At 48.5% G+C, this 71,200-nt stretch overlaps 1 protein-coding gene across 2 annotated transcripts; it reads left to right on the top strand.

Moving 5' to 3' along the window:
• The first annotated feature begins 19,985 nt into the window (after positions 1–19,985).
• SLC49A3 (solute carrier family 49 member 3) lies at positions 19,986–70,646 on the top strand. Of its 2 annotated transcripts, XM_064140432.1 has the most exons (10): positions 19,986–20,128; positions 36,887–37,045; positions 45,377–45,596; positions 57,517–57,593; positions 57,695–57,832; positions 58,643–58,759; positions 60,639–60,791; positions 63,019–63,176; positions 64,152–64,264; positions 70,211–70,646. In XM_064140432.1, the coding sequence occupies exons 1-10, from the start codon at positions 20,000–20,002 to the stop codon at positions 70,357–70,359; spliced, it is 1,413 nt and encodes a 470-aa protein (XP_063996502.1). In that variant the 5' UTR covers positions 19,986–19,999; the 3' UTR covers positions 70,360–70,646. The 2 variants fall into 2 exon arrangements, with proteins under 2 accessions (XP_063996502.1, XP_063996503.1); XM_064140433.1 differs by lacking the exons at positions 63,019–63,176; positions 64,152–64,264.
• The last annotated feature ends 554 nt before the right edge of the window (positions 70,647–71,200 follow it).

Below are 71,200 nucleotides of genomic sequence, written 5' to 3'. Positions count from 1 at the left end.
TTTGAATCTATCAATGCCCTTGCTTTTAAGACTGATGTCAGTGGGTCTTATGCAAAATACCTCCACTTAGGAAAGTGAAAACATTGGAGAGAAGTTGTATTGCTAAACTGCAGAAAGAGAGAGGCTTTCTGCCTTCTCAAGGTATTTGAAATATTTATTGCAATAGAGAGAGAAGCTTGGCTCTTGGACAGTCTTTGCTAGTACACTAACACTGCAGATTGCTATAAATACAGCAAGGGCTCAGGGGAGAAATATGGCCTATATGTACTAGGAAAAAAAACCCACCAAATATCACATGGTAAGGTCTTAACTTCAGCCCCAGGATCTAAATAAATTGTGCTAGTGTCAGAAGTGGTGAGCATACAGCTGCTGACTCTAAGGAAAGCTTCTGAGCATGCTGTGGTGAAGTGCAAGTCCTAGGAAGCCCCTAAGCCCCTTGTAGAAAACAACGTTTTATTCCCTTCTGCAGATATGACCTCTGCCCTACTTAGAACAAAAACTAAAGGAATTAATGGAGGAGAAAGTGAATTTTAAGATGCAGCCTTCTCTCTTCTGTGATTTTTTTTTGTTTGGGTGGTTTTTTGTTTGTTTGTTTGTTTGCTTGGTTGATTGGTGTTTAGTTTTTTCTCTCTTGTTTGATTTTTTTGTGTGTTTTGTTGGGTTGATGTGGGTTTTTTTGTGTGTGTGTTTTGTTGTTGGGTTTTGGTGTTGTTTTTTTTTTTTAATTTATTTTTTATTTGTGATTTTTAAGATTTCAGCACCAAAATGAAAAATTAGCTTAGCAGACAAAATTCCTTTTGCCCTGCTGACTATTCCTTAAACGGGCTGTGATGGTTTGGGTGTTACTCTCCCCTCCTGCTCTTATGAAATCACCCAGACTAGGCTCAGCCAAGCTGGAAATTAGAATGAAGCTTTGTATTTTCAGACAAGGCAGTTTTACTGTTACAGTGATACTGACTGTACTTGAAGAAAAAGCAGAGAAGAGAAGTTTGTTTTTTTCAACAGCAGGAAGCTGCCTCTTTCACTGTGGGAATCTGCTGTCTCAAGGCTAGGAGAGCTTCTGCTGTAATTCATGGCACCTCTGACATAAGAAAAAGGAGAGCATTTTTTTTTTTTACCAATCTGAAAGGTTTTGGCCAAGTGGGGTTGGTCTCTTCTCCCAGGCAACCAGTGACAGAACAAGAGGACACAGCCTCAAGCTGTGCCAGGGCGGGTTTAGGCTAGAGTTTAGGAAGAAGTTCTTGGCAGAAAGAGAGATTGACATTGGAATGGGATGGCTGGGGGGGGGGTGGGGTCACCATCCCTGGAAGTGTCTAAAAGGAGACTCGATGAGGCACTTAGTGTCATGGGGAGGGGGTTAAACATGACAGCACCAGAGATAAATTAAAAGGAATTGAGGATGGTAGGCCAGAGCTAGGGGTAAAAGCAGCAGCCCAGCTGAAGTGCATGCACACTAATGCACACAGCATGGGTAACAAACAAGAGGAGCTGGAAGCTCTGGTGCTGGAGGAAAAGTATGATATTGTTGCCATCACTGAAACGTGGTGGGATGGCTCACATGATTGGTGTACTGTAATCAATGGCTACAGACTCTTCAGGAGAGACAGGCAAGGGAAAAAGGGTAGGGGAGTGGCTCTGTATATTAGGGATGCTCTGGATGTCATGGAGGTAGAAATCAAGGATGATCAAGTTGAGTCATTATGGGTGAGAATTACGGGGAAGGTCAACAAGGCTGATATCCTGGTTGGAGTCTGTTACAGACCACCCAGCCAGGAAGAAGAGGTTGATTTATTACTCTATAAGCAACTGGAGGCTGCCTCAAGATCACCTGCCCTTGTTCTGGTGGGCGACTTTAACCTACCAGACATCTGCTGGGACTTAAACACTGCAGAGAAGAAGCAGTCTAGAAGGTTCCTAGAGTGTGTGGAAGACAACTTCCTATCCCAGCTGTTACATGAGCCTACCAGGAGGGCAGCCCTGCTTGACCTGCTGCTCACAAACAGAGAGGGGCTGCTAGGGGATGTGGTGGTTGGAGGCTGCCTGGGGTCCAGTGACCATGAAATTATAGAGTGTTCAATACATTGAGAAACCAAGAGGGGATCAACAGAACCTCCACAGTGGGCTGCTGAAGGGCAGACTTCAGCCTATTTAAGGAACTAACTCAGAAAGTTCCTTGGGAAAGAGCCCTTGAAAACAAAGGGGCCCAGGAAGGTTGGACCTGCTTCAAGAAAGAACTCCTGAAGGCACAGGAGCAGCTGTGCCATTGTGCCAGAAGATGAGCTGAGGAGGAAGGCAGCCAGACTGGATGGGCAGGGAGCTGCTGAAGGAATTAAAGATTAAAAAGAGAGTGTGTCACCTTTGGAAAAGAGGGGAGGTGTCCCAGGAGAAGTTCAAGGAAGTTGCTAGGTCTTGTAGAGGAAAAATTAGAGAGGCAAAAGCCCACTTGGAGCTCAGGCTGGCCACGGCTGTCAAGGAAAAAAAAAAGTTTCTTTAAATATATGAATGGCAAGAGAAGGGCCAAGGACAACCTCCAGTCCTTATCAGATAGAGAGGGGAATATAGTGACAAAGGATGAGGAAAAAGCAGAGGTGCTTAACACCTTCTTTGCCTCAGTCTTCAATAGTGGCACAGGTTGTCTCCAGGACAGCTGGACTCCTGAAGTGGTGGATGGAGTCAGGGACCAGTACAGTCTCCCTCTAATCCATGAGGAAGCAGTAAGGGACCTGCTGAGACACTTGGATCCTCACAAGTCCATGGGACCGGATGGGATCCACGCTAAGGTGCTGAGAGAGCTGGCAGCTGAGCTGGCCAAGCCACGCTCCATCATTCATCAACAGTCCTGGCTCACTGGAGAGGTCCCCAGAGATTGGAAGCTGCCAATGTGATTCCCATACACAAGAAGGGTCGTAAGGAGGAGCCAGAAAACTACAGACCTGTGAGCCTGACCTCAGTGCCAGGCAAGGCCATGGACCAGGTCATCTTGAGTGCCATCACAAAGCACCTACAGGGTAGCCAAGGGATCAGGCCCAGCCAGCATGGGTTTAGGAAGGGCAGGTCCTGCCTGACCAACCTGATCTCCTTTGATGATCAGGTTACCTGCCTGGTGAATGTGGGGAAGGCTCTGGATGTAGTCTACCTGGACTGCAGCAAAGCCTTTGACACTCTCTGCCACAAGAAGCTCCTGGCCAAGCTGGCAGCTCATGGCTTGGACAGATTCACTCTGATGGGTGTCAAGAACTGGCTGGATGGCAGAGCCCAGAGAGTGGTGGTGAATGGTGCCACATCCAGTTGGCAGCTGTCACTAGTGGTGTTCCCCAGGGATCAGTGCTGGCCCCAGTCCTGTTCAATATCTTTATTGATGATCTGGAGAAGGGGATTGAGTCCAGCATCAGTAAGTTTGCAGATGACACCAAGCTAGGAGCAGGTGTGGATCTGTTGGAAGGTAGGAGAGCCCTGCAGAGGGACCTGGACAGGCTGGGTGGGTGGGCAGAGGCCAATGGGATGAGATTGAACAAGGCCAAGTGCAGGGTTCTGCACTTTGGCCACAACAACCCCAAGCAGCACTACAGACTGGGGACAGAGTGGCTGGAGAGCAGCCAGGAAGAAAGGGACCTGGGGGTACTGGTAAATAGTAGCTGAAGATGTCCAGCAGTGTGCCCAGGTGGCCAAGAGAGCCAATGGCATCCTGGCCTGCATCAGGAACAGTGTGGCCAGTAGGACAAGGGAGGTTATTCTGCCCCTGTACTCAGCACTGGTCAGGCCAAACTTTGAGTCCAGTGTCCAGTTCTGGGCTCCTCAATTCAAGAGAGATGTTGAGGTGCTGGAAGGTGTCCAGAGAAGGGCGACAAAGCTGGTGAGGGGCCTGGAGCATAAACCCTATGAGGAGAGGCTGAGGGAGCTGGGGGTGTTTAGCCTGGAGAAGAGGAGGCTCAGAGGTGACCTCATTGCTGTCTACAACTACCTGAAGGGACATTGTAGCCAGGTGGGGGTTGGCCTCTTCTGCCAGGCAACCAGCAACAGAACAAGGGGACACAATCTGAAGTTGTGCTGGGGGAAGTATAGGCTGGATGTTAGGAGGAAGTTCTTCATAGAGAGAGTGATTGGCATTGGAATGGGCTGCCCAGGGAGGTGGTGGAGGCACCATCCCTGGGGGTCTTCAGGAAAAGCCTGGATGAGGCACTTAGTGCCATGGTCTAGTTGACTGGATAGGGCTGGGTGCTAGGTTGGACTGGATGATCTTGGAGGTCTCTTCCAACCTGCTTGATTCTATGATTCTATGGTTTAGTTAATTAGAAGGTGTTAAGTGATAGGTTGGACTTGATGATCTTGAGTCTTTTCCAACCTAAGGAGTTCTGTGACTCTGAATCTGTAGTTTTCTGACCATGTAGGTGAACATTTAGCAACCTGTCCTTTGTGAAATGGGTCTGCACATTTCCATGAGAAGTATAGAATCTTACTAGGCATCTTCCATTTAGCAAGTAAGCCCATCTAAAAAGGCAGCTGGTGGAAGGCTCCATGTGGAAATCAACAGCTGGATTTTAGAGCATTAATGCAGCAATATTCACTGAATTATTTTGATGTAGCTTTTCTCTGCATTAGTAATGAGTTAGAATTAATATATGGCAACATGGTTGTCAATGGCTGCCTTGACTGAATTTGCTATCACAATTTGTATTTATGTACAAGCAGTCAGTTCTTGTGGATTATCTGCACTGGCCTTTGTGCAATCAAGTTTATCACATGCCCTTTGTAGGAACAACTGTGCCCAGTTCTGAGCCCCTCGGTTCAACAAAGATGTTGAGGTACTGGAACATGTCCAGAGAAGGGTGATGAAGCTGGTGAGGGGCCTCGAGCACAGCCCTGTGAGGAGAGTTGGGAGTGTGCAGCCTGGAGAAGAGGAGGCTCAGAGGTGACCTCATTGCTGTCTACAACTACCTGAAGGGAGGCTGTAGCCAGGTGGAGTTGGTCTCTTCTGCCAGGCAACCAGCAACAGAACAAGGGGACACAGTCTCAAGTTCTGCTGGGGGAGGTCTAGGCTGGATGATAGGAGGAAGTTGTTGGCAGAGAGAGTGATTGGCATTGGAATGGGCTGCCCAGGGAGGTGGTGGAGGCACCATCTCTGGAGGTGTTGAAGAAACTGTACTCTGCACTGGTTAGACCACACCTTGAGTACTGTGTTCAGTTCTGGGGTCCTCAATTCAAGAGAGATGTTGAGGTGCTTGAGCGTGTCCAGAGAAGGGCGACGAGGCTGGGGAGAGGCCTTGAGCACAGCCCTATGAGGAGAGGCTGAGGGAGCTGGGATTGGTTAGCCTGGAGAAGAGGAGGCTCAGGGGAGACCTTATTGCTGTCTACAACTACCTGAGGGGTGGTTGTGGCCAGGAGGAGGTTGCTCTCTTCTCTCAGGTGGCCAGCACCAGAACGAGAGGACACAGCCTCAGGCTGCGCCAGGGGAGATTTAGGCTGGAGGTGAGGAGAAAGTTCTTCACTGAGAGAGTCATTGGACACTGGAATGGGCTGCCCGGGGAGGTGGTGGAGTCGCTGTCCCTGGAGCTGTTCAAGGCAGGATTGGATGTGGCACTTGGTGCCATGGTCTAGCCTTGAGCTCTGTGGTAAAGGGTTGGACTTGATGATCTCTGAGGTCTCTTCCAACCATGATGATACTGTGATACTGTGAAAAGCCTGGATGAGGCACTTAGTGCCATGGTCTAGGTGACTGGATGGGGCTGGGTGCTAAGTTGGACTGGATGATCTCGGAGGTTTCTTCCAACCTGGCTGATTCTGTGGTTCTATGAATTCTTTATACTGTTTCTGTGTAACAGCATAATTTATCTCTTGATAATGAGAGTTAAATCTGAATGGGATTTCTGTTGGAACAGAAAAATGCATTCAGGCCTGTCACTTAGAAGGTTTTCAGTCTATACAGCCTATCAGGTTTTCTAAGTCAAATGATTATTCCAGCTTCCTAGGCTGAAACCGGAAGATGTAAACACACCATCACATGTACAGGTGCTAATACTCCCTTAAAGTACTCAGAGTTATCTGTAACAAAAATGATTTTAGAAACTTGTGCTTTTTAAGGACATTTAAATGGTGCAATTGCATTTTAAGCTACACCATCATGTGTGACAGTCTGAAATACCATATGAGTCAGCCTTTGGGTGTTTGATTTCTGTTGTGAGTTTCACTCTTAGCAGCATCAAAAGAAACTTCAGCCATTCTCCAGGGCTCTAAAGTTAATTTTAGTTCTAACAACTGATATCTTTATCTGCCTTCAGGTCTCTTAATTATACATTGAAGTAGAATTGGATGTTTGCTTGAGGTTGGAATAAAATGTGAAGGTTACCATGAGAATACAAAAAGAAATGCAGTTTGAGAAGCAAGATCCTAGTTTAACAGATAAGTATGATGTAAACAACATCCCACACATTTTTGTAGCCACTCTGTGATCCTTTGAATCAAGAATCATTAAGACTGAAAAAGAGCACCAAGAAAATAGCGATGTCTTTAACCAGCAGGTTATTACTTTCTGGTTTAGTGTAATAAAAATCCAAACAAGGGCTGGATTTTTCCCATGGATTTCTGTTCAGTATCCATTCTGCCAGATTAGTCACTTATTTTGGTCTTCCACTTGACACCTTGAGTGTCTCCCATGACCCTGAGCTCTTTTTGGTTGAGGTGGCAGGGGATCAGGAGGCAGTGTGTGCTGTGGATAGCCTTGAATGAGAATCAGAGTACCAACTGCTCAACTTAAGCTCTGCTTCTGGACTCCTGGGGAGCTGACCAGAAGAGAGAATATCTCACCTCTCTCTGCTTTCCCTTACACATGGTACCAGTGGTTTCTCTTCCTGAAGACCTAGTCTTACAAAACTTGCAAGTTGTCAAAGTCATGCATGACAGAAGATGCCAGGGTAGGTATAGGCTGGATGTTAGGAGGAAGTTGTTGCCAGATAAAGTGATGGCATTGGAATGGGCTGCCCAGGGAGGTGGTGGAGGCACCGTCCCTGGAGGTGCTCAAGCAAAGACTGGATGAGGCACTTAGTGCCATGGTCTGCTTGACTGTCTAGGGCTGGGTGCTAGGTTGGACTGGATGATCTTGGAGGTCTCTTCCAACCTGGTTGACTCTATGATTCTATGATATGAAAATTATCAGAAAGGAGCTAAGGAAGTTGATGTGTGAAGACAGCATGAAGGCATAATCTCCTTCTAAAAAAGCTCAGGGCATCCTCTCATGCAGGAATATGGAAAGACTACTCATTACCAATGAAAAGAAAAAAAAAAAAGAGTGCAGTCCACAGCAGAATCCCACGTGATAAAAATTTACAAGACCAGAACACATCACAAAGGGTCAGTCCATAGAGTAACAGAATGGTAATGGTTGGAAAGGATCTCTGGAGATCATCTAGTTCAACCCTCAGGCTAACCCAGGTAGCCTAGATCAGGCTGCATAGGAAGGTGTCCAAGCAGGTTTTGAAAGAGTCAAGAGGAGACTGCACAACTTCTCTGGGCAGCCTGTTCCCATGGTCTGCCAACCTCAAAGTAAAGAAGGTTTTCCTTAAGTTAAGTGAAACCTCCTGGGTTCTAGTTTTCACCCATTGTTCCTCGTCCTATCACTTGCCACCACTTACTCAGCCCCATCCTCATGACCTCCCCCCTGTAAATATTTAGAGGCATTGATAAGATCCCCTCTCAGTCTTCTCTTTTCCAGGCTAAGGAGACGCAGGTCTCTCAGCTTCTCCTCATAAGAGCAGTACTCATGTTGCTTCATCATCCTCATGGCTCTCTGTCAGACTCTCTCCAGTAGTTCCCTGTCCCTCTTGAACTGGGGGGGCCAGAACTGGACACAGTGCTCCAGGTGAAGCCTCACAAGAGCAGAGCAGAGGAGGAGGAGAACCACCCTCAACCTGCTGGCCACACTTCTTAATGCACCCCAGAACACCATTGGCCTTCTGGGCCATGAAGGCATGTTGCTACCTCCTAGTCATCTAGTTGTCCACCAGGACTCTCAGGTCATTCTCCATGCAGCTGCTTTCAAGCATGTCAGCTTCTAACCTGTACTGACTAGGGTTGGGGGATAGGTTGGACTGGATGATCTTGGGCGTCTCTTCCAACCTGGTTGATTCTATGATTCTGTGATTCTATGAAGTGCAGCATTAATGTTTCCCAGGCATAGGCCTCTATACTTGCCCTTGTTGAACCACCTGAGGTTCACCTCTGCCCAACTTTTCAGCCTCTCCGGGTCTCAGTGAATGGCAGCACAGCCCTCTAGTGTATCAGCCACTCCTCCCAATTTTGTCTCATCAGCAAACTTGCTGAGCACACTCTGTTCCTTCATCCCAGTCATTGATGAGTATATTTAACTGCATCAGTACTGACCCCTAGGGAACACCGCCAGCTGAAGGCCTCCACCTAGACTCTGCACCATTGAACACAGCACTGAGCTCTGCCACCAGCCACGTCTCGATCCACTTCACTGTCCGCTTGTCAAATCCTCACGTCCTACACTTAACAGTGAGGATGCTATGAAGGCTCTGTCTCTGCCTTGATGAAGGCAAAGTAGACAACATCCAGTGTTCTCCCTGTATCTGCCTAGCTGGTCACACCATCACAGAAGGCTATCAGACTCATCAAGCATGCTTTCTCCTTTGTGAATCCATGCTGACTACTCCTGATAATCATTTTCTCCCTGTCCTTAGGGATGATCTCTAGAAAGAACTCTCCCATCACCTTTCCAAGGATGGAGGTGAGGCTGAACAGCCTGTAGTTTCCTGGGTCCTCTTTCTAGCCCTGTCTGAAGACTGGAGTGACACTGGTTTTCCTCTAATCCTTGGGCACCTCCCCTATTCTCCATGACCTTTCAAAAGTGATGGAGAGTGGCTTGGGAATAGCCTTAGCCAGCTCTCTCAGCACTTCTGGACACTTGTGGTCCTCAAGTTCCAGAGCCCATATCTCTTGTGTAAAGGCAACTGGGAAGCTGAGGGAGGCCAGGAGGCCAGGAAGTGATTCACCTGCTGTCCCCTCACCCTTAGGTTGCCTGCTTCTGCCTTGTGGCAGGATGGCAGGGGGTCCTCTACTTCTTGGGGAACCTGCATCTTCCTCCTTTGCCTCAGAGATGGTAGGTCTGGCTCCTCCAGTCTATCTCATTCTCACACTCTCTGATGCTCTTTAACATTCCCACCTTGTTTTTCAGCGCTGTCACCAGGGTGAGCAGATCGTTCACCTGGTGGCATTGCATGCAGGTATTGTCTCTGCTGCCCTCTGGCACTAGGGGCAGGCTCAGTCACTCCCTGCAGCTGGAGACCTGGACAACTGTCAGCTTGCATGAGAGCTCCGTTTGGGTTCCCAGATTCCTTCTGGCAATGACTCCTGTGCCAAGTGCAAAATGTTTCCTCTTCCAGGAGGGTGACAACCAGTGGTAGAGCTGCCTGCCCTGTGTGCCCTGCCTGCACCACCCCACCGTGGCACACCCTGCCATGGCTCCTAGTCACCATGCTCCCCAGTCGTCATGCTTCCTGGGGGCTGCTCTTGTGTGTGAGGGCATCTGGCCACTGCCACTCTTGCCCCCACCCACAGTGAGACAAAGCCACCTCTTGTGGTGTTGTTCATGAGAGTTGTGGGCCCGATCCAGCCTGTCCCACCATGGGGAGCTCAGATACAAGCTGATAGGCCAGGATGCAAGGAGGTGACCATAGCCACAGAGTGGACCAATGGCCCAGATCTGTGGAGCTGGTGGATATTTACTGAGAGGTTTGTGCATGGTACAGTTCCACTTTCCCACAGCCTACTCCGCTGAAGCCTACAGCTTTATCTATATTTTAACAGGTGTTTTTCTCCTGATATGGGAAAGGGAGGATAGAAAATACAGAATGCAGCAACATAGTGACCATTAACTGTATAAGGCATCATAAATCAGGCATAAACAAAGGAAGGTGATACAGGCATGAAGAGACACAGGAACTCCCCCATGGAAAGAAGAAGGTTGTATTCAAAGATGAGGACATTGGTAACTTTGGCCAAGAGTGTGACCCATAACTTGTGCCATATAAGCAAAACAGGTCAGGAGGTAACAAGGACAAGATAAGGAAGACATAGAGCCTTCATCAGAAAGACCCCAAAAGATGACCACCAGGTGGCAATGAGCATGCCTGAAGAGGCAGGACATTAATGGAAATAAGTTCCAAGAATGAACTGTAATAACAACCTATTCTTAGAACTAATTGTACTAACCCTACCCATGTACTGAATTTGGACAGGCTGGAGAGGTGGGACCAGGCCAACCTCATGAAACTCAACAAGGCCAAGGTCCTGCAGCTGGGTCAGTGCAATTCCAAGCACAAATTCAGGCTGGGTGGCAAATAGTGGAGAGCAGCCCTGAGGAAAAGCACCTGGGAGTCAGGATTGGTGAAAAGCTCAACATAAGCCTGCAGTGTGAGTGCAGCCCAGACAGCAACTGTGTGCTGGGCTGCAGCAAGAGCAGTGTGGGCAGCAGGGCAAGGGAGGGGATTCTGCCCCTTGGCTCTGCCCTCCTCAGACCCCACCTGGAGTACTGTGTGCAGTTCTGGAGCCCCCAACACAAGGAGGACATGGAACTGTTGGAGCCAGTCCAGAGGAGGCCACAGAGATGCTCAGAGGGCTGCAGCAGCTCTGCTATGAGGACAGTCTGAGAGAGTTGAGGCTCTGCAGCTGGAGAAGAGGTTTTGAGCAGACCTTCAAGTGGCCTTCCAATATGTCAAGGGGGCCTACAGGAGGGCTGGGGAGGGACTATTCACAAGGTCTTGTAATGACAGGACAAGGGGTTTAAATTGGCAGAGGGGAGATTTAAATTGGGTATTAGGAAGAAGTTCTTTCCAGTGAAGGTGGAGAGACACTGGCACAGGTTGCCCAGGGAGGTTGTGGCTGCTCCCTGCCTGGAGGTGTTCAAGGCCAGGTTGGATGAGGCTTTGAGTGACCTGTTCTAGTGGGAGGTGTCCCTGCCTATGGCAGGGGGTTGGAACTGAATGATCTCTGAGGTCACTTCCAACCTAAACCATTCTATGAGTCTATGTATGGGTTTGTAGCACAAAGTAGCTACCTGAACAAGTGCAAAGGTGTACAGGTTTGGTGGAGCTATTCCCCCTGTACCTGGTATCATAAATAAACACATCTTCTTCACAACTCTCTGAGTGCTGTGAGGTTATCTTTCTGCAAGTCACTCCCAATTGACTTTCTCATCTGCTTCAAGGATGCAGCACTTTGTTATTTTTCACTCCCACCCTCACACGGTTCGAGGTATAACAAAAATGTGCCATTGCTTATCGACCTCCTGTGCTCTCACACAGCTGTGAAGAACATCTAAACGTCCTGTTAGCTACTGCCTCTGCCTTCCTACAACCCCTGCCCAGGAGCTCACCCTTCCCACTCTGAGGACAGGGACTAGGGACAACCTCTCTGTCACTGAGCTTTTGTGTTCACTCCTGCTGTGGTTTTGGTGCTTCACGAAGGTTGCCCCACTGTTATCCTGCCACTCTGGAGCCCTTTGCCTCAGAAAGACAAAGCATGCAGTTGTGAGATAAGCAGAACTGTGGCCTGTATCAGAACTAGTGTGGAGAGTAGGACCAGGGAAGTCCTTCTGCCCCTGTACTCAGCACTGGTCAGGTCACACCTTGAGTCCTGTGTCCAGTTCTGGGCTCCTCAATTTAAAAAGATGTTGAGGTGCTGGAGCATGTCCAGAGAAGGGCAGCAAGGCTGGTGAGGGGCCTGGAGCACAGCCCTGTGAGGAGAGGCTGGGGGAGCTGGGGGTGTGCAGCTTGCAGAAGAGGAGGCTCAGGGCAGATCTTATTGCTTTCTACAGTTACCTGAAGGAAGGTTGTAGCCAGGTGGGGTTGGTCTCTTCTACCAAGCAACCAGAGACAGAACAAGAGGGCACAGCCTCAAGCTGTGGCAGGGTAGGTTTGGGCTGGATATTAGGAAGAAGTTTTTCACAGCAAGAGTGATTGGCATTGGAATGGGCTGCCCAGGGAGATGGTGGAGTCTCTGTCCACAACCACTCTGGGCAGCCTGTTCCAGGGCTCCATCACCCTCACTGTAAAGAAGTTTCTCCTCATCTTGAGCTGAAACCTTCTCTGTTCCAGTTTGTAGCTGTTGCTCCTTGTCTCATTGCTGCTGATCACCCAAAAGGGATTGGCCCCAGGCACTTGACACCCACCCCTCAGATATTTGTACACATTGATCAGATCTCCTCTCAGTCTTCTCTTCTCCAGATTAAATAGCCTCAGGGCTCTCAGTCTCTCTTTGTAAGGGAGATGCTTAAATCCTCCAGTCATCCTCATGGCTTTCCACTGGACTCTTTCCAGCAGGTCTCTCTCTCCTGGAACCCAAAACTGGACACAGTATTGCAGGTGTGGCCTCACCAGGGCAGAGTAGAGAGGGAGAAGAACCTCCCTAGACCTGCTGGCCACATTTTTCTTGATGCACCCCAGGATGCCATTGGCTCTCTTGGTCCACAAGGGCACACCACTCTCTCTTAAGACACATTGGGGCCTCCTAAAACATTTTTCTGATTTGACTGGTCTGTTTTGCTATATTTAACTAATTAAATAACTGATCTTATGTCTGGAGGAAAGCACCTGGTTCAGCAGTCTGAAAACATCTCTATGCAGTGACTTCTGTATTCCTGCTTCCTCTCCATACCTGCCAGCAATGTGGAACTTGCATATGCAACAGTCTCTTGCAGTCTTGCATACCAGTTTGGTCTGTACACCTAACAATTGAATCACAGAATCAACCAGGTTGGAAGAGACTTCCAAGATGATCCAGTCCAACCTAGCACCCAGCCCTGTCTAGTCAACTAGACCATGGCACTAAGTGCCTCAGACAGGCTTCTCTTGAACACCCCCAGGGATGGCGACTCCACCACCTCCCTGGGCAGCCCATTCCAATGCCAATCACTGTCTCTGGCAACAACTTCTTCCTAACATCCAGCCTAGACCTCCTCTGGCACAATTTGAGACTCTGTCCCCTTGTTCTGTTGCTGGTAGCCTAGCAGAAGAGACCAATCCCCACCTGGCTACAGCCTCCCTTCAGGTAGTTGTAGACAGCAATGAGACCATATTAGGAAATGCCAATATAAAGCTTCATCTCCTTAGATAGTAAGGAATTCACACAGTAGTACCTCTGTCTACTTCACAGCATCACAGAATTCCTTAGATTGGAAAAGACCTTCAAGCTCATCGAGTCCAATCATTAGTTTCACACTGACAAGTCCTTGACTAAACCAAATCCTTCAACACAACATCTCATCACTATGAATCACTGTGGTTGGGAAGGACCACCAGGATCATCCCGTCCAACCTTCATCCCAGCATCCTTCATCACTAGACCATAACCTTAATTGCCACATGATACTTCCTTCTCCTTTCTCACCCTTTTTTTTCTTTCCCTTTTAATTTTTTTTTTAGTATTAATGAGTTTTAAAGAAACTTTTAAAGCCTTTAAAATGCAGCAGACTTCCTGCAGCTTCATGACAATCTGCGGTGAAGAGAGAAAAACCTGTTAGCATCCCAGCATAGAAAACCTGCAGCGTCAGCAGCTAGCAGGTAAAACATGCAGCAGGGTGGTATTACTAATGCCTCAATTGTGATGAAAGGTTGTAACTTAATGGTAATCCACCCAAAGGTGCACCCTTAAGCTATCTGGCTGTTCTGTTCTGCAGCTCACACATCCCGTCCCCTGCTTTCTTCTGTGCACAGCAGGGCAAGAAGCAGCTTTTTTCACTCTATCACTACTTCCAGCAGTGCCAATGTCTCTGAAGCTTTAATCAAGGGCAGGAACAGTTAGGAAACGTTAGGAAAAACAAAAGAGACATTTCACAGATTCAGAGAAACATCTAGGTTGTAAAAGCCCCTCAGGATCACCAAGTCCAACCTATAAACCTACTCTACAAGATTCACCTTAAATCATATCCCTCAGCGTCACATCTGAACCACCCTTAAACACATCCAGAGTTGGAGACTCCACCACCTCTCTGGGCAGATCATCTCAGTGCCTGACCACTCCATGAAAAACTTTTTCCTAATGTCCAGTGTAAACCTACCCAGCCTCAGCTTGAGGCCATTCTCTCTTGTTCTGTTTCCACTTACCAGTGAGATCAGCCCCAGCCTCTCCACAACTTCTCTTCAGGTAGCTGTAGACAGCAATGAGGTCTCCTCTCAGCCTCCTTCTTCAAACTATCCACCCCCAGCTCCCTCAGTTGCTCCTCATAAGATTTATTGTCTAAGACCTTCCCCAGCTTCATTGCCCTCCTCTGGACCCACTCCAGCACCTCCACATCTCTCTTGTATTGTGGTGCCCAAAACTGAACACAGTACTCAAGCATGGCCTAACCAAAGCCAAGTCCAAGAGGACAATCACCTCCCTGCTCCTGCTGGCTTGTGTATGTATGTAGTGAATTTTGGAAGAAAGCCACTGTGAGAGAAGAGTGTACAGGAGGTGTTGGCAGGAATGGTATACAAGGGGGTAACTTAGAAACATTTTCCAGACGTGTAAGGATGGTGCCAGGACATGTGAAGCTCAGTTGAAGTTTCAGATTGCATACCAAAGTGTCCTATTCTAACAAGACTAATTTCCATGATTGGGAGCAACCTCAGAGGAAAAACAAAGAAGGAAAAAAAAACACCTTGTGGGTCGACATAAGGAGAGTTTAAAGTGAAGAACAGAATGTGTTCTCTTTAGGTTGATGTCTCCCCCAACCCTCAGACAGCTCTTTCACAGATAAAACATAGGCCTGTACAGGGGAAGACTTTCCTCATATTACCACAGCCTGACACCATTTGTCCTTGGCCACCTTTCAAGGCTGGAGGTGAAGACCGAGTGACCGCCTTTGGCTCTTCTTGTTCCTGCGATGACTCTGATTTATCCTCATCCTTTGCCAGATCTGCTGCTTTCCTTGTACATTTCTTTTTCCATACGAGGCAGGGCTGATGCTGGCACAGGCTGGTTCTCTGGTGCTGCTGCCATGCCTGCTGTTGGGATCTGGGTAGTTGTGGTGCCTGCTGGTCTGTCTGTAGGTGCGGAGATGTTTTGTTGCCCCTGAGCACTCTGAGCAGTGATGGGAAGAGCCTGACAGGCACAGGCCAGGACCAAACATAGAGTCATAGAATCATAGAATCAACCAGGTTGGAAGAGACCTCCAAGATCAGCCAGTCCAACCTACTACCCAGCCCTAGCCAGTCAACTAGACCATGGCACTAAATGCCCCATCCAGGCTTTGCTTCAACACCTCCAGGGATGGTGACTCCACCACCTCCCTGGGCAGCCCATTCCAATGCCAATCACCCTCTCTGGCAACAACTTCCTCCTAACATCCAGCCTATACTTTCCCCAGCACAACTTGTTCTATTGCTGGTTGCCTGGCAGAAGAGACCAACTCCACCTGGCTACAGCCTCCCTTTAGTTAGTTGTAGACAGCAATGAGGTCACCCCTGAGCCTCCTCTTCTCCAGGCAAAACAACCCCAGCTCCCTCAGCCTCTCCTCATAGGGTTTGTGTTCCAGGCCTCTCACCAGCTTTATCACTCTTCTCTGGACATGTTCCAGCACCTCAACATCTCTCTTGAATTGAGGAGCCCAGAACTGGATGCAGTAGTCAAGGTGTGACCTGACCAGTTCCGAGTAGAGGGGAAGAATAACCTGCCTCGATGTTACATGTTGCAGTGATTTCCATCTCTTGGGAATTTCTGAGCTGACAACACAGTTATTCCAAATATTTTACCAGTTTATTGGTATTTTGCACTTGTTTAGAGGGGAAATTCCAAAACACTTGAGGTGACCACCATCCTAGGCACTTGCTCATGCTCTTCCACACACCCTGCCACCCACAATCATCCATCTTTGATGCAGGTCTCCAGATGGTATTCTTGGGAAAGACCTGCATCACTCTGGACAAAACCTGGCCCATCAGTTGGATGAGGTTACAATTAAACCAGGTGGCCAGTGAAGTAACCATATCATAATATGACAGTGTCCAGTGCAGCCTCATGATAGCTCTAGTCCATTCCCCTGAGGTGACAAGCAGCATCAGAAAGAGCTCATCAAGTACTGTGTCCAGGTCTTGCCCCCTCCATTTAACAATGATGTTGAGGTACTGGAATGTGTCCAGAGAAGGGCTATGAAGCTGGTGAGGGGCCTGGAACACAGCCGTGTGAGAAAAGGCTGAGGGAGCTGCGGGTGTGCAGCCTGGAGGAGACTCAGTGGTGACCTCATGGATGTCTACAACTACCTGAAGGGAGGCTGCAGCCAGGTGGGGGTTGGTCTCTTCTCCCAGGCAATCAGCAACAGAACAAGAGGACACAGTCTCAAGTTGTGCTGGGGGAGGTCTAGGCTGAATGTTATGAGGAAGTTCTTCACAGAGGGAGTGATTGGCATTGGAATGGGCTGCCCAGGGAGGTGGTGGAGTCTCTATCCTTGGAGGTGTTCAAGAAAATCCTGGATGAGTCACTTAGTGCCATGGTGTAGTTGATTGGACAGTGCTGGGTGCTAGGTTGGACTGGATGATCTTGGAGGTCTCTTCCAACCTGGCTGATTCTGTGATTTTAAGTACAAGTGGATAAGGTTTTATGTAACATAACCTGGGCCAGGCCCCAGCACATTAGCCCCAGGTGCCCCCAGAAACTAAGTGCATCAACATGGCAAATATTGTAGGGAAAAATAATATATATATACAAAATTCTTTCAACAAGCTTTAATTGAATCTTCTTGTCCTCTTATTTCTTGTTATCTCAAACCTTTTGTGCTGTACATTAGTGTAGTGGGTTGAGGAACTCCCCACCCCCACTACTGGAAATCTACTAGACCAGCTCAGATGGCTTGGGAAGTAAGATGAAGCTATATTTACAGCAAAGCTAAATTCACAAGCATATATACATAATATATTTACAAGTATTTGCAATTATATAAAAATTAAAAACAATACATAAATCCAAATTCCCTCCCACAAGAAGAAACTGCCCAGAATGGACTCAAAGCCACCCTCGTTCTCTCTCCCTCTCTTTCCCAGACAGAAAAAAAAAAGTCAAAACAAAAAGAAAACAACCAGCAAAGCTTATTTTGTTATCTGGAAGTGTTAGCCAGGGTTAGTGGAAGAGGTTAGAGCAGTGAGAGATTAGAGACAGCAGTGGTTAGTGGAAGAGATTAGAGAGAGCAGTGAAAGATTAGAGAGAGCTGTGGAAGAGATTAGAGAGAGCAATGCTCAGGAGTGAAAATGGCAAAGGAAGAACAAATTGTTTACACTTTGGCTTTTTATCCCTTTCAGCAAACAAATGAATAATACATACTTAGTGGTTATTTTCTTTCTACAACCAATAATGTAATTTCTCTCATCAGAATATTGCAGTTAGCCTCAAATCAGCACAACTAAGGAGCCAAAATAGACTGTCCTGGTTTAAGACAGCCTGCTCTCACAAGACCCATTTGGATGATTGAGAGCAATCTCAAAACCCACCAAAAACCCAACAAACAGATAAGAAATTTCCTCTGTGTTGAGATATGGACAGTTTAGTGAAAATAATACAGTGTGTGGTGGTACTGTGAAAACAGGCAAACAGAGCCAGCCCGCAAAAGACAAACACCAGATAAACCAGCAAGCAGAACTGGGCAGCATCCAAGCCAGCAGCCAGCAAAGTGAAAGAGATCATAAAATCAGAGAGTGGTTTAGGTTGGAATGGACCTCAAGGCTCATCCAGTTCCAACTCCCTGCCATAGGCAGGGACAACTCCCATTAGAACAGGTCACTCAAGGCCTCATCCAGCCTGGCCTTGAACACCTCCAGGCAGGGAGCAGCCACAACCCCCCTGGGCAACCTGTGCCAGTGTCTCACCATCCTCACTTGTAAAGAACCCCTTCCTAACATCCAGTTTCAATCTCCCTTCTGCCAGTTTAAACCCATTCCTCCTCATCCTGTCATTACAAAACCTTGTAAAAAGTCTCTCCCCAGCCTTCCTGTAGGCCCCCTTCAGATACTGGAAGGTCACTCCAAGGTCTCCTGGAAGCCATCTCTTCTCCAGTCTGAAGAGCCCAAACTCTGTCCTCATAGCAGAGCTGCTGCAGACCTCTGAGCATCTTCATGGCTTCCTCTGGACTGACTCAAACAGTTCCATGTCATTCTTGCATTGAGGGCTCCAGAACTGTATGTAGGTAACATCATGCAGAAAGGGGCTAAATAGGGCAGCCTCAATTCTGGTCTGTCCTATAAATACGTGGAATTTGAGTTTTAAATGTGCTTTACTAACAAAATGGACAGTAGAGAGCAGAAGCTGTGAAGGTATTTCATGTCAGACTGTGGTTTCTGACAGCATTTTCCAGACATAGAATCATAGAATCATAGAATCAACCAGGTTGGAAGAGACCTCCAAGATCATCCAGTCCAACCTAGCACCCAGCCCTAGCCAGTCAACTAGACCATGGCACTGAGTGCCTCATCCAGTCTTTGCTTGAAGACCCCCAGGGACGGTGCCTCCACCACCTCCCTGGGCAGCCCATTCCAATGCCAATCACTCTCTCTGTGAAGAACTTCTTCCTAATATCCAGCCTATACCTACCCTGCCACAACTTGAGACTGTGTCCCCTTGTTCTATTGCTGGTTGCCTGGGAGAAGAGGCCACCCCCCACCTGGCTACAATGCCCCTTCAGGAATGGACACATCAGACAAAATACATGGGCAGAGCCCCAAAAAAGCTTATTTTCATACAGTTTGCCTGCCAACGAGAGAGAGCAGTGAGAGGGCAGGATGATGGTTCTCCTGACCGGCACTGCCTGCTGCTCTTTCTGCTGCCCCATGCACCTGGGCCTCTTTCTAGCGTCTTGTCGGGCAAGTTTCTCCCTGTGTCAGCACTACTGGGTCAGCAGGACAGTTAACTCATGCATGCAACTCAGGTCACAGCATGTCCCTTCACAGCAAGGCAGAAGGTGCTGCGTGCATACAACCCACGGCACAGGAACAGCAGTGCTCCTTTGTCAGCAGCTCGCAAACGAGGCGAAGCCGCTCAGCCATTCGTAGACACGGGAACAGGTTAATCATTACCATCAGATTAGCAGAGTCAATTGCTATTGCTAAATGCCAACCAGCGATTCCCGCTGAGAGACAAGGGAAGGCACCATTTATCAGCCAGGAATGCTTGCGCATGGGTCAGGCAAGCCACGCTTCCCTCTGCCCCACAGCAGACTCAACCGGGGTTCAAATGGTTTCTTCTTCCTTTTTCTCTTCTCCTCCCTTCCTATTTCCACTTCCTACTATCATGCTACTGCCGTCAGCATCCCCAAAGCACTGAAGCTGCTGCTCTAGCGCCAAGAGTTAAAAGTTACTCTTACAACACCGGAGCTGTCAGCGGGCACTTAGCGGGGCGGCTGCTGTGGCGGTTTCAACAACAAACGGAGAGAGAGAAGAGTTTGGTCTTCCCGGCGCCTCGGTAGTCCACTTTCTGAGCACCTTAGCAATCTCGTTTCTGGCTTCCCTCTGCCCGTTTGCTCCCGGCAAACCCGGCTGCGTAAGCAGTGGCAGGGTACAGCGAGGGACGGACGAACTCGCTTTGGCACGGCTCGCCGGGACGCGCCCCTCCTCCTGCCCCGTGCCGCGCCGTGCCGTGCCGCGCCGCATTGTGAGGGTACGTCGGGGCCGCCCTGGGGAGGCCGGCGAACGCGGCGGGGCGGGGCAGAGCCGTGCCGCGCCGTGCCGTGCCGTGCAGCAGTGTGAGGGTACGTCGGGGCCGCCCTGGGGAGGCCGGCGAACGCGGCGGGGCGGGGCAGAGCCGTGCCGCGCCGTGCCGTGCCGTGCAGCAGTGTGAGGGTACGTCGGGGCCGCCCTGGGGAGGCCGGCGAACGCGGCGGGGCGGGGCCGGGCGGGGCCGTGCCGTGCCGTGCCGTGCCGTGCCGCGCCGTGCCGTGCCGTGCCGTGCCGCGCCGCGCCGTGCCGTGTCGTGTCGTGTCGTGTCGTGTCGTGCCTTGCTGTGCCGTGCCCTGACGTGCGGCGCCGCGATGGAAGGTACTGAGGCAGCCAGCCTGCTAGGGGAAAGCGGCCTGGGGCGGCTGGCCCAGTTCAAGACTTACCGGCGGCGCTGGTTCTTGCTGGCCTGTGTGTGCCTGCTGAACTGTTCGAACGCCATGGTGAGTGCGGGGCGGGGGAGGGGGGACACCCCGGCCCGGCCGAGGGCCCGCCGGCCGTCCGGCTTCCTCCTCCACGGCGAGCCGCTGCCGCCGCGCAGTCTGCAGGGCAGTGCCTCCCCGCACCGCGGAGCTCCCTAGGCAGGGCAAACAGCCCTGTCTCTTCTGCCTTCCTGGGCAGGAGCTCCAGAGAGCAGTTCTGGGTGCGGCGGCTGCCGAGAGACGAGAGTGTGACAGGAGCCGGAGCCCAAACCGCCTCCTGTCGCTTCCTAGAAACAGCCAGGGCAGCTGTAGGGCTGCCCCGGTGCCCTGTCGGATCCATCCCCTCATCCTTGGAGCAGCAGGACTCAGCTCTACTTGCACATCTCAGAGAAGCCTCAGCCTGGCCGTGCCTTAGGGACCGAATAAGAACCTTTACCTCTTGAACTTGCTTCTCTGGTTGCGACTTCGACCCACGCATCTCTTTGTGACCGGTGGGGTCCGAGGCATGTTGGGTGATGGTAGGGGAAGGGCAGGATGGGGTAGGCAGGGGTGTGTGTGTGATGTAGAAGAGCACATCGGGAAGTGCCGCAGCTAGACTGGGATGGAGCAAAATGTATTCTGGAGCAGTGGTGAAATTCCTCCTGGGTCTGTTTCATAGGCCTTGGGGAGGAAAATTACATATTCGGCATCTCTGAGGGTCAGATGTTTCAAACTTAAGAATAGGAAAGCAGTGTTGAAACCGCATGGGTAGAGGAGCAGAAGTTATCTCTGCCTTATTGCTTGCCTATGACAGCAGATTTATCTGGTCAGGAAAAGGAACAGGTAAGTTTGCTTTTGGGGTCTGTTGCATATGCAGGACAGTGTAGCAGTTCTGCACTAAGTATGCTGGCATGTGAACTTACTGAAAAAACAAGGATGCCAAAGTTCACCTGTTGGACAGATTAAAACCAAGTTCAGTAATTACTGAGCTGAACACACAAACTTTCCTCTTAGCACGTCCTAGTACATGGATGTGGTATGTCCCAATGTTTGCTCATCATGTCAGTGACGATGTCGATAATTATCAGACAGAATTATTCATGTGTGTGCTGCGAATGCAGACTGTCAGGCAGCCAAGGTCAGGCATTGCAACCTGCAGACATTTAAATGCTGGGAGGAAAGGGTGGATATTCCATGATGCAAGAATTCCAGAGTAGGGCAACTGGGAAACATAGTAAGAATTTGGCTGTGTATGGAAACAACAACAAAAAAAAAAAAATTGAATGTGCAAACAAATGTCTAAAGGCAAATCAGTGTATCCTTCAGGAGTGTAAACAAGTGTCCTGCAGAACAGGAATGTGAAACGCTCTGTAGTTGCTTGAATTGGCCTAGCACAAGGACATGATGTAGCAAGGAAAAACACATAAGACATCTAGAAGTGGACAGTGACAGCACGGATGAAAGAAGCTGTATGAGACCTTGTACATGCTTTGACTTTGCTGAAACCTTAACAGTGAAACTGGAAGGCTACTTAAAAAGGTCATTTAAATGCATCTGCATGTGTGGCTGTGTCACGAATTAGGTTACTGAAAGATTCATATCTCTGAGAGATTGCAATTTATTAGCTTGTCTTACCTGCCTCCTGACTGCCTGCAGTGTTATCTTCCACAGAATGAACCTAAGCCTGAATGTCACAGCTTTGAAATTATGTGCTTAATAAATACCCTAGGGTGTAAATACTGTTTCTGAACCACTGCAAAAGTCTGGGATGGCAAGTACACTGACATACAAAGTTGTTGTGATGGTTTGGGTGTTACCCGTCCCCATCCCCCCACTTTGGAAATCACCCAGACTAGACTCAGCAGCTCTGGAAATTGACTGAAGCTTTATACTTACATCTTAGTACAATATAAAAGCAGATAGTTACAATACAACAGCTATAGACAGAAATAGACAAGGTAAAAGGTAATACAGAAACACAGCAGCCCTCCCAGAAACCTGAGTCCCCATGAGGGGCTCTCAGCCACCCTTCCTCCCACCCTCTACCTTACCAAAGATGTTGCCTTATGCCCAAGGAAGATGGGAGGGTCAGCCAGAGGGCTTAGGAAGCAGATGGATTAGTCGCAAAGACAGCAGGCTAGGTTAGAGAGATGCAGCCCAAAGCCCAGACAGCGTCTGTTATCTATATTTACATTCATGTTCTTATACCTCTCAGCAAGCCTATGAGTGCAGTAGACATCACCGTCGTTTCCCTTTCACAGCCTATAATCTAATTCTTCTCCCCAAAACATTCTAGCTAGCTTCAAATTAGCACAGTTGTAACCAAGCATTTCCTAATACTAAAGCTTCTTCTAAGGGTTCACAATAGAAATCATGTTAAAGTAGAAGGGAGTGGTTGAAAGGCCATGAAATCAAAGTGGTTGGTTGCTGTTTAAAGCTCCAGATGGAAAGATGAATTTACCAGTTCTGTGGTGTGAAAACTGCCTTGCATGTTAAGATGTGTCCTTAATTACTGTGCAGTGGCGCACATAGCACTTTGTTCTGTGTATTTCTATGTCAGGCAATCTGCAAAATACAGTAAGGACACATGGCTGGAAAGAAAAAGATCATTTTCAGGATGATGCCTTTTGTACCCCACCGTTACCCATGCACAAGCACGTTTTTCTTCTACTGGCCTTCAGAGTCACAAAAAGTGGCAGATAGTAGACAGTCCTGAGAGGGAGAGGCTGTCAGTGTTAGTAAGACAAGGTAGAAGCAGTTTAACTGCAGAAAAACATACTTGGTCCTGTGGCAAGGGCAGGCTTGAGACTCTTAGTTCAGTCTGGTTTAGGATTGTGATAGATCAAAACCAAAGCAAAGTATGTGATGGAGAAAGAGGTATTCCTCTCCATTTCCTTCTGCTCCCATCATTGTGTGAAATCCCTTCTTTAATCAGAATTCTGTGGGGTAAATATGATATAACGGAGGCTTTTACACCAAGAATAGATAGCCCCTTACTCAAATCTCTATCACTGACCTTAGTTTGAAAGCCTTTATCTCTCCCTACCGCACAAAGTGGCTGCTGTCTTAACAGAGGCTGGTTCTCATTTCCTAAATAGGGTCTACTCTAGAAATTCCTTGCTGACAATGTAATGTCATTTGCATTATCCTGGGAGGACTTAAGTGGGCATCAGCGTGATTCCCTTGCTGCCTGAGATCCTGGGCAAAGATGTTCTTAGTGTAGCTAAAATTTAATCCCCATCTGATCTGCAGCTGTCTCTTGCAGCACTCCTGTCGAGGGCTTACAGAGCTGTGACTGTGGTGTCTGCTCAGATTTTTGTCAAATTGAGGGTGTGTGGGAAGCTTCCTCCCGCAGCGGAGCATGAAAGGTAAACATCAGACCCTGTGATGAGAAGTGTCCTTGGAGCCTTGAGGCTCCCAGGGGCCTGAGCCTGCAACTATGAGCAACCCACGCACAGCTGTCAGGGGGTGGAATCTGCCCGCCTCTGAGGTGGGCACAGCCCAGGGGGCTGACTCTGGCCACCCCCCCTGGGTGGGATCCTTAAGGTGTTTACTGTAAGTTAACCTATCTCTGCCTTACACTTAACCTGGAGCCAATCTGTATCCTCCACTTGTACCAATCTTGAACTAAGTCAATTGTCTACACCCCCTTTGGGGGCTATAAAGGTCGCTGTATCGCCCTAATAAATTGCACTGCTGCGCAGAAGCCACAGAGTCGACTCTCAGTGCCCCGATCTCTCGCCGCACCGGTCTCCGACCTCCAACAGATGGCGCCCGAACACACCGATTGAACCTCCGGACAACTCCAGGTACGGAAGACCCGCACCCCGGGCCCCCACCGCCAGGCCGCGGAGAAGACGGCCAGGCCGCTTCCCCCCCCACCGCTAGGCCGAGGAGAAGACGGCCAGGCCGCTCCCCCCCCACCGCTAGGCCGAGGAGAAGACGGCCAGGCCGCTTCCCCCCCCACCGCTAGGCCGAGGAGAAGACGGCCAGGCCGCTTCCCCCCCCACCGCTAGGCCGAGGAGAAGACGGCCAGGCCGCTTCCCCCCCCACCGCCAGGCCGAGGAGAAGACGGCAAGGCCGCTCCCCCCCCCCACCGCTAGGCCGAGGAGAAGACGGCAAGGCCGCTCCCCCCCCCACCGCCGGGCCGCGAAGAAAACCGCCGCCGGGCCGCTCCCCCCCCACCGTTGGGCCGCGAAGACTACCGCCGCCAGGCCGCTTCCCCCCCCACCGCCGGGCCGCGAAGACTACCGCCGCCAGGGCCGCTTCCCTCCCACCGCCGGGCCGCGAAGAGAACCGCCAGGCTGCTTCCCCCCCACCTCCAGGCCGCGAAGAAAACCGCCGCCAGGCCGCTCCCCCCCCACCCGCCGGGCCGCGAAGAAAACCGCCGCCGGGCCGCTTCCCCCCACCGCCGGGCCGCGAAGACTACCGCCGCCAGGCCGCTTCCCCCCCACCGTCGGGCCGCGAAGAAAACCGCCGCCAGGGCCGCTTCCCCCCCCCACCTCCAGGCCGCGAAGAGAACCGCCAGGCCGCTTCCCCCCCCCCCCCCCCCCCCCCCCCCCCGCCTCCTCCGGCCACGAAGGATATAGAGGCTTCCACATAAAAGGAGCTGGTGGAAACGCAAGAGATCGGACGCTACTATACCCCCTGCTGGGGAAACACGTCTCCTTTTTTTTCTCTCTTTTTTCCTTTTTTTTCTTTCTTTCTATTTTTCCTTTTTTTTCCTTTTTTTTCTTTTTTTTCTTCCCCCTCGTTAAACCCGTTACTAACCAAGGGAAAGGTGTCTGCCGATATGGACGGCCTATATAGATAGGCGTTTATTAAAAAAGAAAAAAAAAAAAAAAAAAAAAAAAAAAAGAGAAGAGTCGCCGCCCATAAATATGGGGGCAAAAATTTTAATAACGGCAGCTGGTGTGACGACAGGTGTGACCATATAGATGGGCACTTCTGGGGGCAGTGATCGTGCATAGTCAGATCCCCCCAGGGCAGTTGCCGCCGGAAGGCAAACGCACCACCCCCCCCCCCCCCCCCCCCCCCCCCCCCCCCCTTCCTTCCTTCCTTTTTTTTCTCTTCTTCCGCGCGCTTACGGAACCTTGCCGTTACCATGGAACCTCCCAGCCGCCCCTCCCTTCTTCCGCGGTTTTTTCAAAGTATTGGTGACTCCCTTTGGGGAGCTGGCAAACCGACCTCACAAGCACTTTTGGATAAACAAGTAGCAATTTCTCTCCTCTTGAACTTTTTGGAAAAGCGAGGAGTTTCCATGTCAAAGAAAAAATTGACTTCCTTAGTAGCATATGGACTAGTAAGAGGACACTTTCAAACTTCAGACTCTCTTTTTGATGAATCTGAATGGCGCCGCTGTGGCGATACTATTTTTGACCAGGCTATTGACGGTGACAAAACAGCCAAAAGCGTACAGAAGCAATGGCGTGATGTCATCAATTGCTTGAAGAAATACAGACTGGAACAGACCCTTGCAGCTACAGCAGCAGCACGGCTTGCTGACGGCTTGGACACTCGGGGGGAGAGACCACTAGAGGCAATGGTTACCCCAGCTAGCTCTCTCTTTTCCGACCTGAAAATTTCTCCAGGCACGGTGGTGCCTTTGATGACTCTCCCCAGTGCATCTACTGTTCCGATGCTGTCCGCAGTGCCGAAGCAACCAGCGCCGCTAACTCCAAACACTCCGACGCAGCCAGCAGCGCTCCAGCAACCAGCGCCGCCAACTTCAAACACTCCGACGCAGCCAGCAGCGCCCCAGCAACCAGCGCCGCCAACTCCAAACGCCCCTGACCAACCTGCTGCAGGACGTGGCCCAGGGCCGCGCCTTGCCACAAAGAGGAGATCAGGGTTTTGGATCTACGGGTGGCCTAGCCATGCTGACCCTGTCCCTGAATAGACGACCACTTGCATCAGCTATCATTAGTAATGGTCAGGACACAATAACCATGGACGTTCTCCTAGATACAGGTGCCGATATAACCATTTTTTCCATACCTGCCTGGCCCTCGCACTGGCCAGCAGGCCCAGCTAAAGACGGTATTGAAGGTGTTGGTGGAGTATCTCGGACTCTGACAAGCTCACAGCGAATCAGTATAACCATAGATGACAGGACAGGCCACGTCTTTGCAACCATCGCACCTCTCCCGCAAGGTGTAAATGCGCTGATTGGTAGGGATGTCATGACACAGATGGGAGTCGTGATGACTACTCCGCAGGTAATTTTTCAGCAGCGGCCACTGGACGGCAGCCGCCCATAATCAAACTCCAGTGGCTTTCTAGTACACCGATCTGGATAGATCAGTGGCCGCTGCGAAAGGAACGGCTGCAAGAAGCACACAAGCTCGTCGAAGAACAACTTGCTGCAGGCCATATTGTACCTTCAACCAGCCCATGGAACACCCCAATTTTTGTAATACCAAAAAGGTCAGGAAAATTTCGCCTATTACATGACCTTCGAGCTATTAACGAACAAATGCAAGTTATGGGTGCTCTTCAGCAAACACAGCCTGGTTGAATTCTCAAGATATAGACTGGGGTCTTGATGACTATGTTGGACTCTGGAATTTTACCGTTATTTTTGACTTTAATTATAATATATTTTGTATTTTGGACATTTGTTGGATAAGGTACTGATGCTTATTAATAATATTGAATTTTTAGGATAATGTTAATAATGTAGTAATTCTTAGGCAATCATGATAGAACATAATTAGCTTTTGATAGATATTATACTGATATACTATGGTAAGGCATCATATTTTATACTTATAAGTCCCTATTCACCTTTTTCTATACTAAAGATAATATGGTACCATATTCTCTTTTACACACTCACTCACACACCTTTTTTCTTTTCCTCTTCTACTAGGTTTGTAAGTTAAGACAGTATTATAGTTATATGATTTTTTTTTCTTTAACGTATAGAAATGTAGAATTTTGTCTTTTATATAAAAAAAAAAAAAAAAAAAAAAAAAAAAGGAAAAGGGGGCGAGGTGGAAGAGGAGCTAGTAAAATAAGAAGAGAGGCATGGAGAAGCACTACAGCCTTTTTGGACACATCACACAAGTAAGATCAGTGGATTTATCAGCTTAGGTATTGAATATGTTCATATTATGCTTTATCACCTGTCTGTACAGGCCCTAAGGTGGATACCAACTTGAATATGATTGGTTTGTCCTTTTATGAAGTGAGCAGAAAATCCTGCTCAGATGGCAGAATTGTGGTAAGATCTTGGGAGAGTCATAGAGATGATGATCATGAGTATTTGGATTATAAGGCATTGGATCTTGACTAATGAATTTGGGTATTTTCATGAGCTTCAATGATTGTAGCTTAATGGAATAGATTCGGTCTGGTCCCTTTGGTGAAGGCCAAAGCCCACTTAAAATTGGCATAAGTTGGCAAGTGATTTCTTTATCTCTTGCAAGGGCCCTGCAAGGGATGAAAAAACACTGCTCCAAATTCTTGAAGTGAATTGAGAGCTGTGGGAAAAGGCCTAAGCAGAATAGCCTGAAAGCAACATCTAAGACGCACTCTTGTATTATATTTGGGGGTTGGTAGTTCTTAAGCACAATCGTCAGACGTAGCTCATAGCCGAGGACTGCACTGGGAACATCAAGATCTCTGAAAAGTATGAAGTGAACTTAAAGCTATGGAGAGATACTGGACAATTCACTCGCCCACAACATCGGCTACCATAGTGAGCTAATGAAGACGTGACAGACTTGCACCCTCCAGAAGCTGTGATGCTCGTCTGGACTTTTGGGTTTTTGAACATTTGACTCACTGTCGCTTGCAGAAATAGCTTTTGGGATCATTAGCTAAGCTTGGGTGGCTGGTTTGCCAGATTGTTGTCACTAGCAAAATTCTTAACAAATGTATTCTCTTTACTTTAGCACCATTGACCTGCGCTCCCACTGAGCACAGCTCGTTTAAAATCAAACGTGGGTTGCTCAAAAGAAAAGAAGGGGGTATTGTGGGAAGCTTCCTCCCGCAGCGGAGCATGAAAGGTAAACATCAGACCCTGTGATGAGAAGTGTCCTTGGAGCCTTGAGGCTCCCAGGGGCCTGAGCCTGCAACTATGAGCAACCCACGCACAGCTGTCAGGGGGTGGAATCTGCCCGCCTCTGAGGTGGGCACAGCCCAGGGGGCTGACTCTGGCCACCCCCCCTGGGTGGGATCCTTAAGGTGTTTACTGTAAGTTAACCTATCTCTGCCTTACACTTAACCTGGAGCCAATCTGTATCCTCCACTTGTACCAATCTTGAACTAAGTCAATTGTCTACACCCCCTTTGGGGGCTATAAAGGTCGCTGTATCGCCCTAATAAATTGCACTGCTGCGCAGAAGCCACAGAGTCGACTCTCAGTGCCCCGATCTCTCGCCGCACCGGTCTCCGACCTCCAACAAGGGTGTGTGTTTTTTAATCTGAAGACCTAACATTTAAGAGTGCTTAAGGTGTGCTAACAACTACTGTGGCTGTAAACTGACACAAGCAAATAACTTCGTGTTGTTTCATTCCTGTGAACAAAGTACTTCATAGGAGAAACTACTTCTTGCTTTACTGCCGAGGACAGAGAAGTGCACAGAATAGAATCATAGAATCAACCAGGTTGGAAGAGACCTCCAAGATCATCCAGTCCAACCTAGCACCCAGCCCTAGACAGTCAACCAGACCATGGCACTAAGTGCCTCATCCAGGCTTTTCTTGAACACCTCCAGGGACAGTGACTCCACCACCTCCCTGGGCAGCCCATTCCAATGCCAATCACTCTCTCTGCCAACAACTTCCTCCTAACATCCAGCCTAGACCTCCCTTGGCACAACTTGAGACTGTGTCCCCCTCTTCTCTTGCTGTCTGCCTGGCAGAAGAGACCAACCCCACCTGGCTACAGCCTCCCTTCAGGTAGTTGTAGACAGCAGTGAGGTCACCCCTGAACCCTACCCTCCAACAGATCAACACCTGCTCCTAGCTTGGTGTCATTTGCAAACTTAGTGATGCTGGACTCAATCCCCTGGTCCAAATCATTAATAAATATATTGAACAGGACACTGAGAGTGTTTCCTGCCTTGTTCTGTGCTTATCAGTGTAAGCAAGATGGGAAGGAGGAGGGAAGCAGAGGGTTGGAGCTGGCTTACACTTGGCTGGCTGGTTCCTGACTCACCAGCCTGGAGAATTTCTGCCACCACTTAAGGGTACTTGGGAGAAGAAGGAGAGCTGTCCAAGTGGAGACTGGCATGCTCCAAGGCAGGGTGTGCACACTCCTCACCCATACCTGTCTGCTCCAGAAGTGTTCCTATAGATAGACATGCATGCACACCTGCTGCAGCCTGGCTTTTTTTTCCTGCTAGTCCTGGAAGTTTTAGAGGCTAAAGTTGGCATCTAGGCAGTGATGTGACTTTTCTGAAGATCACACCTGTGTTCTTACTTCCTAGCATGCTGTGTCAGCATGAGTGCTTTCAGTTGAGGCCAGAAGCTGTTTGCTTCTGGGCTGTATGGCCTTTGCAGATGAGGAATATGGTATAAGTGCCTTATAGTCCAGTCCCAGGGGAAGAAGATGCAGTCTGTGTGTCTCAGAAAGACATCCTGCATCACCTTGAAAGCATCATGTGGGTGCATGGGGAGGGACTGTGCTAGGACTGGGAGAGCTGCTGCAAGCAGTGCCTGCCTAGGAGTCGGCGAGCTGTTCCTGTTAAAGAGCAAAACGTCCTGTTTTGTCTAATGCATCCCTCTTGGCTCTTCCTTTTAGAGCTGAATATAGAAGGTGTTACAGAGCATTGCTATGCTGTGCACAGCTGTACAGTGAAGAGCACTCTTTGCTAGCTGATGCCACCACTTGACATGGCTTCATTTCCAGTCTTCCTGACTGCATGCACTTGCTTTTCTGCAGATAATTTTACTTCCCATGGTTAGAATCTTGTTTTGTGTGTGAGGAGGGTAGATGCTGGTTAACAGCTTGCCTTTTACAAAAAACAACTTTTCTTGGTACTGCTTCTGTCTTTTAATGCTCTTTCATCTCTGAAAATCCTGGGTCTGTGATTGTTTATGCTTCCTCACAGAGATCACACCTATTGCCTACCAAAGTATAGAGTTTGTATGGGGGTCCCACCTTCACCTATCACTTTTTTACCATTGCAGACAGAGAATTAATGGATTGAAGCTCACCAATAATTCCCTGCAGAAGTGGGAGGGAGGGTGAATGTTTGGATTCTTTGGAATGGGTGCAAGGAAGCTGGGTCCTGCAGGTGAGAATAGGTCCTGAAACTGTATGGGAGTAAAACAATAAAGGCAGCAGGATAAAGGAACTGAACCTGGAGATGGAAGTAGAAGGGAAATGAGAACAGGAGGAAAACTAGAGTGTCTGTGCCGATTTTGGGAGGAGGAAGGCTGGATCTGTGTCTGAGAATCATGGGTTTACCAAGATATCAGAAGGAGGAACAAGGAATCATTGAATTCTTTAGGTTGGAAGGATCCTTTCAATCCAGCATTTCCACAGTGAGGAAGGATGTTGGTAGCTACATGGGGTTGCTCAGAGTCTCATCCTACCTAACCTTGGATGTTTCCAGGGAGGAGGATTCTACCACCTCTCTGGACAACCTATTCAAGTGTTTCACCACTGTCATTATGAGAACTCTAAATATTTATTGTATCTAGTTTAACCCTCTTTAAGTTTAAAAGCATTACTTCTTGCCGTAGACTCATAGTGATTGGAAAAGACCTCTAAGATCAGCAAGTTCAATCATTGGTGTAACACCATCATGGCCATCAAACCTGAAATGCTGTATCTACATGTTGTTTCTTCTTAACACCTCCAGGGACAGTGACTCCACCACAGAATCACAGAATGTTAGAGGTTGGAAAGGACCTCCAGAGATCATTGAGTCCAACCCCCTTGCCAAAGCAGGGTCACCCGGGGCAGTCCACACAGGAATGCATCCAGGCAGGTCTTGAAAGCCTCCAGAGAAGAAGGCTCCACAGCCTCTCTGGACAGCCTGTTCCAGCGCTCTGTCTCCCTCACTGTATAGAAGCTTCTTCTCATGTTGAGGTGAAACCTTCTCTGTTCCAGTTTGTAGCTGTTGCTCCTTGGCTTATTGCTGCTGATCACCCAAAAGAGATTGGCCCCAGGCACTTGACCCCCACCCCTCAGATATTTGTACACATTGATCAGATCTCCTCTCAGCCTCCTCCAGACTAAACAGCCCCAGGGCTCTCAGTCTCTCTTTGTAGGGGAGATGCTTAAGTCCTCCAGTCACCCTTATTACTCTCTGCTAGACTCTCTCCAGCAGATCCCTGTCTTTCCTGAACTGGGGAGCCCAAAACTGGACACAGTATTCCAGATGGGTCTCACCAGGGCAGAGTAGAGGGAGAGAAGAACCTCTCCAGACCTGCTGGACACACTTCCATGATGCACCTCAGGCTGCCATTGGCTCTCTTGGCCACAAGGGCACATTGCTTGCTGGCCCATGCAGAACTTGCTGCCCACCAGCACTCCAGGGTCTTTCTCCCTGGAGCTGCTTTCCAGCAGGACAGCCCCAACCTGTACTGGTGCCTATTATTCTTCACTAGGTGCAGGACCCTGCACATGTCCATAGTGAACTTCATGAGGTTTGCCTTCACCCAGCTGTGCAGCCTGTCCAGATCTTGTTGGATGGCAGCACAGCCTAACCACTTCCCTGGGCAGCCTATTCCAGTGCCTGATCACTCTTCAGTTAAGAAATTTTCCTGATATCCAGTCTAAACTTGCCCTGGCACAACTCGGGGCCATTTCCTCTTGTTCTGTCACTTCATATGAGGGAGAAGTGACCAACCCTCCCCTTCACTACAGCCTCCTTTCAGGTAGCTGTAGAGAGCAGTAAGGTCACCTCTCATCCTCCTCTTCTCCAGACTAAGCAATCACACTTCCCTTAGCTGCTCCTCATAGAACTTGTTCTCCAGACCCTTCACCAGCTTTGCTGCCCTTCTCTGGACATGCTTCAGAAGCTCAGTGTCTTTGTAATGGGGAGACCAAAAAGTGAATGAATTATTTAAGGTGTATCCTCACCAGTGCCTGAGTACAAGGGCATGATCACTTCCTTAGTCCTACTGACCACACTACTTCTGATATGAGCCAGGATACTGCTGGCCCTTCCCTGGCCACCAGAGTACACTGCTGGCTCATGTTCAGATGGCTCTCATCCAGCTCCCCAGGTCTTCATTTGCCAAGTAGCTTTACAGCCTCTTTGCCCCAGGCCTGTAGTGCTGCGTGGGGTTGGTGTGACTCAAATGCAGGACCTGGCACTTGGCCTTGTGGAACCTCATACAAATGACTGCTGCCCATAGATCCAGCCTGTCCATGTCTCTCTTGCAGAGCCTTCCTGCTTTTGAACAGATGAACACTCCCACCCAATTTGGTGCCATCTCTCCTTAGGAGATTGGAGATAGGGGCAAGATGAGAACAGCTGTAACCTGTTCTTGGTTGTAGGAGTGCCCTGAGCAGGCTTGCAATTAGTGGAAAAGTGAACAGGCAGTCTATGGGAGGTGCAGGAGAAGAGGAAACATTATGTCAGCTACAGGAAAGTCAAAGGCTTGGAAGTTGAGCCATTGCCCCTCCAACATCAGTAGTAGTAGTCAGATGGTTTGAGTTTCAGTACAGCTGCTTTCACTGGTGGGCCCAAATGGTTCCAAATGCTAAAAGGGGTGTGGAGGGGGCTCTTCTGTAATTGAGAATACATAAACATTTCTGCGTTTTCCTTCTAGTGATGAGACACAGCTACCCAGTCAGCCATCTGTGTGCTGAAAGCAGTGGAAGCTGCTTTGTGGGTTTTCAGAGGGCCTCCTGTCCTCTTCATCATCATCAGCTGCTGTACTCAGAGTGTAAGCACAAGTATTCGTACTGAAGAGCATGTGCAAGCCCAGACGAGCATGCACTGGAGTTTTCACTGTCTTCAAACTCGGAGGTCACAGTGAGATGAACATGCTCCTAAGGCTTGAGCTCAGGAAAGGACTATGGGAACCACACTTGAAGAGGAAATTAAGTGTGTTGTTACAGCAGCTATTTCAACATTCTGCTAGAGCACAGCATGGGTAGGGATTGGATGGGACCTCCAGAGATCACAGAATCACAAAATGATAGGGGCTGGAAGGGACATCCAGAGATTGAATCCTACCCAGCTGCCAGAGCAGGACCTTAGAATCTAGCACAGGTAACACAGGAATGCATCCAGACAGGTCTTGAAAGTCTCCAGAGAAGGAGACTCCACAATCTCTCTGGGCAGCCTGTTGCAGTGCTCTGTGACCCTTACAGTAATGGTGGAATTTCCTGTGCCCCTTGTCCTATCACAGGGTGTGGCTGAGAAGGGTTTGTCCCCTCCCTCTTGAGCCCCAGCCCTTAGATATTTATGAACATTGTTTAGATCCCCTCTAAGTCTTCACCAGACCAAACAGCCCCAGGTCCTTCAGCCTCTTCTCACAGGGCAGTGCTCCAGCCCCTTCATCATCTTCATAGCCCTACCTTGGACTCTGTCAGGTAGATCCCTGTCCCTTCTGAACTGGGAAGCCCAAAACTGGAGGCAGTACTCCAGGTGAGGTCTCACCAGGGCAAAGTAAAGGGGAAGGAGAACCTCTGTGGATCTGCTGGCCACACTCCTCTTAATGCCTCCCAGGATCCTATTGGCCCTTCTGGCCACAAGGGCACATTGCTATCCAATGGGATAGCTTCTTGTCCACCAGGACTCCCAGGTCCTTCTCCACAGAGCTGCTTCCTAGCAGATTACCTCCCATCCTATGCTGGTGCAGGACTCTGCACTCATCCTTGTTGAACCTCATTAGGTTCCTCTGTGCCCAGCTCTGTCTGTCCATGTCTTGCTGAGTGGCTGCACAACCTCCAAGTGTCTCGGTCAAGCCCCCCAGTTTGGTATTCCAAGCCAGGGTACAGGGGCTCCCTGGCCTTGAACACCTCCAGGGAGGGAGCAGCACAACCTCTCTGGGCAATCTGTGCCAGTGTCTCACCACCCTCACTGGAAAGAACTTCTTACTAACCTTCAGTTTCAATCTCCCCTCTGCCAGTCTAAACTCATTACCCCTCTTCCTGTCATCAAAAGACCTTGTAAGTAGTCCCTACCCAGCCTTCACGTAGGCTCTTTTCAGATACTGGAAGGCCACTACAAGGTCTCATTTCTTTAAACACAATTTCTTGGTACAGTCTTTTATCACCACCATCTGGAAGGCAGCAACTCAAGAGTTGCTGTTGCTGGAAATAATACAGCTGGATTTTGTTTAGCAGCACTTTAGCACTCCATAATCAAACTAATGAGCATGCCTTGGTGATGCCTGTAGTATTTAAACTGTTACATTAGCATTTAACATTTGAATTCCCATATGGAGATCAGGTCTGGGAAAACAAGCCAGTAATGTAATTCCACCAGAATATATTATTTAAATGCATTGTTTTCAAAGCTTGTTTTATTAGAAGTCTGATCCAAGTCTCCCAGTGACCTTGAGTAGACTCCTTATCATCAATAGAATCATAGGATCTTAGAACCATAGAATGAGTCAGGGTTGGAAGGGACCACAAGGATCATCTAGTTCCCATGGGCAGGGACACCCTACCCTAGATCAGGCTGGCCACAGCCTCATCCAGCCTGACCTCAGACACCTCCAGAGACAGGGCCTCAGCCACCTCCTTGAGCAACCCATTCCAGGCTCTCACCTCTCTCATGCTGTACAACTTCCTCCTCATATCCAGTCTGAACCTACCCATTTCCAGCTTTGCTCCATTCCCCCTAGTCTTGTCACTCCCTGACATCCTGAAAAGTCCTTCCTCAGCTTTTTTGTAGGCCCCCTTCAGATACTGGAAGGCCGCAGTAAGGTCACTGTGGATCCTCCTCCATCTAACAAGAGAAAAAAGGATGGCTGGAGTTCTTCTTCAGGAAGCTCTAGTCTTTCTTCACATTTCTGCAAACTTTATCATCTTGAGTATTCAGCAGTTGCCAGGTCATTTAGTGATGAGACTGGGGAGGGGGCTGGAAGGAAAGTCTGATGTTGAGAGACTGAGAGAGCTGGGGGTGCTCAGCTTGGAGAAGAGGAGGCTTAGAAGGGACCCTATCACTCTACAACTACCTAAAAAGAAGTTATAGTCAGGTGGGGTTCAGGCTTTTCTCCCAGGCAAATGGTGACAGGACAAGAGGGCATGGTCTGAAGCTGTGCCAGGGGAGGGTTAGGTTGGATATATTAGGAAGCGCTTCCTCATGGAAAGGGTGAGTAGGCACTGGAATGGACTGCCCAAGGAGATGATGGAGTCACTATCCCTGGAGATGTTTAAGAAAAGATTGGATGTGGCACTTGGTGCCGATGTGGTGGTGTTAGGTTGTAGGCTGCACCTGATGATCTCAGAGGTCTTTTACAGCCTCAACAATTCTGTGATTCTGTGATCATCTTTTAGCAGTAGAGTAGCTTACATCCACATAATTGAAACTACTTCCTTGCTCTCAGGTTAGGCCTGTCTTTTAGGGAAGCACCAGAGAGGGCACCTTTGCAAAGAATACACAAAAATCCTTATGTTTGGGGTAGTGCCCTCATTTCTTTCTTGTAGGCATGATCTCAGAGCTTGATAGAATCTTAGAATTAACCAGGTTGGAGGAGACCTCCAAGATCATCCAGTCCAACCTAGCACCCAGCCATAGCAAGGCTTGCCATTCCTCAAGGAAATCAGAAGCAGACAGCAGCCTTATGGAATCAGTGCCTAAAGTAAGGTTTAGGGAAGTGTTTGCACATATGGGACTGGAAGTTAAAAAATGGATTGTTATTAAACTACCTTATGTGTTTCCCTGCTGTGTGCTCTGATATGTTGATTTTTTGTCTCTTTCTGAACCATTGAATGTGTGTGTAGGGCCACATGGAGTAATGTTTTTCTTGGCTGACATATAGCTAAGTTGGTTTAAGGCCATATATGGGCGCTACCATTGCAACCATAAATACCACTTTGGATTTAAGAGGCAATTAGCTGTAGAGATGGCAGACTGCTTCATGCTCATATAGGATTCAGACTTGATGTGGCCCTGGGCAACCTGCTCTAGCTGGAGGTAGCCCCGCTCACTACAGGGGGGTTGGACAAGATGACCTTTGAGTGTGATCAATGAATCTGTGATTGTGGTTTATGTCAGGTGAGTAGAGGCATCAGCAGCCAACATGTTCAACACAGAATCATAGAATCATAGAATCAACCAGGTTGGAAGAGACCTCCAAGATCAGCCAGTCCAACCTAGCACCCAGCCCTAGCCAGTCAACTAGACCATGGCACCAAGTGCCTCACCCAGTCTTTTCTTGAACACCTCCAGGGACAGTGACTCCACCACCTCCCTGGGCAGCCCATTCCAATGCCAATCACTCTCTCTGGAAGAACTTCTCCTAACATCCAGCCTGTACTTCCCCCAGCACAACTTGAGACTCTGTCCCCCCTGTTGCTGCTTGCCTGGTAGAAGAGACCAACCCCCACCTGGCTACAGCCTCCCTTCAGGTAGTTGTACACAGGAACAGAAAAAGGTACTAACCTCTGCTGCTGCCAGCTCCCAGCAGCGGGACTAAGGGATTGGAGATGAGGAAGTGGAATGAATGAGGCATGATGATATCCATGGTAAATACTCCTTCCATGGGTTAGCTGCAGATGCTGGAGAGTTGAATTTTTATTACCAGCCTTAACATTCTCATTTGAGTCCTAACTATCCTATGATAGTGAGCCCCTTCACAATGCAGGCAGTTTGAGGGGATGCTGAATTTCACTGTTCTGTTCATGTTTACCCATCTTTGCACTCTGCTCTGCAGCTGTGGCTGACGTTTGCTCCCGTTGCTGATAAGACAGCTGCCTACTTCCACATTTCCCTGGAGATGGTCAACTGGCTCTCAATAGTGTACCTCGTCATCTCGATCCCATTTGGTCTGGTAGCGACGTGGGTTCTTGACAGCGTGGGGCTCAGATGTGCTGTAAGTTGAACTGTTCTGTTCCTCTGAGGACATTTCACCTAGAGAGAGCAGTAGCTGCATCAGGCAGTAACATGCATTATGTGCTAGTTTGAAGCAAGCTGGGATGTTTTGGTAACAGAACTAGATAATGGGCAGTGAAATGAAAACAACTGTGTCTACTTCTCTCACAGTCACGCTGAGAACTCTGGGAAGAAGAAAGACTTTTTCTCCATTTTGTTTCTCACTCTTGCTTTTGCCTTAGACCTGGTCACATCTCATTAACCCTGCTCCTACTAACCCTGCTCCCTAACCTCTTGGCTGCACCTTTTTTCTTCCTGAGAACTGGGGTAAGGTTGAGAGGGCCGGGGGGAGGTGTTGGGGTGGTTTGAAAGCCCCTCCTGGGGACTCAGGTTTCTGGGAGGGGAGTTGTGCTTTTGTATTGTTTATCCTTTGTATATAACTGTATATAATTGTATATAACTGTATATATTGTAAATAGCTGCTTGTAAATTCTGCTAGCTGTAAATAAATTGCTTCATCTATATTCCCAGGGTCCGTCTGAGTTAGCTGGGGCAAATACAAAAGTGTGGGGGGGCGGGGTAACCCCCAAACCATCACATTTTTTAATTGGCTTTCCCAACGTGGGGCTAGAGATTTCAGTGAGTGGGAATTAGCTCTGGGAATTAAGATGAAGCTAATCAAGCAGCTATTGTATTTGGTTGGTGCATTGCTCTGGTCTGGCTTTGTTTACTTGGCATTTAATTGGATAAAAGGTCAAATTGTTGCTTATTTCATTGATCTGGCTTATAATAAGGCTAAAGCTAAGGTTTCAAACATGTTCTGGAGCTGGGGTGATTTTATTCTTGGTTATGCTGGTTTTAATATCTCTGAGAATATTACCAAGGACATTACAGGAGCTCTGGTCAATAATGTGACAATCAATGGAAATTCTGCTTTAAATATGGCTCTAATGAGAGTTATTCAGCCTAAGACAGGAATTCCAACTGTTTGCCTCGGGACATGCTCTTGTAAAACTGTTTTTCTTCTCACAATTTTTAATATTTGCCTCATGATTTTAATATTCATATTAATTTTGGCATTATTGGTGAAAAATTCAAAACCAGTTTCTGTAAGAGCTAGGAAAAATTCTGTGTCTCAGAAGCAGTCTCTTTCACAGCAAAACAAGGGAACACAGTTGTCGGCTTCCCCCTTGCCAGCCTCTGCCCCTCCTTCTCCAAGTGCTGGGAACACAGCCAGTGTTCCCGTCACTAACGTAAACAATGATAAGGATAACCAAAACAAGCCGCAGAGTTTAGCAGGAGCCTCAGGAGCACAGGCAGGTACCCAAAATCAGAATGTTCCTAGCAAAAATGAAAACAAGTCAGGGTTGGCAGGCATCCCAGGAGGACAGGCAAACAATCCCACTAATGCTGGTAACGCTAGCCCAGTCAGTCCAAATCCTAATGACACCAGCTCAGCCAATTCGAACCCCCAGCCAGCAGACCAGAACCAAAATCCTCCTGTTAAAAGCAAGGCAGATCTGAACTCACAAGCTCCAAGTCAGACCTCCAATAATTCAAATGCTCCAGGTCAGACCCCTAAGGATTCAAACCCTCCAAGTCAGACTCCTAAAGATTCAAATCCTCCAGCAGACACATCCAAGTCTGTTGCTGCTCAGGCCCTTCTGGCACCTGCTAAGGCAAAAGCTAAGACAAAGAGTGGTTCGCAGGAGGATGTAAGACAGGGGACCTCTGGTGATCAGCAGCAAGAGGAGGAAGAGGAGGCAGTTAGTCTGCGAGACCTTGTAGATGTGCTGAGACAACAATACTCAAGTGAGAGGAGTGCTGTGAGGTTGGCTGCCAGGAGAGAGGATGGTTCCAATGAGTTTAGGAATGCTATGAGGAAGATTGTGTTAGGCCCGGCACCACCAGAACAACAGGAAGAAGAGGAGGAAGATGACATCCAAGGCTCCAAGGATCCACTCAGAGAGGTCAGGGAAGTTAGGAAGGAATACACAAGGGAATCAGGTGAGCCAATCTTAAGCTGGCTAGTGAGATGCCGTGGCATTGGTGCTAATGCTCTGCAGGTAGGAGACAAGTCTGCCAAGCAGCTGGGACCACTCACTAAGGAGAGTGGAGTGGACAAACACCTGGCAAGTCCTCTTGGTAGGGTTAGCTTGTGGACACGCCTTCTATTGGCTGTGGCTATGAGATATCCTTCCCGAGATGATTTGCCATGGGCTGCCAAGAAGTGGAACACCGTTGAGCAGGGAATTAAGCTTCTGAAGGAGTTTGCTGTGAAGGAAGTGCTTTATGGAGATCATGGCCCTCATGAGCCTGACGATATTCCTTTGGGAACAGGTCTCATGAAGAAGCTTATTAAGCTTGCTCCTTCATCCTATGCTAACATCTTGGCCAGTAAGTTTCTAGCAAGGAGTGATAATGGAAGATCTTTCACTGTTGGTGAATTCACTGACCAGCTCAGGCAGATTGAGGACAGCTTGTCACATTCTGGTATAATCTCTGCCATACAAACTATGACCACAGAGATGAAAAATACTATGAAAGAACTGAAGGAGGACCTTAAAACCTCAATTTCCAATCTGGTAAAGGATACCGTTCCTGCATCATCTGAATGGGTGCATGTTTCTGCTGTCAGGAACAGACGCCCACCTCCTGCAAGGCAATTTCAGCCCAGGAGGAGACAAATTCCACCCAGACAGCAGCAATCACGTGCGTCACTGTGGATACTTCTGCGTGACACATACGGGGAGAACATGAACAAATGGGATGGTAAACCTACTTCAGCTCTTTCAAAGAGGGTCAGGGATCTGCAGAGTGGCAGAAACAGAGGCGGTAATGCCAGGAAAGTAGCTGTCACTTCCTCAGCTCCTGAGAGCAACTGCAATTGTTCCAACAGTTGCAATTCCTCTCACAACAACACCAATCACTGTGTACACCCTACATGCCATGTTCAGCATTAGGGGCGCCCTGCCTCCAGCCAGGAGGAGGAAAGGGATAGTGGAGAGAACCGAATCTATTGGAATGTATTCATTAGGTGGCCTGGCAGTTCAAGAGTTCGGAAATACAGGGCTTTAGTTGACACAGGTGCTCAGTGTACTTTATTGCCATCTAATTGCAAAGGGACAGAGTCAATTTCTATCTTTGGAATCACTGGTGGATCTCAAGAGTTAACTAAGGTACAGGCTGAGATCAGTTTAACTGGTAAAGAGTGGAAGACACATACTATTGTAACTGGTCCTGATGCGCCTTGCATTCTGGGAATTGACTTTTTGAGACAAGGTTGTTTCAAAGATCCTAAGGGTCATAAATGGGCTTTTGGAATAGCATCTGTAGAGATTGAGGATGATAAATTGAAATTGTCTGTTAGACCTGAACTTTCTGATGAATCTGCAGTTGTGGGACATAGAATCATAGAATCATAGAATCAACCAGGTTGGAAGAGACCTCCAAGATCATCGAGTCCAACCTATCACCCAGCCCTAGCCAGTCAACTAGACCATGGCACTGAGTGCCTCATCCAGTCTTTTCTTGAAGACCCCCAGGGACGGTGCCTCCACTACCTCCCTGGGCAGCCCATTCCAATGGGAAATCACTCTCTCTGTGAAGAACTTCTTCCTAACATCCAGCCTAGACCTACCCTGGCACAACTTGAGACTGTGTCCCCTTGTTCTATTGCTGGTTACCTGGGAGAAGAGGCCAACCCCCACCTGGCTACAATGTCCCTTCAGGTAGTTGTAGACAGTAATAAGATCACCCCTGAGCCTCCTCTTCTCCAGGCTAAACAGGCCCAGTTCCCTCAACCTCTCCTCATAGGATTTGTGTTCCAGGCCCCTCACCAGCTTCGTTGCCCTTCTCTGGACATGTTCCAGTACCTCAACATCTTTCTTGAATTGAGGGGCCCAGAACTGGACACAGTACTCAAGGTGTGGCCTGACCAGTGCTGAGTCATCATGACATAGAGGACCTGGAAGTGCCAATTGCAACTCAAACTGTTCATCATAGGCAGTACAGAACTAACCGTGACTCTTTGTTGCCCATTCATCAGCTGATTCGTCAGTTGGAGAGTCAGGCTGTCATCGAGAAAGCTCATTCACCTTTCAACAGTCCCATCTGGCCTGTGCGCAAACCTATGGGCGACTGGAGACTGACAGTTGACTTTCGTGCCCTCAACGAGGTGACACCACCCATGAGTGCAGCTGTGCCGGACATGCTGGAACTCCAGTACGAGCTGGAATCGAAGGAGGCTAAATGGTATGCAACCATAGACATTGCTAATGCTTTCTTCTCTATTCCCATAGCAAAGGAGTGCAGGCCTCAGTTTGCATTCACCTGGAGAGGTATCCAGTACCAGTTCAATCGTTTGCCTCAGGGGTGGAAACACAGCTCAACCATCTGTCACTCAGTCATCCACAATGCACTGGAGAAAGGTAAAGCTCCAGAGCACATCCAGTACATCGACGACATCATTGTGTGGGGCCAAACTGCTGAGGAAGTCTTCGAGAAAGGTAACAAAATCATTGACATTCTGTTGCAAGCAGGTTTTGCCATTAAGAGAGACAAGGTCAAAGGACCTGCCAGAGAAATTCAGTTTCTGGGAGTGCGGTGGCAGGATGGTCGCCGTTACATTCCTCAGGATGTGATCAACAAAGTCTCTACCATGGCTGTTCCCACCAGTAAGAAGGATACACTTTCTTTCCTTGGTGTGGTGGGATTTTGGAGACTACACATTCCTGGCTTCAGTCAGATTGTCAAACCTCTGCATGATGTGACTCGTAAGAGAAACAATTTCGAGTGGGGACCTGAACAACAAGCAGCCTTTGATCAAATCAAATGAGAAGTAGTCCATGCAGTGGGCTTAGGACCTGTGAGATCTGGTCCGGACATTAAAAACATTCTGTACACGGCTGCCAGTGACAATGGTCCAACTTGGAGTCTTTGGCAGAGAGCTCCAAATGAGACACGTGGTCGTCCACTTGGTTTCTGGGGACGTTGTTACAGAGGTTCAGAGACAAATTACACTGCAACTGAGAAAGAGATTCTAGCAGCCTATGAGGGAGTGAAAGCAGCTTCTGAAGTGATTGGAACTGAGTCACAATTACTTTTAGCTCCTAGACTGCCAGTTCTTAACTGGATGTTCAAAGGCAAAGGTTCATCACCACATCATGCCACAGATGCAACCTGGTCTAAATGGATGGCTTTGATAACCCAACGAGCACGAATGGGTAATCTTGACCGACCTGGTCTGGTGGAGGTGATCACCAACTGGCCGGAAGGCACAGACTGTTCCAAACCTCCGGAGGAGAAAATAACTCATGCTGAGGAAGCTCCTCCCTATGGTGATCTCTCTGATCAGGAAAAGAACTATGCTTTGTTCACAGATGGTTCCTGTCGTCTTGTTGGGAACAAGCGAATATGGAAGTCTGCAGTTTGGAGTCCAACCAGGAGAGTTACCGAAACGAAAGATGGAGAAGGAGAATCCAGTCAGTTTGCTGAGGTAAAAGCTGTTCAACTTGCTCTTGATGTGGCTGAACGTGAGAATTGGCCTATCCTTTACCTCTACACCGACTCGTGGATGGTAGCCAATGCTCTATGGGGTTGGCTGAAGGACTGGAAGAAGAATGGTTGGCAGAGGAAAGGAAAGCCTATTTGGTGTGCTGATCTATGGCAGGACATTGATGCACGGCTGGAGAGAACTCCAGTGAAGCTGCGGCACGTAGATGCACACATGCCTAAGAGCAGAGCAACTGAGGAACATCAACATAACCAGAAGGCAGATCAAGCTGCTAAGATTGCTCAAGTTGATACTAACTCTGATCTTGACATTGACCTTGATTGGAAACACCGAGGTGAGCTGTTCTTAGCTCGGTGGGCCCATGACTCATCTGGACATCAAGGTAGAGATGGAACATACCGATGGGCTCGTGATAGGTCAATTGACTTGTCCATGGACGCTATCACCCAAGTCATCTATGACTGTGACATTTGTGCTGCTATTAAGCAGGCTAAGCGAATCAAGCCCTTATGGTATGGTGAGAGGTGGTCAAAGTACAAGTATGGTGAAGCCTGGCAGATTGACTACATCACTTTACCTCGATCACGTTCTGGCAAGCAGTATGTGCTAACGATGGTAGAAGCCAGCACTGGATGGTTGGAAACCTATCCAGTTCCACATGCTACTGCACGTAACACCATTGTTGGTTTGGAGAGACAGATCTTGTGGAGACATGGAACTCCAGAGAGAATTGAGTCAGACAATGGTACTCATTTCAAGAACAATCTTGTGAAAAACTGGGCCAAAGAGCATGGTATTGAATGGATCTATCATATACCCTACTATGCACCAGCTTCAGGGAAGATTGAACGCTACAACGGTTTGCTGAAAACCACCCTCAAGGCCATGGGGGGTGGAACTCTAAAAAACTGGGACAAACATTTAGCACAAGCTACCTGGTTGGTAAATAGTAGAGGTTCTGTAAACAGAGCAGGACCTGCACAATCAGACTTGGTCCAAACAGTAGACGGTGATAAAGTTCCTGTTGTACATGAGAAGAATCTGTTAGGGAAAACTGTTTGGGTATTTTCTCCTTCGGGCGAAGGGAAACCTGTCCGAGGGGTGGTTTCTGCTGAAGGTCCTGGTCATACATACTGGGTAATGCAGGAGAATGGTGAAATCCAGTGTATTCCACAGAGAAATTTAACCTTAGCTGAGAGAGCTTAAATTCAAGCTGTTAGGAGTTTTCTGTTCTAGGTAACATTGGCGCCCAACACTGAGAGAATCTACGATAGAATCTACAGTACGTGAGCACGAACCCAACATCACCTGGGAGTCCCTGTTCTGAGCTTTTGAATCACCTACATCTGATTGAAGTGTGAACTGAACTTGTATATATAGTTTTGGTGTAAATATTGGTTTAGATTAGATTGGATAATTCTCAGCGATACTTTGAGCGAAGCAGACAAGGGGTGGATTGTGCTAGTTTGAAGCAAGCTGGGATGTTTTGGTAACAGAACTAGATAATGGGCAGTGAAATGAAAACAACTGTGTCTACTTCTCTCACAGTCACGCTGAGAACTCTGGGAAGAAGAAAGACTTTTTCTCCATTTTGTTTCTCACTCTTGCTTTTGCCTTAGACCTGGTCACATCTCATTAACCCTGCTCCTACTAACCTTGCTCCCTAACCTCTTGGCTGCACCTTTTTTCTTCCTGAGAACTGGGGTAAGGTTGAGAGGGCCGGGGGGAGGTGTTGGGGTGGTTTGAAAGCCCCTCCTGGGGACTCAGGTTTCTGGGAGGGGAGTTGTGCTTTTGTATTGTTTATCCTTTGTATATAACTGTATATAATTGTATATAACTGTATATATTGTAAATAGCTGCTTGTAAATTCTGCTAGCTGTAAATAAATTGCTTCATCTATATTCCCAGGGTCCGTCTGAGTTAGCTGGGGCAAATACAAAAGTGTGGGGGGGCGGGGTAACCCCCAAACCATCACACATTACGTGAATGACAGGTTTGCCAAAATCCTGCAGAGGATGAGCGTGTTGAAAACTCTACCCCAGTTCAGTAGTAGCTGTTAAATCACCACTGAGGTGGAGAACACACTGGGAAAAGTCAGAATAATGTTGCTTGCCTTTTCCTGCTTCAATTTTTGTTGTCTTAATATACTGATAGGGATAGGTGCTGTGACCTGACTGTGAGCAGCTTGCTGTACTTGGGTAGGGTTTGCTATGAAATATATTAGCACAGTTATTTTGTTTTCAGGGCCAGTTTGAGGTAGCAGTGGGGCAGGGTGCAAGCAAGGGACTCCTTTCAGCTCAGAGACTGGTCTGCTAAGCCAGCTTGGGGTATCTGCACAGCCTTCTCAGAGGCAAGAGTGCTGTGGAATGTGGCACTGAAATGTTAACTTGCCTAGTGGTACAGGAAGTGCAATTGTGGGATCTGTAGGCTGCATGACTCATTGCCATGATGTCTGGATTGTCACAGCAAAATATGGGTGATGGTGCAAGCTTGCAGAGTGCAATAGTCTGCTTTGTTTTTTTCATCTTATTCATGACAATCTCTGCAGTCTTGCATAAGCTACTTTGTGGTCTGTTTCTCTTGGTGGCCACTTTGCTCCCTAAGGAGACAGGTATCTTGTGCACTGTTGTATCAGGAGCATCTTGCAGTGGTCCACAGGGCTGTGGGTGGTTGGTAGGCAGCTTCCATGCAGTGTTTATTAATACCCAGTGTCTCCTGGAATGCATTTGAGACTCTGCTTGTGCTACTCTGTTGCATTAAATCCTGGCTTTGGGCTTCGTTCAACACATGAACCTTGACTGTTTCTGCTTGCTGCAGGTGATCCTGAGTGCATGGCTGAACATGACAGGTAGCATCATCCGGATGTTCAGCGTTCTGAAGTTCCTGAGCTTGGCTTCCCACAACTACTTGTACCTGATTATTGGGCAATGCTTCTGTGCACTGGCACAGCCCCTTATCATCTTTTCACCGACAAAACTGGCAGCACTGTGGTTCCCAGACCATCAGAGAGCAACAGCAAATATGATTGCATCAATGTGTAAGTCATAGAATCATAGAATGGCCTCAGTTAAAAGGGACCCTGAAATTCATTTGGTCCAACCCCTCATCCAGCCCCACACCCAGGCTGGAGGAGTGTTTGAACAGCCTGGTCTTAAACACTTATAGGGATGAGGCATACACAACTGCCCATTCCACTATCACACCACTCTTACAGTAAAGAATTTATTCCTGGTGTCTATTCTAAACCTACCCTGTACTAGTTTAAAAAATCCTTCTCCAATTTTCATGTAGTCCCCTTCAGGTACTGGAAGGCTGATATAAGGTCTCCCTGAAGCTTCCTCTTCTCCAAACTGTATAGCACAAACACTCTTATCTCATCTTCATAGGAGAGGTGCTCCAGCTCACTGATTGCCTTTGTGATCCTTCTCTGGGCCTGCTACATCAGTTCAATGCCTCTCATGTGTTGGGGGCCTCAGAGATGGGCACAGTAGTCCAGAACAGAGCAGAGGAGTAGAATCACCTTGCTTGCCCTGCTGGCCGTGCTGGGATATAGCTTACCCTCTGGGCTCCAAGTGCATAGTGCTGGCTTGTGTCCAGCTTCCCATGCACCAGTACACTCAACTCCTTTCCTGCAGGGCTGACTTCAGTCTCATCATCCCCCAGCATGTACTGCTACAGAGGATTGCCCCAAGGCATGTGCAGGACCTTGACCTTCACTTTATTGAACGTCATGAGGTTCAGACAGACCCACTTCTCTATCCTGCCTGGATCCCTCTGGATGGCATCCTGTCCCTCAGTCATGTCAACCACACTAGTCAGCTTGCTGTCTCAGAACTCATCAGAGTTTCTGAGAGTGCACTCAATCTCACTGTATCCTTGATGAAGGTCTTGAACAGCACTGGTCCCATGGGTCGCCGCTTGTCACCCATCTCCATCTGGAGATTGAGCCATTGAATACTATCCAGACAATTTCTTATCCACTGAACAATCCACCCATCAAATCCATAACACCTCCCATTTAGAGAGAAGATTGTTCTTGGGGATTGTGTCCAAGGCTTTACAGAAGTCCAGAGAGATGGTATCCATTGGTCCCCCTTTGTCCAGTGAGGTAGTCACTCTGTTCTGGGAAGCTGCTGGGTTGTTCAAGCAGGACTTGCCCTTGGTGAAGCCATGCTGGCTTTTTTGAATCACCTCCGTGTGCGTTAGCATAGCTTCTAGGAGGATCTGTTCCATGGTCTTCCAGGTCACAGAGGTGAGTCTGGCAGATTTGGAATCTTAAGGGTCCTCTTTTCTACTCTTTGTATCTCATTGTATCTCCCTTCTTACAGTCTCCAGGGACTTCACCTGACTTCCAGGACTTTCAGATACCATGGAGAATGTGGCTACATCAGCCAATCCTTTCAGGACTCTGGGATGCATCTCATCAGGTCCCATAGAATGTATGTTCAGGTGATCCTAAACCTGATCTTCTCTTACAGTGGGATGGACTTTACCCCCTTCCTCCTCACCTAGTGGTCCATTGGCTCAGAAGGAGTGATAAGTGAGGTTGCCAGTGAAGAATGAGGCAAAAAAGATGTTGAGTATCTCAGCTTTCTCCTCTTCTGTTGACATTAGCTCTCCATTCTCACTCCCCAGAGGGTTAACACTTTCTTTAACCTTCTTTGCTGGTTGATGTACCTGTAGAAGCCTGTCTTGTTATTCCCTGCATCCCTTGCCAAGTTAAGCTGCAGCCATACCTTGGCCTTCCTGGCCTCATTTCTATGCAACTAGGCAGTGTTCCTGTAACTCTCCCAGGTTACCTATCCTTGTTTCCACTGCCTCTTCAGTTCCATGTTGCTCTTTAGTTTGACCAGTAAGTATCTTCACAGCCATGCTGGTCTTTTCCTTCTCATGGCTGATTTCTTGCACCTGAGGACTGAGCTCTTGTGCTCTGTGGGAAGCATCTTTAAAGATCTGCCAGCTCTGTTCTGCTTCCTTGTCCCTGAGGACCGTTTTCCGTGGAGTTCTCCTGACTAACTCCTTGAAGACATGGACATTTGCTTTCCTGAAATTCAGAGTCCTGGCTATACTCTTTGCCTGCCCCATATTTCTTAGGACTGTGAACTCCACCTGTTCATGATCACTGCAGCCTAGGCTGCCTGCAATCTTGACATCATTGATAAGATCACTTGCATTCATGACCATCAGGTCCAGTGTTGCATCCCCTCAAGTAGGGCTGCCTGTTACCTGGCTTAAGAAGTTACCATGAAGGCACTCGTGGAGTCTCTTCAATTGCCTACAGCTTTTCATGCTACTTTTTTAGCAGCTAAGTCATAGCTGCAAAGCATTATGACTGCCTCCCACAGCTTGCTGGCGTTTGTGTGCCTTTCAGAGGCAGCAGGCAGAGGAACAACTCTGTACTACAGCCATGTTCCCATGCAAACACAGCTCCACCCAAGAATCTCACAGCATGTGCAATAAACCAGTGCCTTCAAGGCCCTGCAAGAGAGTGGCCCTAGTTCTGCAGCTTATTTAGAAGGTGTCCAAATTGCATGTGATGCCAGTGCTCACAGTTGCCAAATTCTGTAACCAGATAGGGGTGAGGCTGCTGCAGCCACAGTTTTGCCCACCAGTTTGTCCTTTCTCCAAGGATTTGAGAGGTGCCCTAGAACTGGGCTGACTCACTATCTCCAGCTAGGAAATCTCACAGTACTCACATATGTGTGGGAGATCCATTTGCTATTTCCTAAAACCAACCAACAGCTGCCTTCTCTCCCTACTGCACTAGAATTAGGGAGAAGGGGTAGGCATGGAGAGAAGGGTAGTATAGGAGCACTCCTATATGATTTTCCCAATGCTGCTGCAAACCCAGAGCATGGGTACTGTTGTTTATTAAGAATTGATTTATGGTGTCAGAACTAACACATTGTTTTTACACTGCCTTCCCTAGAATGAGGTAGAGTTTGTGGCTCACCTCATTCTCAGGTCTGAGATAGACCTTCATCTTCCGTGCTGGAGAGGGAGCTCTGTTGTCTGTGTGGTGCAATATGAGTATTATGAAGGACCACTAGGGACTTGGAGGAAACTTGCTTTTAAGTGGAGGAAACTTGCTTTTAAGTGAGAGAGCAGCCAGAGCAGCCAAAGAGCATTTCTCACTGTGTCATCAGTCCTTACAGGACCAAATGGATCTAACAATGTGAAAGAATAAAATTGAAGAGCAAGGTACAGTGAAAGAAAAAGCCCTGAAGCTGTTCAGTCTGTGACATGTTGAGACACCAGAGGGAGGACTGAATGGGCTGTGATCACTGTCTGCAGTAATATCTGCATATTGCTCTGTAGAGGGCTTCCATTAGTAATGTCTGCAGTACAAAACCAGGATTTCATATCAGTGTTTAAATATTACCTAGAAGGAGCATCTGCTGCAGCCATAGTCACATACTCCAGTGGTGAATCATTGGTTGTGGTGCGTTAAGGAACTCCTCCCCCCACCCCACATGCTATTGAAAATTTACCAGACCAGCTCAGACAGCTTGGCAGTAAGATGAAGCTCTATTTACAGCAAAGCTAAATTCACAAGCACAGATGCACAATATATTCACAAGTATTTACAATTATAGTCAAATTAGATATAATACAGAAACCCAGATTCCTTTCCGGACAGAGAAACTGCCCAGAAGGGGCTCAGAGCCTCTTTCTGTTTCTCTCCCTCTCTATCTCAGGCAGACAAACAATCACCAAAGCTTGCTCATTATCTGTTAGTGAAAGTGCCCCTGTACTCTGCACTGGTTAGACCACACCGTGAGTGCTGTGTTCAGTTCTGGGCCCCCCAGTTTAGAAGGGACGTTGAGAAGCTTGAGCGTGTCCAGAGAAGGGCGACGAGGCTGGGGAGAGGCCTTGAGCACAGCCCTATGAGGAGAGGCTGAGGGAGCTGGGATTGGTTAGCCTGGAGAAGAGGAGGCTCAGGGGTGACCTTATTGCTGTCTACAACTACCTGAGGGGTGGTTGTGGCCAGGAGGAGGTTGCTCTCTTCTCTCAGGTGGCCAGCACCAGAACGAGAGGACACAGCCTCAAGCTACACGAGGGGAAATTTAGGCTGTAGGTGAGGAGAAAGTTCTTCCCTGAGAGAGTCATTGGACACTGGAATGGGCTGCCCGGGGAGGTGGTGGAGTCGCTGTCCCTGGGGCAGTTCAAGGCAAGGTTGGACGTGGCACTTGGTGCCATGGTCTAGCCTTGAGCTCTGTGGTAAAGGGTTGGACTTGATGATCTGTGAGGTCTCTTCCAACCCTGATGATACTGTGATACTGTGTGATACTGTGATATTAGAGGGGAGCAAAGAAGATGTGAAAGGACGAAGGGCTCTGAGGCAGAAGCAACAGAACTACTTACATTGTGGCTTTTTATGCCTTCCAGCAAACCAATGAATGGTGTAGACTCTATTTTCTTTCTACAAGCAGTGATTTAATTTCTCTCATTAGAATAAGCCTCAAACCGGGACACAGGTAAATGTCTACGTGTTACTTCTTGTCTTGATGCTTCTTATACCCTAGCCATTTGGTCTCACTGCACGTGTTTGTCAGGTAATTGTGGACAGTCACCATGGCTCTCTTTTGTCTAGAAAGACTGAATAGCTCTATTCCAGTCACCTTGCAGAAATGTTTCCCCCTGCCTCTTCCCATGTCTGCCTGTTGCTCACATGAGCTTTCTCTCTCATCTTGCATCAAATTATCAATCCATTTTTCCTGTGTTGATGCCAGAACTGCATTCAGCACTGCAGTACTGTCGGTTCTAGTGGTGCATACTGAAAGCATCACTATAGCCTCCTGTCAGTGTCCCCACAGCTCTAAAGTGCCTCTGGGTAGGCTTCCCTGTGCTTGCATGCAGACAAAACTGGAATCTCCATCCAGGATCCTGCTGGGGAGCCAAAATCACTGTGGCTCATCTGTGCTCTTCACTGTTTATTGTAATGTAGCGCTCTTCATTGCTTGTAGAGACTTAGTTGCAGAGGAGCAGTGCAGGGCAAAAAAATGATCACATGAAGACCATGAGAAGTTCTCCTTTGTCAGAAGAAGGATGTATCTGAGTCCACTGATTGTCCATGAGAGTCATGATTTACTGTGGTCAGCAGCACCCTGCAGAGCTTCAGCATCACTGTCTACAAAACACACAGCTCTAGTGCAGGTTACTGCAAGCTAATTCACTGTGACCCCTGCATCACAATCCACAGCTAATTAACTACAGTGATCTCCTCTTCATCCTTAGTCTAGCCTCTTACAATTTCTCATCCAAGGAAAAGAGGGTAGCTGAAATCCATCTTCTTGGAAACTGTTACTTAATTGTGTCCATGTACTTAGAAGCAGGTAACATAAACTAGTGCTTTCCAAGAAGAGAGCAGAAATGCCATGTTGGTTGTGTATGACTCCTTCCAAGGATGAAGATGTTGCAGCTTACCCAAATAGTTTGCTTCAGTGTTCAGTCACTGTCACAGTAAAAAAAAAAAAAGGGTTATATTCAGACAGAGTTTCCTCTGCTACAGTTTGTGCTCTTTGCCTCTTACCCTGCCACTGGGCACCACTAGAAAACTGGTTCTCTTGTCTTTACAATCTCGGATCAAGGTTCTTTTCTCCAGGCTGGACAGTCCCAGCTCTTCCAGCATCTTTATGTATAGGAGATCCTCTGGTCCTTAACTAAACTCCCTCCATTAACTCTTTTTTGTTCTTTCTTGTATTTTAGTTTTTCTTCCTTGTATTGAGGAGGCCAGGACTGGACTTGGCACTCCAGATCTTTCTCACCAGGGCTGAGTAGAGGGGAAAGATCATTGCCTCCCACCTGTTGGCAGCAATCTTCTTAATGCAGACCAGAATGCTGTTGGACACATTTCTGCAAGGGTGTATTAATGGCTCATGGTCAATCAGCAGTCCCCCAGCATCTCTTGTCCTCTACAAAACCACTTCCCAGGGGTTACTCCAGATGCATCCCCTCTCCATTCTCTCCTCATATTACAGAAGCTTTGGTCCTTTCATCATCTTTTTAACCCATTTCAGGAACAGTAAGTCCATCTGTCATGGTTTAGACTCAGCTAGCAACTGGCACAGGGTACTGGGTATGTTTCCAGCTGCCCAGTGGTTGTTTTCACCCTTGTAAGCATGTAGCACTTGCCTTGGCAGGATGATGGCAGTGTGGTGAGTGCTGCCCCGCTGGGTCTGCTGGAGCTTCATTGCCAAAAGGAGTCAAAGGCAGCCAAGTGGTAGACAACAATTAGTAGGGCAAATGCACTCCTCTCCATAACACCAGAGTGCAGGTTGCAGTTTGCTTTCACTTGCTGAGGCATCAGGTGCACCTGGAACTGACAGCGCCAGGGGTGGCAACACAGCGCCCCCCACTGGCAGCACTCATAGAATCATAGAACATAGAATCAATCAGGTTGGAAGAGACCTCCAAGATCATCCAGTCCAACATATCACCCAGCACTGTCCAATCAACTACACCATGGCACTAAGTGTGTCATCCAGTCTTGTTTTGAACACCTCCAGGGACAGTGACTCCACCACCTCCCTGGGCAGCCCATTCCAATGCCAATCACTCTCTCTGACAACAACTTCCTCCTAACATCCAGCCTAGACCTCCTCTGCCACAACTTGAGACTGTGTCCCCTTGTTCTGTTGCTGGTTGCCTGGGAAAAGAGACCAACCCCACCTGGCTACAGCCTCCCTTCAGGTAGTTGTAGAGAGCAATGAAGTCACCCCTGAGCCTCCTCTTCTCCAGGCTGCACACCCCCAGCTCCCTCAGCCTCTCCTCGTAGAGTTTGTGTTCCAGGCCCCTCACCAGCTTTGTTGCCCTTCTCTGGACACATTCCAGTACCTCAACATCTCTCTTGAATTGAGGGCCCCAGAACTGGACACAGTACTCAAGGTGTGGCCTGACCAATGTTGACTACAGGGGAATAACCTCCCTTGTCCTACTAGCCACACTGTTCCTGATACACCTGGGCACACTGCTGGCTCATCTTCAGCTACTCTCTGCCAGTACCCCCAGGTCCCTTTCTGCCTGGCTGCTCTCCAGCCACTCTGTCCCCAGTCTGTAGTGCTGCTTGGGGTTGTTGTGGCCAAAGAGTAGAATCCTGCACTTGGCCTTGTTAAATCTCATTCCATTGGCCTCTGCCCACCCATGCAGCCTATCAAGGTCCCTCTGCAGGGCTCTCTCCTACCTTCCAACAGATCCACACCTGCTCCTAGCTTGGGGTCATCTGCAAACTTACTGATGCTGGACTCAATCCCCTCATCCAGATCATCAATAAAGATATTGAACAGGACTGGGCCCAGCACTGATCCCTGGGGAACACCACTAGTGACAGCTGCCAACTGGATGTGGCACCATTCACCACCACTCTCTGGGCCCAGCCCTCCAGCCAGTTCTTGACCCCTATCAGAGTGAATCTGTCCAAGCCATGAGCTGCCAGCTTGGCTAGGAGCTTGTTGTGGCAGACAGTGTCAAAGGCTTTGCTGCAGTCCAAGTATACTACATCCACAGCCTGCCCCACATTCACCAGGCAGGGAACCTGATCATAAAAGGAGATCAGGTTGGTGAGACAGGACCTGCCCTTCCTAAACCCATGCTGGCTGGGCCTGATCCCTTGGCCATCCTGTAGGTGCTGTGTAATGGCACTCAAGATGACCTGTTCCATGACCTTGCCTGGCACTGAGGTCAGGCTGACAGCTCTGTAGTTTTCCAGTTCCTCCTTCCGGCCCTTCTTGTGGATGGGCATCACATTGGCAGCTTCCAGTCTCTGGGGACCTCTCCAGTAAGCCAGGACTGTTGATAAATGATGGAGAGTGGCTTAGCCAGCTCAGCTGCCAGCTCTCCCACCACCCCAGAGTGAATCCCATGAGGTTGCATGGACTTGTGAGGATCCAAGTGGGTCAGCAGGTCCCTTACTGTTTCCTTGTGGATTACAGGGGGACTGTAGTCTTTGAAAGAAGATGTGTGACCCTAAACGAGACCTTGGACACAAGTCACAGGACACAACAACAAGAGCATGCTGGCTTGAAAATCCCAAGGATGTTCAAAGTTTTTAAGAGCTAAGAAAATGTCCTCCTGTGTCTCACAAATAGGTTAGTTAAGATTACTACAAAACGACAGTGCCACAGACAAATATGTCAGAATGTCAGGGGCTGGAAGGGACCTCCAAAGCTCATCCAGTCCAACCCCACTGCAGGATCACCTATACCAGATCACACAGGAACACATCCAGTTGGGTGTTGAATATCTCCAGAGAGGGAGACTCCACAACCCTCCTGGGAAGCCTGTTCCAGTCTTCTGTCACCCTCACAAGGTAAAAATTCCTCCTTACGTTTACATGAAACTTCTATGCCTCAGCTTCCACCCATTGCCCCTTGTCTTGTCACTGGGTGTCACCTAGCAGAGCCTGGCTCCCTGTACTCAGCACTGGTCAGGCCACACCTTGAGTACTGTGTCCAGTTCTGGGCCCCTCAGTTCAAGACAGATGTTGAGATACTGGAATGTGTCCAGAGAAGGGTGACAAAGCTGGTGAGAGGCCTGGAGCACAAACCCTATGAGGAGAGGCTGAGGGAGCTGGGGGTGTTTAGCCTGGAGAAGAGGAGGCTCAGGGGAGACCTCATTGCTGTCTACAGCTACCTGAAGGGAGGCTGTAGTCAGGTGGGGGTTGGTCTCTTCTCCCAGGCATCCAGCAACAGAACAAGGGGACACAATCTCAAGTTGTGGCAGGGGAGGTCTAGGCTGGATGTTAGGAGGAAGTTGTTGTCAGAGAGAGTGATTGGCATTGGAATGGGCTGCCCAGGGAGGTGGTGGAGTTGCTGTCCCTGAAGGTGTTCAAGCAAAGCCTGGATGAGTCACTTAGTGCCATGGTCTAGTTGACTGGCTAGGGCTGAGTGGATGATCTTGAAGGTCTCTTCCAACCTGGTTGATTCTATGATTCCTCCCAGCACTCACCATTTACATGTTTATAAACATGCATGAGGTCACCTCTCAGACTCCTCCTCTGCAACTGAAGAGTCCCAGCTTCCTCAGGCTCTAGTTGTAAGAGGGATGTTCCATTCCCTTCATCATTTTTGTTGCTCTGTACTGGACTCTCTCAAGCAATTCTGTGTCTCTCTTGAACTGAGGGACCCAGAACTGGACACAGTACTCCAGATGCAGCTTCACCAGGACAGAGTAGAGGGACAGGAGAACCTCTCTCTAATGCCCTTCTAATACACCCCAGAGTGGCATGGCCCCTCCTGGCCAGGAGTGCACATTGCTGGCTCCTGGTCACATTCCCATCAAGTAGGACTCCTTGATCCTTTTCCCTTTTGCTACCTTCCAACAGGTCAGTCCCCAACCTATACTGATACCTGGGGTTGTATATAAGTATATAAATACCAGCTTAATTTTATGACCCTTGGAATAATCCTATAATAATTTGACATTACCCAATAACAACAAGATGATAGTCCTGATCCAGAGGTGATTATTATCACCACAGGGAATACACAGTGCACGTAAAAGGTTTTACACAACACCACCATGTGAACGAATGAAACAACACTCTGAATGTGGACCATTTAACTAACAGAAAAAACTCTGCATGGCAGAATTGTTTTAACACATTTTGGTCAGATCTTTCATGATCTTAACCTTACCAGCCCCTCTTTGGAGAAGGACTGTGGTGATTTATAGACTGTCAGTAACTGAGCCCTGTGCAGCTGTCTGCTGCCACACTTTCCTCCACTTCCTTCCCTGCTTGGGCCAACTCTTCCACTATATAGCAGGCATGACATGAGTATGGTATCAATATCCTATTGGCTGGTTCAGACTGGCTATTGTGGCTGTGCCTCTTCAGGTTCTTGTGGAAAAATAACCCTCTCATAGCCAGCCCAGGACACTCTGTCGCTCTCATAGTGAGAAGCACAGAGCTAGACATTACACTCCATTACTCACAAGTGTTAAGTAGTGGGGAAGGAACACTTGCCACTGACAACACTCTGCCTAATGTAGCCCAGGATTCTGGTGGCCTTCTTTTTCATAAGGTTGTGTTACTGGTTCATGTTCAGTTTGTGTCCATCAGGACCCTTACCCTGACACCAGATCCTTCTCTGCAGAGCTGCTTTCCGGTTGGTCAGCTCCAGTGTGTTCTGGTGAGTGAGGTTATTCCTTCCAAGGTGCAGATCTTTACATTTATTCTCACTGAACTTAACAAGGCTACCCTCTGCTCGTTTCTCTAGCTTGTTGAGGTTGGTGTTAGTGGAAGCATAGCCAACTTCTCTATCAGCTTCTTCTCCCAGGGTCACACCATCTGCAGACTGGCTGTGAGTGCACTCATGTCCAGGTTTTTCGCTCAGGTTAAACTGTATCAGCTCCAGTACCAAACACTGGGGTTTAGCACTAGTGACTGGCCTCCAGCTAGACTCCATGCCAATGACAGTGATCCTTTGGGCCCAGCTGTTCAGCTGAGTTTTAGTTCATCTGACTTACCTATTCCACTTGTCTATAGATAGTGTTTCATTGGCTTGGCTGTGATGATGTTGTGGGATACGGTGTCAACAGCCTTAGTCAAACTGGGATAAAAATCCTCTGCTGCCCTCCCATCTCCTGCCCTTTCAGTCATTTCACTGTACAAAGCTATTGGGCTGATTAAGCACTTCTCCTTTGCCGATACTCCTGTCCACATTGTTGTTCTTACATGTCTGGAAATGGCATATGCAGAACTAGTTGTTCCATGACCTTCTCCGGGATCAAAGTGAGACTGAAAGGGCTGAAGGCTGGCTCTGACTGAAATGAAGGAGGAATTGACCTTCTCCACGTTGTTTGTCACTGTGTCTTCTGCCTCAGCTACCAGCAGGCCCACATCTTGCCTGTCATTCCTTCTGCTGCTGATGTACAAGCCACTCTTGTTGCCCTTCATCAGACTGAATCCCACATTGGCCTTGGCTTTCCTAACCCCAACCCTGCACACTGGAAGTAAATCACCTTCACTTGTTCACTATTTGCAGAACTTTGTCTCAAAGTTAAGAAAAACGTTTCTTGCAATTTTGGATGTTCCCATCTGGGTCCCAGGAGTGCTGCTTCATACACTGCTTACCTCCAGCCCCATAACAATGTAACCTCCTACCCCAGCACAGACAAGTGCCTAAGATTCCCTTCTGCCCTGTGATTTTTAACAGTTGGTAGCAGAGATCAAGTTGTATGCCTGCTTGGCCTTTACTTGAGGAAATAAATTGCCTTGAAAGGTGTCAGGAGTGACCTAGTGCTTCTTCAGAAAGCTGTCATAGGGCTTCTCTGCTTTTTGTGCAGAGAAGACCAATGGCATCCCGATGGCCATTGGAAGCATGTTGACAGCAGCTTGATGGAGGTCTCCTGTCCACATCTAAAGAACTGTGTCTAGTTTGAGGCTCCTCAGTACAAGTAGGGCATAGACATATTACTGTAAATCCAGTTAAGAGCCACTATGATTATGAAGGGAATGGAATTATCTGTCATGCTAACTAGTAGAGCTAGACTGCTCACCTTCAGGCAGGCTCAGGGGGATCTTATACATGCCAAATGGCATAGGGGGACTAAAGAAGTATCAAGTACCTCTGTTTGTAACTGCTGTTATATAACCTTAGGACAGATGACATGGATTCATTCATCTTCATTTTGCCTCTTCATCTTAGCATTTACTGGGGCAGCAGGGACTCCATGATCTACAGAGGAAAGGCAGTTTGCAGGAGTTAGATGTTATATGGAAGTGGGCTTATAGAATGGACTTTCTGAGGGTGAATGAACAGATGTGGCAGCAGTGGGATCCACACTCAACTTCTACAAACATCCCCCTCCTGGTTTCTTCCTATATATGTCTTGTTCTATCCTTAATCATTGTTCTGCTGCACACTGCAGCTCAGGTGATAACTAGCAGTAGGGGTGGACACATGATTCTGGCTGCCTGCATGAAAAAAAAAGTGTCTCTTTTCTCTTTTTTCCAGCCAATCCCTTGGGTATTCTTATAGCAAATGTGCTGTCACCTGCGCTCGTTCCTGAAGGAAAGCACATCCCGATGATGGTAAATGAAAACTGCTTTAACCAGCCAGCTGGTTCTGCTGATGTCTTTTTCTGGAGTTGGTGGTACTGGAAAGACTGGTAACATGTCTTTATGTTGTGTAGTTGGGTGTCTATGCCGTCCCAGCAGTAACAGCCTGCGCTCTAGCAACCGTGGGGATTCATGAGAAGGTTCCGCCAACACCTCCTTCAGCCAGCGCCACTAATTCCACCTCCCAGCCCTTCTTCACGGGGCTCAAAATGGTAAGTGTGGCAGCAGAGGGAGATACAAGTGCTGCTAGACAGGGATACGCCCGGGAATCTGCTGACAAAGCAGACTCTGAACTCTATGCATAGAATTGTAGAATCATAGAATCGTAGAGTCATAGAATGATCTGGGCCAGAAGGGACCTCTAGAAGTCATCCAGTCCAGCCCCACTGCAGTCAGCAGGGACATCCTCACTAGACCAGGGCCCTGTCAAATCTCACCTTAAATGTCTCCAGGGAAGAGGCCTCAACCATCTCTCTGGGCAACCTGTTCCAGTGCTCTACCACCCTCATAGTAAAGAACTTGTTCCTAACATCCAATCTAAATCTGCACTTCTCAAGCAGAACCCATCATGAAAACCCATCATGAAAAGCACCATGAAGAGGAACAGGATCACTTCCTTCCAGGAGGAGTGGAAGCTGCTCACCACACGGCTGTGAGAGAGGATGTCTGGCCATCCAGCTGTAAGCTGGCTGCCTTGCAGCTAGCTCAAACAGGCACACTTGGGCTGATCCAGGAGACCAGCTTGAGCCTGCTGAGCAGATATAGTAACAGATGAGATAGCACATGGCAAAATAAAGGATGAATTTGGGCACTGAAGACATTCTTCCTCCCTATGTGGTCCCCATTGTAAGTTGTCCTCTGTCTGAACTGATAAGAAAAAGCCAAAGCCCTCTGATGACCACATGCCCTTTCATCATTTTGAAAAGAGAGGAGATCAGGACCACTGGCCCTAGAGTTTACTGCACTGTTACAGGCAGCCTTTTTTTCCCTTCAGATGTTTGAATGTTAACTTTCTTCTCTAGCTCCTGAAAAACAAGCCGTACATCATCCTGGCGGTGTGCTTTGGCGGAGGAATTGGGATGTTCACCTGCTTCTCAGCTCTGCTAGAACAGATCCTTTGTGAAAAGGGGTATTCCAATGTGAGTCTTCCTCTTTTCCACCCCATTGTCCCTATCATCTGCAATACAATTAAAATTGTTTTCCCTGATAAAGGGTATCAGAGCAAAATGAAAACCACAGAATATGCTGTACTGTCTCCTATCTCATTTGCTTATGATATGTAGTATAGGTTAAGCAGCACCTTCATCCAGAGCAGAGTCTTTAGTAATGATGACTTGTGTTTCCATTACTGCCAAAGACTAGGCTCCCATTTATAGAAGCATAGAATGGTTTAGCTTGGAAGGGACCTCAAAGATCATCCAGTTCCAACTCCCTGCCACAGGCAGGGACACCTCCCACTAGAACAGGTCACTCAAGACCTCATCCAACCTGGCCTTGAACACCTTCAGGCGGGGAGCAGCCACAACCTCCCTGGGCAACCTGTGCCAGTGTCTCACCACCCTCACTGGAAAGAACTTCTTACTAATCTCCAGTTTCAGTCTCCCCTCTGCCAGTTTAAACCCACTACTCCTCATCCTGTCATTACAAGACCTTGTAAGTAGTCCTTCCACAGCCCTCCTGTAGGCTTCCTTCAGATAGTGGAAGGCTGCTATAAGGTCTCCTCAAAGCCTTCTCCAGGCTGCAGGGCCCCAACTCTTGTAGCCTGTCCTCATAGCAGAGCTTTACTCTTCAAACGCTTGTTTTTTTCTAAGCTGCTTCAGAGCACTGATGCCTGTGCAGTCTTCTGACACCTTCCCCAGGGTAGGGCCCAGGCAGTCCCTAGAGTGAAGCTGAAGGCAGGCTGATGGAAGAGCCTTTTCCTTTTTGAAGGGTCTTGCATGCGTGTAGAAGAGGGCAGCAGAGGAATTTACAAGTATGTGGCAGCTTTTCCCCCGTTCTTCTCATGACATCAGCCAGGTGCTGCTTTTTCAGCTGAGTGCAGTTGGTTCACAGCTGGTTCCCTCTTCTCCCTACCTGCAATAGCAAAGGGGTGCCTCAGGCAAGCAGCGCTTCAGTCCTGCTGCTTGCACTTAATGGAGGTCCTCTTAAAGAACCTCTCCAGCTGTTAACAGATACAGAGCTGCATTTTTGGTCTCTGTGCTCTCCTCAACTCCCAGATCTGATAATCTGGCTCAGCACTCCATAGTCAGGTCACGTTTGCACACTCTGTTGGCTTTTATCTGGCAACCTTTTATCAGTTTCTCAGTCTTGCTTTCTGTGCATGTTTTTGTCGGCTTGTGACTGGGTTGCTTTGGCTGTTTAGCTCACAAAAAGTATTCCAGATACCCTTTCCTTCCAGTCTGCCTCTGAGGCTCCCCAAAACAGTTGCCCACATTTGTTGAAGGTCCTTTGTTTTTAGGATTGGTGTCCACATTTTGAATTCTTATGGAGCTGAAAGAGCAGGACAAGCAAAGATTGTCACTGCAGGCAAAAAAGCATGTAACCTATCCAGACTATTGTTCATGGCCTCTCTCCTTCCCACAGTCAGGCAATGCTGTGCCTCATCACCAGTGAAAGCCCAGGAACATAACCATAACAGGAAGAGATCCCACGGCACCTGTTAATGTTGGACCTGTTATGCCCAGTGTGCACAAGGCACCTGATTGCCTGTGGAGAAGCCAAGAACAATCTGGGCTGGAGCATTCAGTTCTAGGGAACTGTGGTGCTCTGCACACAGCCTCCCTTACCAGGTGTGCAGAGACTTGTTATCTATTGAGTGCTGTCTCCACACACTTGCAGCACCACCCACACCCCATTATTTGGCTCTTAGAGCTCTGTGGAGGCTTCAGCTATTGCAGTGGGCACAGAAGCTTTTCCTCCCTCAGTAACTGGTAGGAGACCACTAGCAGCAAGTTAGTGACATTAAAACCTCTTTTCTAGCTTCCCTGGTTGCTTAGTTACTTGTTCTTCTGCCTCCAGGAATTTGCTGGCCTGAATGGTGCACTGTTCACAGTGTGTGGCTTGTTGGGTGCTTTCCTGCTGGGCCTTTATGTTGACCGAACAAGGAAGTTCATAGAGTCTACCAAGATTTCTTTCTGTCTGAGCGCGCTTGCCAGCATCATGTTTGCAGTGGTGAGTTCTCCCTTGCATCACATCATACCTGTCGACTTAGTTCTCTTGCCATCTGATAAGTCATCAGCTCAAATTGAGGTTGTTTGATGTCACAGTATTTATTAGGCCACATGTTCACAAGATCACAGGATGTTAGGAGTTGGAAGGGACTCAAAGAGACCATTGAGTCCAGCTGCCCCTGCCAGAGCAGGACCATACAATCTATCTTAGGTTGCAGAGGAACACATCTAGATGGGTCTTGAAAGTCTCCAGAGAAGGAGACTCCACAACCTCTCTGGGCAGCCTGTGCCAGTACTCTGTGACCCTTAAAGAAGTACCCCCTTGTGTTGAGGTGGAACTTCTGTGCTGCAGCTTACATCCATTGCTCCTTGTCCTACCAGAGGACAAGGATTCTTTAGGATCCTCTTGTGTCTAGAAATGTTCTGGAGAAGAAAAAGCCTTTTACTAAGGATTTTACAGTCACTGTGGAACCTGCTTCAGGGTATACACAAAGCAGCATAATTTTACTGTCTTACACTGGTCACCAAGTTTGTGTACTGGCCCTGAGACCATTCTTTCAAAAAAGAAATGGAGCTGGTAACGATCCATCGTACAGAAGTGAGCAACAGTGCCATAGTTTTACCTACACTGCCTTTTAAGAATGGTGGATGCTGGGAATGTAAGACTAGCAGAAAGCACTGAGTTATGTGCCTAGTTCTGCAGTGGTTCTTGTCCTAAGTTCTTTTAAAGAGCAGATAGAAATAAATTATTTTCATCTCACAGGCAGTAAAATAAAAATGCTCTAACTGAATTGGAGTGGGCTACAGAAAATTGTATGTAAAGATGTACAGGAAAATACAGCGTACAGGAATCCTTAACAACTAATACAGATACAGGACACCTGAGAACTCCTCCAAAACCTTCCCCCCCAGCCAAGCTAAACCACCAAACCCCAGTGCTTGTTTTCTCTATCTCCTATGAGAATCATAGAATCAGGATTGGAAGGGACCACAAAGATCATCCAGTTCCAACTCCCCCACCATGGGCAGGGACACCTCACTCTAGATCAGGCTGTGAAGAGCTTGATCCAGCCTGGCCTTAAACACCTCCAGGGGTGAGGCTTCCTCCACCTCGGTGGGCAACCTCTTCCAGGGTCTCAACCACTCTCATGGTGAAGAACTACTTCCTGACATCCAGTCTGAATCTACCCATTTCTAGCTTTGTTCCATTCCCCCTTGTCCTATGACTACCTGACATCCTAAAAAGTCTCCCCCCAGCTTTCTTGTAGGCCCCCTTAAGATATTGAAAGGCCACAACAGGGTCAGTTAGGCTGAAACAGGCCTGACTGCACAGTAAGAAATTCACTGCAGCCTTGAAGGCTGCAGGGGGTTACTGCCCCATTAGTTACCAGATAAGATTTCCTCTGGAGAGCTGAAGGAAGACATAGAAAAGAGAGAGATTTGGCTTTGCTCCCCACTGACAAAGTGGTAGCAGGATTGAATAACAAAACTATGATTTCCAGGGTCCACCTCCTGGACCTATCTGATCTTCCTGGAGAACTCTGTGGCTTTCTTAAGGGCACTGGGGCTAAACCACCACAGTTCTTCAAAGCTGACAAGACAAGGAAGGTCTTGCAGAAGAGGAGAACACCTGAATCTGGCCAGGAGAGGAATGCAGAACATAGAGAATTAACAACATAGGCCTTGCTTAAATTCAGCAAACTGTGTTATGTAGCCATTTGTTGGTTCTAGAGCAGGGGTCCTCAAACTATGGCCCGTGGGCCGGATACGGCCCCCCAGGGTCCTCAGTATGGTCCACTGGTATTTACAGAACGCCCCCATCCATCCTCCTGCCCCTGCCAGGGGTTGGGGGGGGAAACAAGCAGCCACTTCCTGCCACTTAATCTGCTCACTGGACTCTGCAGCCTCCAAGCAGCTGCCGGGACTAGGCTGGAACCAAACTATAATCTGGGCCCTAACACTACTGGGCTGGAACCAAACTATAGTCCGGCCCCCAACAAACTGCAGTCTGGCCCCCAGCAGTGTCTGAGACAGTGAACTGGCACTCTGTTTAAAATGCTTGAGGACCCCTTCTCTAGAGGGTTGGAGGTGAAAAGAGAGATTTCAGGAGCAGATAGAGAGGGTACTGGTGGGAACAGTGAGCCTTTGGGACTTCCCTCAGGCTCTGAGTTCAGAGGCTTTCCTCACAACAGGGCTGACAGAGACGGGTGTCGCTTTTCTGCCTGCAGACTTCTCGGTTCCGACACCAGGATGTCATGCTGGCCATCACCAGCTCACTCTTTGGTTTCTTTGGTTTTGCCATCTACCCCATTGCCATGGAGCTGGCTGTGGAGTGCTCCTACCCCGTAGGAGAGGGCACATCTACAGGCCTAATTTTTGTTGCGAGGTAAGCAGGCAGGTTAAATCCAGTTAACAGCTGAGTATGGGTTCAAACACATATGCAGGTATGGGTGCAGCTAAAGAAAGGCGTGGACATCAGTGCTACCCATCCAGCTGAATGTCTCTTTGGTGTCCATGTTTGTGACCATGGCAAGGGAGGGGCTGGCTGGGTCTGAAGAGCTAAATGTTTTAAGACAAGAAGTATGTGGAACTTACTTCTTGCAATTAAAGCAAGAAGGTGCAAGAAGGACAATAAACATTCCCCTTTATTGGCAAAAGCAGGATTTAACCATGCCCAGCATCACCTGCCTTTCAAGCACATGGGGGCTCTGTGCCTGAAAGGGACACCCACTGCTGCTGAGGGAGATGAGGCTCAACACTCACAGGGCAGATGGGGCAAGGACAGTCCTGCCTATGATCAGTTTACCTGCTTGGGGTTGGTACTGGACTGCTACAGGAATGACAAGTTGGAGCTCTAAGCAGTGATACACCTGGCCTGGTGCATATGTGTGTGTCAGGTGGAGAAGTAGCAGCAAGAAACATTGGTCAAAGAGCAGCATTAGACACCACCTTTGAAGGCTGTTGTCTTCCACTGGTTGTGGATGGACACTGTTGCTGCTGCTGCCAGCCAGCTGTGAATGAGGACGATGAAGTCATAGCTTGACTTAACGCTGCAGTGAGAGATATTTCCAACTGTCTGCCCAGTAACTATGCCTCTTCTCCTTGATAGCTGTTGTTGAACACCTGGCTTGGTGTTCCTTTGAGGAAGTATGCAGCGATCCTGTCACACTAACTCCATGACTGGGAGTGTGTCAAAGGGCTGACTTGGACACCCTGTGAGCTAGGGACAGTAAACCAAGTGCCTGGGTCAGAGGAAGACAGTAGAAAAACCCTGCTCCAGAAAGAGGCCTTGCTTTCTTCCTGCTGGGGAAGCTGGTCTTGTCTGCAGCAGCATAACTACAATGTTGGCTTCCCCCCACAGCCAGATTGAAGGTGTGATTTTAATGATTCTGCTACAAGCCCTCACCGTGCGTGTTTCTGGAGATCCATCCTCCAGCTGTGCCCTTGACCAGGATGGAGCCCTGGACTGGACAAGTAAGCATATCCTTGGGAAATGATGCTTAGTTTCACCCTGCATACCTGGTTACTGATGACATGGAGTACTTGAGGACTTCTTTGCTTCAGCCTTCACTGTAACCACTTGAGCCTCACCACTGAAGTTACAGAGGGCAGTGGCTGGGTTTGGGAAAGTAGCAGTAGGATATTTGAGGAATAATGAGCACAAAATTACAGGGGTTTAAATTATTAGGGAAGAAAGGAGAGGGGTTAGCAGAATGGCCACCTTGGACTTCTGTAGGGCAGATTTTGGCCCATTCAGAAGACCGAGTGACAGAATGCACAGTAAGCACAGATCAGGACTGGGAACACCTAGAGAACCTGAAGGTGCCTAAATCCATGGGACCTGATGAGATACACACACAGGTCCTGGAGGAACTGTCAGGCAAGGTTGCTAGGCCACCAGCCACCACACTTGAGAAGTGGCAGTCTGCAGAAGTTCCCCCAGCTTGGAAAAGGGGAAACATAACTCCCATTTGTAAAAAGGGGAGCAAAGACAACTCAGGGAACTGTGGAGCAGTCAGCCTCACCTCTGTGCCAGGTAAGCTCCTGGAACAGAACCTCTTGGTAACTCTGCTGAGGCACAGGGAAAGTCAGAAGGTGACTGGTGAGAGCCATCAAGGCTTCACAAAGGGCAAGTCATGCCTGACGAATCTGGTGGCCTTCTGCAGCACAGTTACAGCTCTGACAGATATGGGGAGAGCAGCTGATGTCACCTTCCTGGACTTGTGCAAGGCATTTGACACTGTCCTACAGGACATCCTCGTCTCTAAGACAGAGAGACATGGACATGATGGATGGACCACCTGATGGATGGGTGGGCTAGATGGAGAGATGGGCTAGATGAATGGACTCAAAGGGTTGTGATGGGTCAGGGTCCAGGTGGAGAGCAGTGGAGTTCCTCAGGGATCTGTAGTGGGCCCAGGGCTGTTCACACCTTTGTCAGCAGCAGGGACAGTGTCATTGTGTGCACCCTCAGCAGTTTGCCAATGACACCACGCTGTGTGCTGTGGTGAACTGACTCAAGGGAAGCGATGCCATCCAGGAGGATCTCGACAGGCTTGAGAAGTGTGCCAGTGCCAGCTGCATGAGGTTCAACAAGTCAGGGTGCAAGGTCCTGCGTGTGGGTTGGGCCAGACCCTGGCACAAATCCAGGGTGGGTGCAGAGTGTGTTAAGTGAGAGGCTCTGAAGAAAGAGACTTGGGTGTATTGATTGATGAGAAGCTCAACATGAAGTGGCAGTGAGCTCCTGCAGCCTGGAAGGCAAATTGTATCCTTGGCTGAATCCAGAGGAGTGTGGCCAGCAGGTCAAGTGAGGTGATTGTTCCCCTTTACTCTGCTCTTGTGAGACCCTGCCTTGAATACTGCATCCAGTTCTGGTGTCCCCACCATAACAAGGACACAGAGCTGCTGGAGTGAGTCCAGAGGAGTGCCACAAAGGTAATCCAAGGGCAGGAACACCTCTGCTCTGAGAACAGGCTGAGAGAGCTGGGATTGTCCAGCCTAGAGAGAAGACTCTGGTGGAATCTTACAGCTGCCTTCCAGTACCTGAAGGGATCCTTCAAGAAGGCCAGAAAGAATTTTTTTATAAGAGTGTCTAGTGATAGGACAAGGGGGAATGGTTTTAAGCTGAGGGAGAGTGAGTTTCAACTGGGCATTAGGAATAACTTCTGTAGTACAAGGGTGGTGATGCTCTTGAACAGGTATTCCAGGGAGGTGGTGGATGCCTTCTCTCTGGAGGTGTTCAAGGCCAGCCTGGATGAGGCCTTGAGCATCTGCCTCCTTGGGCATCTGTTCCTGCCCATGTCAGGGAGGTTGGAATGAATGATTTGTAAGGTCCCTTCCAACCTAAGCCAGTCTGTGATGCTACTCCACATTTCTTTCTTCTGTAGATAGTCATGAGAAGAAGCTGTAACTAAGATGAACAGGAACACAAATGTGTTTTTACTGCAGGCTAAATCCTGGTCTTGATCTCTCAGCTGGTTCATATTTATGTAATACTGCCACCAAGTCCTGGGGACACGTTGTGACACAAAGGCCGGCAAACACCTTTTAAATACATCATGCTTGGCTGAGCAGAAACTCCCTAGAACGAGCTCCACTAGCTGGCAAGGAACAAGGCTTCACAGTAACTGCCATCCCCAGAAGGCAATTTAACTGCTTCATGTCTGAAAGCCTGCAACTCTTCATCTCACCAGATCAGAACTGGATGTTTTGATTAGGTGGGCATCCCTCCTCCTCTTGTGGTCTGAGACATGCAGGCATATTTGTGGGGAAGGGCATGGAGGTGTCTGAGACACTGATGGAATGAGAATGTAACTTCTTCCAAGCTTTGCTGCATGGCCTTTTAGATGTGTTTGTGTTTTTTTTTCTGTGGAAAAGGTTATTTCAACACAAACAAAGCTTATCCTTAGTGAACTTTTCCTACACATTACTCCTAAGAAAATATAACCCATGTGGACCTGTCCTCTTCACAGTATCACAGTATCACAGTATCACCAAGGTTGGAAGAGACCTCACAGATCATCAAGTCCAACCCTTTACCACAGTGCCCAAGGCTAGACCATGGCACCAAGTGCCACATCCAACCTTGCCTTGAACTGCCCCAGGGACGACGACTCCACCACCTCCCCAGGCAGCCCATTCCAGTGCCTAATGACTCTCTCAGTGAAGAACTTTCTCCTCACCTCGAGCCGAAATTTCCCCTGGCGCAGCCTGAGGCTGTGTCCTCTTGTTCTGGTGCTGGCCACCTGAGAGAAGAGAGCAACCTCCTCCTGGCCACAACCACCCCTCAGGTAGTTGTAGACAGCAATAAGGTCACCCCTGAGCCTCCTCTTCTCCAGGCTAAACAACCCCAGCTCCCTAAGCCTCTCCTCGTAGGGCTGTGCTCAAGGCCTCTCCCCAGCCTCGTCGCCCTTCTCTGGACACGCTCAAGCATCTCAGTGTCCTTCCTAAACTGGGGGGCCCAGAACTGAACGCAGTACTCGAGGTGTGGTCTGACCAGTGCAGAGTACAGGGGCAGAATGACCTCCCTGCTCCTGCTGACCACACCACTCCTGATACAAGCCAGGATGCCACTGGCTCTCTTGGCCACCTGGGCACACTGCTGGCTCATGTTCAGGCGGGTATCAATCAGTACCCCCAGATCCCTCTCTGTCTGGCTGCTCTCCAGCCACTCCGACCCCAGCCTGTATCTCTGCATGGGGTTGTTGTGGCCAAAGTGCAGCACCCTGCACTTTGAGCTATTGAACCCCATCCCATTGGCCTCTGCCCATCTGTGCAGGCGGTCAAGGTCCCGCTGCAGAGCCCTTCTGCCCTCCAGCTCAGTCACATCTGCCCCCAGCTTAGTGTCATCTGCAAACTTGCTGATGACTGACTCGATGCCCTCATCCAGATCATCTATGAAGATGTTAAAGAGGATGGGGCCCAGCACTGATCCCTGAGGGACACCACTAGTGACTGGCCGCCAGCTGGATGTGGCACCATTCACCACCACTCTCTGGGTCCGGCCCTCCAGCCAGTTCCTAACCCAGCACAGAGTGTTACCATCCAAGCCGCGGGTTGACAGCTTAGCCAGCAGTTTGCTGTGGGGGACAGTGTCAAAGGCCTTGCTGAAGTCCAGATAGACCACATCCACAGGCCTCCCCACATCCACCAAGCGGGTCACCTGATCATAGAAGGAGATCAGGTTAGAAAGGCAGGATCTGCCCTTCCTAAACCCATGCTGGCTGGACCTGAGATCTTTGCCATCCCTCAGGTGCGCAGTTATTGGCCCCAAGAGAACCTGCTCCATCAGTTTCCCTGGCACTGAGGTCAGGCTCTTAATGAAGCTCAAGTGTTTTGCTTCAGTCTTCCTTGTGAAACTTACTTCACCATCCTCTAATACATTCATAACATTGAAACACAGAATCACAGAACCTTAGAGGCTGGAAGGAAGCTCCAGAGATCATCCAGTTCAACCGCCCTGCCAGGGCAGGATCCCCTAGGGTAATTCCACTGAAACATATCTAGGTGGGTTTGGAAAGCCTCCAGAGAAGGGGACTCTGGGCAGCCTGTTCCAGGGCTCTGTCACCCTCACTGTAAAGAAGTTTTTCTTCATGTTGAGCTGAAACTTTCTCTGTTCCAGTTTGCAGCTGTTGCTCCTTGGTAACTGCTGCTGACCACTGAAAAGAGATTTGCCCCAGGCACTTGACACCTACCCCTCAGTTATTTGTACACATTGATCAGATCTCCTCTCAGTCTTCTCTTCAGACTGAACAGCCCCAGAGCTCTCTTCATAGGGGAGATGCTTAAGTCCTCCAATCATTCTCATGGCTCTCCTCCCACAAACACAGTGTGTGGCTCTGTGAGAACTCCAGCCCATGTGGTCATGCAGAATAAGAGTCCTGGAAACTTTGCACATTTCACCCAAGTCCTCTTCTTTTTCCAGTGCTATGTGAGACAAGGGGTGGCAGTTACCAAGCTGACATTGCTCCACTGTGAGCTGTACACATGTCCTCAGGTGTAGCCTCTGGGAGATCACCTGGTCTATGCAGTTTCTGGGGACCTTAGTGTGGTTTTTGCACCAGACAGAATTTGGGATTTACCCCTGAAGGAGTCAATAACCACACCTGTGCAGAATTTGGAAGTTAAGTGAAAATAGTATTTTACAAAACCAAAATAAAAAGTAATACAAATTAGATACAAAAGTAAACTAAATATCAAAGGTATACATATATATATACACATAACCAAACAGTAGTCCAGACTCCCCTGGACAAAGCCTGGAGGCTCCTGGACAGCTAACAAATATTATCTCTCCCCATCCCCACCGCTGTTCTTACCACAGCCCCAAGAAGACAAGGAGAAAGCAAGCAAAGTGCTGAAGGGGAAAAGGGGGAAAGAAGAGGAAAGGACAAGATGGACTTCAGGTTATAGAAATTTGCAGGACAAGTGAGATTTGATAAAAATACTTTGTAATGTCCTGTTCAACCCCCTTTGGGACATCCAGCCCTCTTGATCCTCAGATTCCCTCAAAAACTTTAATTTACAATAGCACATTAGTTCTTGTCTCGGTCTGGAGGAGAGACACTACAAATGTCTCCATCCAGAGGAGAGAGATTTCTTCTCATACGTTCCTGTGTTGTGGAATAAAGGCACAGGCAGGGCCAGATATCAAATGCAAGACTATTTATTAAAGGTTAAAGGGAATGGAACAGAGAAAAAGAGGGAAGGGGAGAGAGGGAGAGAAAATCAGAGAAAGAGAGGAGCAGGAAAGGGATTATACTACCATCGGCCAGAGGAGGGGAGAGAGAGTCTCCCAAGTCCCAAGTGCTTTTCGATTTGTGTTGCCCAGGGATGTTTCCAGCGAGTGATATCTTCTTTAGTCACAGTCTGTCCAGGTGTAGCCCTCCAGGGAATCTTCCTGTGTATTCTCATGCCCTTGCAGGGTTCCAGCGCTGGGGACCTTTTACCTGTGCCTTTTAGGTGTCCATACACCAAATACACATCCAGGGCCAGTCAGGCCAGGTGTTGAATCTGTTGCCTAGTCCAGAAGCCTTTTACAACATCCTCCCTTTTCAATGTAGCTGATGTGTGAAGATGTGTAGAGATGATCTTGTCTTGGTTGCACGGTCAGAGGGTTCTTGTGCCTGCAGGGGTCTGGTGCTGGCAGTGGGCTTTCAGCCCTTGCCCCTCCACCTCTCACTTCTCCAGTACCCATCCCTGAGCGTTCAGGCAAACCACCCAGGATGCGCTGGCACCACACCTCCTGAGCAGCTGTTGTCTCAGGGGAGCAAGGGTGATTTTGTGTTTGTGTATTTACATGTACAAGAGAGACAAGATTTAGTCTCTCACAGTTCCAAGCCTGTAACAGACCTGAGCTGTAGATTTCTGCACGGGTGAGAGGTTCTGAGTTCCCTGTCTAACAGTGTGCCTTCTTCGCAGCTGCAGTACTGGTGCTGGCTGGTCTTTGCAGTGCTATGGCTTGTTTCTACCTCGCCTTCTTCCACACCGACTATAAGCGGCTCCATGCTGAAAGAAACAACTGTGATTTGTCCAAGGAAGAAGAGAGAGCAAATGTTCCTGAAGCCTAACCAGGCCAAAAAGAGGATGCCAAGGACCCAGTAAAGGAAGAACTCAAGCCTATGAGCAAGGACAGTGATTGCAAATGCTCATCTGGCACGTGGGGATACAACAAGCAAGGGCTAGAGGAGAGCAACTGGAGCACCTTTGCTGTGCCTTCCTCAGTCTTGTATTTATTTGTTAGTTCATGCTGCAAGACAGGCCATGCTGCTAGAAAAGGCAGAATGGGACTGGACAGCTATGCAGGTAACAGGGTTTTTAGCTGACTTGTTTCAAGATAAAGAAATATTGCAGAGGAGAGGTGCAGTGTATTTCAGCCTCTTTTTTTCTTTCATGTGTGAAGCATTCAGGGGGGTGGAAACCCAACCATGGTTATCACAAACCTAGTGGAAAACTATTTAAGCACTGTGGTTCTTGCATAGCGTAACAATTCTTCCATTCTAAGGCTGCAGTTAGCTGTGCCTCAACTAATGTGGTAGAAGCTAGAGCATCCTTCTATTGCAGCAGGGATGTGTAGGTATGTGATCTGAAATATGTCTGCTACGGCAAGCCACGTTGTCCCCTTCTGCAAACAAGAAAGGCAAAGCTCTGTCTGCAGTGCCACCTGTAAAAGAAAATACCAGTCAGAAGCAGAAGTTAAATAGAGCAGCATTCCTCACCCTCTGGGTCCCCTTGCCAGATGCTGAGACATTCAGGAAAAGCTTGTTTTACTTGGGCTTCTGTTTTGTTTCTCCACCAGTCCTGCAATTACAGTCATTTAAATTTTCCACAGGACGACCCTGCTGGTCTAAGGTTAGTGTAGTATTACCTCCCCAGGGGAAGTCTTGGTCTCCTATAGGGGAACACTGAGAA

This window comes from Pogoniulus pusillus, chromosome Z, assembly GCF_015220805.1.
Source record: "Pogoniulus pusillus isolate bPogPus1 chromosome Z, bPogPus1.pri, whole genome shotgun sequence".
Taxonomy (NCBI): domain Eukaryota; kingdom Metazoa; phylum Chordata; class Aves; order Piciformes; family Lybiidae; genus Pogoniulus; species Pogoniulus pusillus.
Note: the sequence above shows the minus strand (reverse complement) of the source record. Positions and strands in the feature narration are given on the sequence as shown.

Excerpts from the sequence above, each read along its gene's own strand:
- SLC49A3 (XM_064140432.1), top strand. The coding sequence starts at position 20,000 with ATGGAAGGTACTGAGGCAGCCAGCCTGCTAGGGGAAAGCGGCCTGGGG. Across the intron at positions 58,760-60,638 it reads GTGAAAAGGGGTATTCCAAT|GAATTTGCTGGCCTGAATGG; the intron begins GTGAGTCTTCCT and ends TTCTGCCTCCAG. Across the intron at positions 60,792-63,018 it reads CCAGCATCATGTTTGCAGTG|ACTTCTCGGTTCCGACACCA; the intron begins GTGAGTTCTCCC and ends TTCTGCCTGCAG.